Source organism: Gigantopelta aegis, chromosome 9, assembly GCF_016097555.1.
Source record: "Gigantopelta aegis isolate Gae_Host chromosome 9, Gae_host_genome, whole genome shotgun sequence".
Taxonomy (NCBI): domain Eukaryota; kingdom Metazoa; phylum Mollusca; class Gastropoda; order Neomphalida; family Peltospiridae; genus Gigantopelta; species Gigantopelta aegis.
The window spans coordinates 74015979-74088067 of NC_054707.1; the positions used below are offsets into that span (position 1 = coordinate 74015979).

The 72089-nt window shown below is 37.4% G+C and overlaps 3 protein-coding genes across 4 annotated transcripts in view; all 3 read left to right on the forward strand.

Moving 5' to 3' along the window:
* The first annotated feature begins 5225 nt into the window (after positions 1–5225).
* LOC121381752 (secretin receptor-like) lies at positions 5226–17793 on the forward strand. The gene is made up of 9 exons (XM_041511100.1): positions 5226–5233; positions 5629–5797; positions 6792–6948; positions 7404–7464; positions 9124–9193; positions 9980–10068; positions 11165–11306; positions 13063–13104; positions 16604–17793. Exons 1-9 carry the CDS (start codon positions 5226–5228, stop codon positions 16919–16921), a joined length of 1056 nt encoding a protein of 351 aa, XP_041367034.1. The 3' UTR covers positions 16922–17793.
* Positions 17794–25662: 7869 nt separating this feature from the next.
* Positions 25663–44860, forward strand: LOC121381753. Its single transcript, XM_041511101.1, has 7 exons — positions 25663–25817; positions 28884–28980; positions 37544–37668; positions 41787–41874; positions 42473–42570; positions 43259–43385; positions 44504–44860. The coding sequence occupies exons 1-7, from the start codon at positions 25663–25665 to the stop codon at positions 44558–44560; spliced, it is 747 nt and encodes a 248-aa protein (XP_041367035.1). The 3' UTR covers positions 44561–44860.
* Positions 44861–70887: 26027 nt separating this feature from the next.
* Positions 70888–72089, forward strand: part of LOC121382225 (nuclease EXOG, mitochondrial-like) — a 21711-nt gene continuing 20509 nt past the window's right edge. For both annotated transcript variants that reach the window (XM_041511751.1, XM_041511752.1), the window contains exon 1: positions 70888–71278. In XM_041511751.1, the coding sequence (XP_041367685.1) occupies positions 71137–71278 (142 nt within the window). In that variant the 5' untranslated portion in view covers positions 70888–71136. The remainder of the gene's footprint in view (positions 71279–72089) is intronic.

A 72089-nucleotide genomic window follows, 5' to 3' on the forward strand; every position in this document is an offset into this window, starting at 1 on the left:
GGCATGTGACGCCATTGAAGAAGCGCCATGGCCTTGACATTTCAAATGACAATGCGACCTCGATTTTTAACATGTCAATAACATGAAATCTCATCTTTACGAATTGTTTAAGTTTTTCATAGAAACGATTATTTTAAGAACTTTGGGACGTATTTCAATGAGTGCACTCAAAACCTCCAATCTACGTATTCGCATTTCTTTTGGAGTTAAGTATATATACATGTACATAATATAATATAATATAATATAATATATAGTATATAATAGTATATATATAATAATAATAATAATAATAATAATATTTAAAAAAAAAAAAAATAATCATATACAGTCAAACCTGTCCTATCGGCCACCCGTAATCAGCTGTCACCGGCCTTAAGCGGACTCTTTTTCTTTCCTAAACGATTTATAATGTAAATGCACCTGTAATAAGCGGTCACCTGTCTAACGCGGCCAGCGGCCACCCAAATCGGATCCCAAATCACTAAAATACCTGTATTAAGCGGCCACAGTAAATGTTTACTATTATATATAAGGGATATTTAACAACAGCGATAAGGTGCAGCAAATAACAAATCTTCACACCTGCAGGAATACTAGTACCCATTCAGTCCCGACATCTCTACTGTGTATCAGTTAAGAAAGTATGACTATGGAATGCATCTAATTGCCTCTGGGCAGGCTATGCTTGACATTTGTAGATTCACTTACAATGGCAATACACCGCATGAAGTAGAAATTAAATAATTAAATGGAAAGAGAAAACAAACTTGTTGAGAACAGTTAATTTAATACATTCCAGTTGTAGTTTTTCCTGGAGGCGACATGTCAAAAGTTTATATATAGTAAACTGTGAAGCACACATCCGTTAATTAGCAGTACAGACGGTAAAACAAGAAACAACAACAAATGTTTTAAAGACTATATGTCGCAACCTGTATTCAGCGGCCACCTGTCTTTAGCGGCCATTTTTATCCACTCTTGTGTGGCCGCTTAAGACAGGTTTGAATGTATATAATATACACACACACACACACACACACATACATATATATATATATATATATATATATATATATATATATATATATATATATATATATAACACATAATATATAATATATGTAAAATAAATATAATATTTAATATTTAAGAATTGACCGCAATTATTTTTTGGTTCATGCAAGTATGAACCGAAACAACGATGTGCACACTGTATGACGCCGCGTAGAAGGTCATACAAAAGTGTACACGTCGTTTTTTCAGTTCTTACTTGCATGAACCAAAAAATAATTGCGGTTAAATCTTATAATTAAATTTATATGCATACTTTAACAATACATAACTGAATTTATTTTGTTTAGCTTTAAATACGCCTGTAGTATTGTTTGTGTAAACTTCATTGATACTTATGTCGCGTAAGAATGCAAACGTTCATTCACTATTATTTGAATCAGGTGATTTTTTTTGTAAATAAGCGACGCCATTTCATCTAGCTGCTGTGCATTTTTATGGATCATTTCGTTATATTGGAAGGAATTGTCCTATTCGTGTTTAGTTTATATTTTATGAAAGTGAACTAAGGGAACGTGTCTAACATTTATGCAGTCGGTGGAACCGTTTAATTTTCGCCAATAGCTGTAGAACATCGTTTACAAGTAAGTTACAGCCGTGAAGTTTCCTACATGATTTCTTTGGCCACCGACCGAGTCTCATGTCATGATTAGCAAAGAGGGTTCTTTGTTTTTGTTTTTTAAACCAATGCATATAGATCTACATGTCTACTCTGCTATAGTATTTTCCATCAATTTATTCTATACATTTGTAGCTTTTACGTGTATCTTCTTCAAAATATCTAAATATGGTTGCCTGAATAATTCGGCCTGTTGCACAAAAGTAGTGCGAGTCGGGGTGGTGGTGGGTGGGGGGTGGGGGGGAGGGAGGGGGCGTGGGGGGGTGTATTAAAAAGTAAGCACCTCTGGACCAATCAAATTGCTGTAAAGTGTATAGACGCAAAGAAAATTTAATTATGTATGTATGTGTATGTATATATATATATATATATATATATATATATATATATAGAGAGAGAGAGAGAGAGAGAGAGAGAGAGAGAGAGAGAGAGAGAGAGAGAGAGATATATATACTCTTCAAAAAAAGAAACGCAAAAGGGTACAAATGGGTTATAACTCCGATTTTATGTTTCCTACCGGTTCATGTTTTGTGAATATAAGGTCATTGCATGTCCCAAACATATTCCCACGGTTACATTCGATAAAACGCAGCTACTGTACAATAAAGTTCCAAAATGTGAATATTCGTAAAAACGCAGCCACGTGCAAACCATGTCACCACTGCACGTGCGTTGTCTGCACGTGCAACATGAACACCGACAGTATAAAAGTGCAGGGTGTTCGCTTGCCTGGCCTCTGTATCTGGCCGACAGTTGACAATCCAGGACATGCCACGTCTCAGTGAACCGCAGAGAAACAATGCCATCGGCCGACTAGACGCAGGCGAATCCAGAACGGCCGTTGCCAGGGCATTCCATGTGTCCCCAAGCACCATCTCCAGACTGTGGGACCGTTACCAGCAACATGGATTAACACGTGACCTCCCTAGATCCGGTCGACCACGGGTCACTACCCCCGGGCAGGACCGCTACATCCGGGTACGCCACCTTCGGGAACAATTGACTACTGCCACCTCCACAGCCGCAGCAATACCAGGTTTGCGCAGGATATCCGACCAGACCGTACGGAACCGCCTACGTGAGGTAGGAATTCGTGCCAGACGTCCAGTTCGAGGTGTCATCTTAACACCACAACACTGTCGACTCCGACTGCAGTGGTGCCAGATTCATCGACAATGGCCTCAACTGCGATGGAGACAGGTGTGGTTCAGTGACGAGTCCCGATTTCTGCTCCGACGTCATGATGGAAGATGTCGCGTGTATAGGCGTCGTGGTGAACGTTATGCGGCAAACTGCGTGCAGGAAGTGGACAGATTCGGCGGGGGTAGTGTCATGGTGTGGGCAGCCATCTCACACACTGGCAGAACTGACCTGATCCACGTGCAGGGCAACCTGAATGCACAGGGCTACATTGACCAGATCCTCCGGCCACACATCGTTCCAGTTATGGCCAACGCCAACGCAGTGTTCCAACATGACAACGCCAGGCCTCACACAGCACGTCTCACAACGGCTTTCCTACAGAACAACAACATTAATGTCCTTCCTTGGCTATCGATATCACCGGATTTGAACCCAATTGAGCATCTATGGGACGAGTTGGACCGACGCCTCCGACAGCGACAACCACAGCCCCAGACCCTGCCCGAGCTGTCAGCAGCCTTGCAGGCCGAGTGGGCCACCATCCTCCGGGACGTCATCCGTACTCTGGTTGCTTCAATGGGCAGGCGGTGCCAGGCAGTTGTCAACACACGCGGAGGCCACACCCGGTATTGACTCCAGATGACCTTGACCTTGGTGGTGTGTCCTATCACTTACTCACAATGGACTAGAGTGAATTGTGAACAATCCTGCAACATTTGGTAATTATCGGACTCACCATTCAATAATTAAATCAATTCTCCAAATGTTACGACAATGTGGTTTTGCGTTTCTTCTTTTGAAGAGTATATATATAACAAATATATATAGAGAGAGAGAGAGAGAGAGAGAGAGAGAGAGAGAGAGAGAGAGAGAGAGAGAGAGAGAGAGAGAGAGAGAGAGAGAGAGAGAGAGAGAGATATTTATTAAAAAGTAAGCACCTCTGGACCAATCAAATTGCTGTAAAGTGTATAGAAGCAAAGAAAATTTAATTATGTATGTATGTGTATGTATGTGTTATATATATATATATATATATAGAGAGAGAGAGAGAGAGAGAGAGAGAGAGAGAGAGAGAGAGAGAGAGAGAGAGAGAGAGAGAGAGAGAGAGAGATATATATATATATATATATATATATATATATATATTTATTAAAAAGTAAGCACCTCTGGACCAATCAAATTGCTGTAAAGTGTATAGAAGCAAAGAAAATTTAATTATGTATGTATGTGTATGTGTATGTGTGTATAATATATATATATATATATATATATAGATATATATATATATATATATATAGATATATAGAGAGAGAGAGAGAGAGAGAGAGAGAGAGAGAGAGAGAGAGATATATAGATATATATATATAGAGAGAGAGAGAGAGAGAGAGATATATATATATATATATATATATATATATATATATATATAGAGAGAGAGAGAGAGAGAGAGAGAGAGAGAGAGAGAGACAGATATAATATATATATATATATATATATATATATATATATATATATATATATATATATATACATGTATATATATATATATAGTAATAGTAATAGTAATAGTAGTCATTCTCCTAATACGGAATGGAAGGGCGTTCCGACCCGCCGCAAACATGGACCACCCTGCTGCTCCTTTAATTTAGTTCTTTACCGCGACGCCCTGCTGTCCCTTTAGATCCCGACCACTGCCTCGACTGACTGGCGGCATGCTGACGTTCAGACTGGTTTTTGTTGCCCGACACTGACTCAGCTTTAAAACTATCCGGCTCATTCCCAGCACACTTGTTTTTGTAATTAAGCATCGTTATACTTTTAATGTTGAGGTAGTAGTTTACATGAAATATAAATGACAAAATACACGCGTTTTTGTATATTTTATTAAAATTCGTGTTTGAGAATTCTAAAATGGAACCTTGCCATTATTGATCAGCACCTTGCCTCTTAAGATCACCACCCTGTCCCTATATTCCAGCACCCTGTCCCTATATTCCAGCACCCTGACCCTATATTCCAGCACCCTGCTCCTCTAACCAGTCTGGGGTAAACACCAATGTACATGTGTGTGTGTGTATATATATATATATATATATATATATATATATATATATATATATATATATATATATTCTTTTTCTTTAATAAACTTTTGGTCCATTTCGGTGTTTCATCGATCCGTTTCGGTCCCTTTCGGTGTTTCGTCGGTCTATTTCGGTCCATTTCGGTCTTTCGTCGGACCGGCTATTGGATGTCAAACATTTGGTAGTCATCAGAGGAAACCCGCTAAAAAATTCTAATTCAGCAAGGGATCTTTTATATGCACTTTCCCACAGACAGGAAAACACATACCACGGCCTTTGTGAAGTTGTGGTGCACTGGTTGGAACATGTTAGGGTAAGATAGTGTTTTATAAAAAGAGAGATAAAAGCAGGATGTGTATTTATTTTGTTTGAGGGAACAATCGGAAATGTTGCTAGGGCTGAACCTTCAGGATAGTCCCTACAAAAGGATATCGTTACGGATACAAATCTTCCCGCCTGCCACCGACCCTGTTCGGGCTGCCCTTGCTCTCTTACACTTGCCAGGTCGGGCGTTTCCCCCATTCCACCCCCTCAACCCCTTTCCTGTCCTGACCAGAGGAGTCGGCGGAAGTCGACACCTGCGTCCATGACAGGCGTGTGCTACAACAGCTTGTTCTGAATGTGCACGTTAAAACCTATGACCTGAACTGACCTGACCTGACCTTCTACAAATCACAAAGCATTTAATTTTACTCTTCTTTTTTTCAGACGTCTAAAGTCGAAAAGCAACAGTCTACATATTAATCTGTTTTTTGCCTTCATTCTGCGGGCTTCCTTCTCCTTCATCAAGGGGGCGCTGTTTGTGAAGCACGTGGGTTTAAGTATTGATATCAAGTACGCCAGTGACGGGTCCATCATGTTCGATCAAGCAGGAACGGTAATTTTATTCATTGTGCTATTTGTTATGGATTTCCTACATGTAACATTTCTATCTCTCAAAAGTAATTTGAAATCTATATTAAAATCATTGATGGAAATGTGTTTTAGGAACTATGATATCCCTTTTAAAATAAGAATGGACGTAAAAGATGATGTCCAACGTATACCGCGTTGACAATTCTATTCATTGATCATTGGTTCAAAAGCTGTACTAAAATGTTAAAAGCGGAATAACTCTTTACAATATTGCAAACATTAAATGCAAAGATTACGTCCCTTGAAGTTATTCGCCCATCCACCCCCTCAAAAAAAACAAAAACAAAAACACCCCAACAAAACAAAGCACAAAACAAAACAAAAAACAACAACAAACAAAAACAACAAAACAATAAACAAACACATAAATTTAAGAAATTTTGACAGAAAACATTGATTATATGTAGTTAACTATGTTCATTCATTGCTTTAGTCGACATTTTGGAATTTGAATTGTTCACTTGATAAAAAAAATCAAAAAAATCAGGACATCAATTTGCTTTTAAAATGTGAAGTCCTTCACAATTTTAATGCAAAAAAGACAGAAGATGACTATTTAATATTGTTTTCACAGAAACCTATTATATTATTTGTTTGCTTTTCGTTTCTTGGGGGGGGGGGGGGGGGGGGGGAATTGGGGGATGGGTTTGGGTGTTTTCTTTTTCTTATTTATTGTTTTTTAATATTTGTTTTTAATTTCTGATACTCATTTACCGCATATGTAGCATAGAGAAAGTTTGAATTTTATATATTATATATGTCTTTGAGCATTCAATGAGTAAAACAAAGTGAATTGCTAGGCAGGCCTAAAGTAATGTTTTCGGGTAAAACAAAACAAAACAAAACACACACAAAAAAACAACAACAACAACAACAACAGCTTCAAAACAGTCAGTTTGAATGACACTACAAATAAAACCCACCCGTATTGACATAGTTTGCCGTGTGCCTTGCAGCACTGGGTGTGTCGAATGATGGTGGCTGTCTTCCTCTACTCTATCTGCGCCAGTCAGATGTGGATCTTCATGGAGGGTCTCTACCTACACAACCTCATCTACAGAACCCTGTCGACCGAGAGGCGGGGCGTTAAAATATACATTATAATTGGTTGGCGTAAGTATGTTTGTTCATTAAATTATCCATACTGTAAATATAATTAAATGTGGAACGGGGTAAACATCGGCGACTTGGCGTCATATAACATGAATAGCTAGCTGATTAAGCAAGCGCATGTGTAGGAGAGGATTCGGAGGTCAAACCAACACCCTGCTCAAAGCACTTTTTCTAACTTTCATTTCAGTGTATTTTTCAGGGGAGCATGACCCGACCTCCTAGAACATTTTCTCACCACAGTCTAGACCCCCTTGCTTAATTTTTGCGCACGCGCCAGTTAAGATTTTGTGACGTATTTTATCAGATATTCATTCTGTAGGTACGCGTTCAAACATTTTTAATGATATATTATACAATATTTGTTTACCAAACCAATTCAGCAATTCAATATCATATATTCATTTGATTAGTTTATTTTATAATTTATCTGTATTGTTGTTTTCCTTTCTTTGTAGTTTCTCCACTGACATTCCTCATCCCATGGATAATTGTCAAATCAACCGTTGATAATTACTAGTAAGTTTTATGCACTGCGTAGTTTTACGTTTGCCAAATCAAGAAAACGGCAGTCGTACGAAACAGGAGGCAGAGGAGCAAAACCTCAAATGAGAAGGCTGAAAGCTTTTCATCATGTATTTCCATCATTCTACCAACAATATTAAAGGGACATTCCCGAGTTTGCTGCATTGTAAGATGTTTCCGACTAATAAAACATTTCTACGATTAAACTTACATATTAAATATATTTTCTTGTTTAGAATATCAGTGTTTGTATATTCAATGTGTTTCTGGTCGACTTAATATTTGTAAGAAGCCCAAATTGGATTTTGTCTTCAAATAATTTCGTACGTACGAAAAAATAATATTTTAGGAAATAAAATGAAATTAAACCTTGTACAAATATTAGGACGATCAGAAACACGTTTAATATATAGCTACTAATATGTTATACAGAAAAATATATTTGACATGTAATTACAATCGTTAAAAAGTCTCTGTTTGTCGATAACATCTTAAAAATTGCAGCAAACTCAGGAATGTCCCTTTTATGTAAACATGCATAGTGATAATTTGTTTACAACCCTATATAGCTATTTGGTACTAATGCTAATATGAATAAATGTTCGTTTAATTGGCCAAAATCAGCCTGTCCCCCACCCCACCCTCTACATAAAATGGGAGCCATTGGCCTATGGTACCGATAATGACTCGTTATTAGTATAGTAATAAAATCAGCCTGTCCCCCACCCCACCCTGTACATAAAATGGGAGCCATTGGCCTATGGTACCGATAATGACTCGTTATTAGTATAGTAATAAAATCAGCCTGTCCCCCACCCCACCCTCTACATAAAATGGGAGCCATTGGCCTATGGTACCGATAATGACTCGTTATTAGTATAGTAATAAAATCAGCCTGTCCCCCACCCCACCCTCTACATAAAATGGGAGCCATTGGCCTATGGTACCGATAATGACTCGTTATTAGTATAGTAATAAAATCAGCCTGTCCCCCACCCCACCCTGTACATAAAATGGGAGCCATTGGCCTATGGTACCGATAATGACTCGTTATTAGTATAGTAATAAAATCAGTAAAGGCAATACTTCTACTTTTGCCACTACCATTACTTTCATCAACATTGTATGTTCAAACTTGAAATCAATATTTTAAACCTTTTCAGTTTGTATGGCATTAGGGTTTACACGCTTCAACTTGAACTACATGTTTAATAAGTATTACACCTACTGTTTGGAATGCAATTATTGCTGCTGCCGCTACACATACCATTCTCCATCTTCTTTTTTATTTTTATAATAAATATAATAATAATATCAATAATAATAATAATAATAATAGGAATGATGATGATTATGATGATATTATTATTATTATTATTATTATTATTATTATTAAAATCATATTCATTATGATCGAAATGTTTTAAATTAGTTTCAAATGATTAAATTCCCTGGTGACATACATATAACTATTTATTTGGCTACTCTGGAGATTTTCTTGTTAATTGTTTAATTACTGTTAACTATTAATTTTACTAGTAACGAAATACAGGATAAAAATCTCAATTTTATTATCACTTAATTGTGTCATTTACAAATAAGTCTTCACTGGCATTAGTACTAAGCTGTGAACCTCTCTTCGTTTTCTTTCAGTTGCTGGACAATAGGCGGCAATAAAGATTATTTTTGGATTCTGCACGGTCCGTTGCTTGCTACAGTTGTGGTAAGTCAGAAAGGATGTCACAGTGTATATGCTATGTAGGTAGTAAATAATTACCTTTCAATAACTGTACCATGTCGCAACACTGTTAAGTTTCATACGCATGGTAATGATGGAAAACGTAGTACGTATCTTGCGTTCAAAAAGGAATACTTGCATGGTAATGATGGAAAACGTAGTACGTATCTTGCCTTCAAACAGTAATACTTGCATGGTAATGATGGAAAATGTAGTAAGTATCTTGCCTTCAAACAGTAATACTTGCATGGTAATGATGGTAAACGTAGTACGTATCTTGCCTTCAAACAGTAATACTTGCATGGTAATGATGGAAAATGTAGTAAGTATCTTGCCTTCAAACAGTAATACTTGCATGGTAATGATGGAAAACGTAGTACGTATCTTGCCTTCAAAAAGGAATACTTGCATGGTAATGATGGAAAACGTAGTACGTATCTTGCCTTAAAAAAGGAATATTTGCATGGTAATGATGGAAAACGTAGTACGTATCTTGCGTTCAAACAGGAATACTTGCGCCCTAACCATCGATTTTTCTCTCATTAAGATCAAATGTGTCACAACTACAAAGAAAACCTTCAATAAGAACACCATCAGCAATAACCACCCCAACCTTAAAAACCCAAAACAAAAACAAAAACAAACATTTACCATTTTTCACAATACATAACACAAAAAAACCCACCCAGATATTTAAACGGTAAAGTTAGGCTGTGTAAAGATTGACGTTAATGAATGTTGAATAACCTTCTCACATTTTCTTTCTTTCAGATAAATTTTGTATTTTTCTTAGACATTCTGAGGGTAATGTGTGGTCGCATTCGAACCAGTTCCAGACATATGGGGAAAACAAAGTATAGGTACGTAGAACAACATAACCGCCTGGCACCTCACCTCATACCCTACCCACATCACGAAATATAAATCCAGTGATTCCACTAAAACGCCGTTTCTTTGTTACCTTTGACCCACTCCTACAAAAGTAGAGTTTGGATCGAAGATGTGAAGTCAGTAGAACTCATCAGGGGCGAATACAGGGCTTTAAGAAGGTAGGGTGCGAATTGTTTAAGCTCTGGGGTGTCGAATGTGCGATGATCCCACAGTTTCAAAATACATTAAAAAAAACCCGGTATAAAGTGACTGTTTGTCTGAGGGTTGTGCACCCACCCATAAACACTGTGTATTCACCCGTATGCACCGTTTTGTTTCAAAACCCTTTACTTGTGCTACATTCTACATTCTAAAAATACCCATATGTTCTGTCTTGAAGTATACTGGCTATACTTTGTTAAACATATTAACATATATACTATATGAATGACCATCATAGCGATCGTGGTGTTGGCACATTGCTTTGTTATTTAAAAAAAAAATCATATCTAGCTGAAATTAAAGGAATGTGGAATTGGTGGGGGTGGGGGTTTGGGTGGGGGTAGGGGTGACAGAAAAATATGAATCAGTGCCTAGTAAAAAAAGGTGGCATTTTAAAACTAGAATACAATATTTCATAACTTCTCAGATTGACAAGTACCCCATGTCCTCGCTAGTTTCAACCTTGGCGGTAAATGTAAATAACCGTTAGTCATTTATGTACTATGTGTCATGTTTATGTTTATGTTGCCATTTTTTTTTTTTTTTGGCATTGTATACAGTATATTCTGTTTCAACCAATGGCTGTGGTAAAAAATAAAATGATTTCATTTTGATTTGATTCGTAATCACCGTCACTGCACTCTTTCAGTATGTACCTGTTTAGTGAAATGAAATCAATGTATGGCATTGCAAAATGTATATTTCGAAGAAAACGCATGGTATAATGTTACAAATTATAACAATCTGTCATATGTTTATTTACACCAGGTCTAATGTATTTAATTATTTTTGTTTCAATTACCTGGGTGATATTAAACGTGAATTCGTTCGTTGACTAATTTTCTTCAATGTATTTCCTTGCAGGCGGTTAGCGAAGTTTGTTCTAGTGCTGATACCTTTGTTTGGTATTATGTATATCGTGTTCCACGTGGCATTCCCAGCCAGGTTTCAGTCCAAGGTGGATATCATGCATTTGTATATAGAAATGACATATAATTCGATACAGGTGAGAACACACCATAGTCATTTTTTTAAATGTATTAGTACAGTTTTTATATAGCAATGACATTATAGAGATTATTATACGAGCTTGCGTGTCATACTGAGTTTACAAAACGAGTGTCAGGATTTGTGTATTGCCCGAGCGAGAGCGAGGGTAATACATAAATCCTGACATGAGTTTCTTAAAATCAGTACGATACATACGCGAGTGTAATAATTTCTTTATTATCCTAATTATTATTGTAATTTTGTTTATGAATAACAAGGGCCGTCACAAAATGTTTCAACCACAACTAGAAGGAGACGACGAAATGACGTCATATTACACATGCAGTCTGGGCTAGGACTGGGGAAGCAACGCCATGTTTCAGGGAAACAAGTCATAGGCATTTTCTAATATATTAGTACAGTTTGTATATAGAAACGACATATAATTTGATACAAGTGAGAACAATTCATAGACATTATCTAAGATTTTATGGGCAGAAGCGGCACGAAAAGAGGACTACAATGAATAAACCGCTTAACCCGTGTTTATATTCACCAAATGTCCAAGCACGCCTGTTGAGGACACCCAAAACGAGTTTCTCTGAAATGTCTGCACAAGACAGAAGGACGAAGACCGCGAAACATGACCAAATTAATATACGCATACTCGTACCTGGATGTCCTCATACAGTCAATATATCTGTGTAAAGTCTACCATACGTAGACGATAACTAAAGCTTATCAGACGTTATATGACGTCATTTATAGGTAGATTATTTGATATTGGACTTTACTGTTATTATCATAATACAAGTATATGAGTCAAAATATACTGACAATCAAATCAATTGTTCGAAATGGGGAGTAAGATACAAAACACAAGTTGACGCAAGTGTTGTATTTCGAAAGTATGATCATTTGAACATTGGTATGCAATAATTACCATCCAATGTAAACGTCAGTGGTAAAGCGCTCGCCTGATGTGTGGCCGATCTAAGATTGATCCCCGTCGGTGGGTCCATTCGGCTATTTCTTGTTCCAGCCAGTGCGCCACGACTTGTATATCAAAGGCCGTGGTATGTGCTATCCTGTCTGTGGGATGGTGCATATAAAATATCCCTTGCTACTATTGGAAAAAAATGTAGCGTGTTTCTTCTCTAAGACTGTCAAAAGTACCAAATGTTTGACATCCAATAGCCGATGATTAATAAATCAAAGTGCGCTAGTGGTGTCGTTAAGCAAAACAAACGTTTTGATCATCAATATAAATGAACGTATTGACAATGATTGTCAAGCGCAGTGGCGGATCAAAAGAGGGCCTAGGGGCCTGGCACCTCCCTATATTTTGCGTCAGCTATGTTTTTATTTTATTTTGTTTCATTTTTACGTTGGATAGTCGAAGGAATCCCTTCGGGAACGGTTGTGGCCTTCGACCACATATCATTGTCCCCCCCCCCCCCCCCCCCCTGGATTTTCTAGATCCGCTACTGAAGCGGCTGAGGGTAGCTCGTTTCTCGAAATGTTTTGCACGTTGGATTATTTTAGGTTTATATCAATGTTCATTACAATTTGTATAACAAAAGTTGTCATTTGATGAGGTAAATTCGAAATATGACTGATAGATAATCAAAATATCACATTATTATTTACTTTTGACACACATTGCAAGGATCAAGGTGTCAGTCATATGGTACACGGTTAGATGGAAAATCAAGTGAACTTGATCATACCCTAATACCATAACTAAGATAACGTTTTGTTTTTCTTTTCAGGGTTTTATCCTTGCTCTTTTGTTTTGCTTTTTAAATGAAGAGGTAAGTTTAATTAATTTCAAGAATTGATACGTAGGACTATTATTTTCATTAAATAAGGACCTTCCGTGAATAGAGGTCCTAACTATCCCTTTAGAAAGCAAATAAGTGTCACAATTAATATTTAGTAAATCCTTAGGTAGGGACGTTTCAACCTAAGCTTGAAGCGCAAAGGGATCCACATATATCGTTAATGGTTAATTATTTTCATCATGTTCAGTTACCTCTTATTTGAGCTAATAATGATCTATTATTCGTCATCATGTTTATGTTACCTCTTATTTGAGCTAATAATGATCTATTATTCGTCATCATGTTTATGTTACCTCTTATTTGAGCTAATAATGATCTATTATTCGTCATCATGTTCAGTTATTCGTCATCATGTTTATGTTACCTCTTATTTGAGCTAATAATGATCTATTATTCGTCATCATGTTCAGTTACCTCTTATTTGAGCTAATAATGATGTATTATTCGTCATCATGTTCAGTTACCTCTTATTTGAGCTAATAATGATCTATTATTCGTCATCAGGTTCAGTTACCTCTTATTTGAGCTAATAATGATCTGTTATTCGTCATCAGGTTCAGTTACCTCTTATTTGAGCTAATAATGATCTGTTATTCGTCATCATGTTCAGTTACCTCTTATTTGAGCTAATAATGATCTGTTATTCGTCATCATGTTTATGTTACCTCTTATTTGAGCTAATAATGATCTGTTATTCGTCATCATGTTCAGTTACCTCTTATTTGAGCTAATAATGATCTGTTATTCGTCATCATGTTCAGTTACCTCTTATTTGAGCTAATAACGATCTGTTATTCGTCATCATGTTCAGTTACCTCTTATTTGAGCTAATAACGATCTATTATTCGTCATCATGTTCAGTTACCTCTTATTTGAGCTAATAATGATCTGTTATTCGTCATCATGTTTATGTTACCTCTTATTTGAGCTAATAATGATCTATTATTCGTCATCATGTTCAGTTACCTCTTATTTGAGCTAATAATGATCTATTATTCGTCATCATGTTCAGTTACCTCTTATTTGAGCTAATAATGATCTATTATTCGTCATCATGTTTATGTTACCTCTTATTTGAGCTAATAATGATCAATTATTCGTCATCATGTTTATGTTACCTCTTATTTGAGCTAATAATGATCTATTATTCGTCATCATGTTCAGTTACCTCTTATTTGAGCTAATAATGATCTATTATTCGTCATCAGGTTCAGTTACCTCTTATTTGAGCTAATAATGATCTGTTATTCGTCATCATGTTTATGTTACCTCTTATTTGAGCTAATAATGATCAATTATTCGTCATCATGTTCAGTTACCTCTTATTTGAGCTAATAATGATCTATTATTCGTCATCATGTTCAGTTACCTCTTATTTGAGCTAATAATGATCTATTATTCGTCATCATGTTCAGTTACCTCTTATTTGAGCTAATAATGATCTATTATTCGTCATCATGTTTATGTTACCTCTTATTTGAGCTAATAATGATCTATTATTCGTCATCATGTTCAGTTACCTCTTATTTGAGCTAATAATGATCTGTTATTCGTCATCATGTCATGCTAATAATGATCTATTATTCGTCATCTGTTATTCGTCATCATGTTTATGTTACCTCTTATTTGAGCTAATAATGATCAGTTACCTCTTATTTGAGCGAATAATGATCTGTTATTCGTCATCAGGTTCAGTTACCTCTTATTTGAGCTAATCATGATCTGTTATTCGTCATCATGTTCAGTTACCTCTTAGTTGAGCTAATAATGATCTGTTATTCGTCATCATGTTTATGTTACCTCTTATTTGAGCTAATAATGATCTATTATTCGTCATCATGTTCAATTACCTCTTATTTGAGCTAATAATGATCTGTTATTCGTCATCATGTTTATGTTACCTCTTATTTGAGCTAATAACGATCTATTATTCGTCATCATGTTCAGTTACCTCTTATTTGAGCTAATAATGATCTATTATTCGTCATCATGTTTATGTTACCTCTTATTTGAGCTAATAATGATCTATTATTCGTCATCATGTTCAGTTACCTCTTATTTGAGCTAATAATGATCTATTATTCGTCATCATGTTCAGTTACCTCTTATTTGAGCTAATAATGATCTATTATTCGTCATCATATTTATGTTACCTCTTATTTGAGCTAATAATGATCTATTATTCGTCATCATGTTCAGTTATCTCTTATTTGAGCTAATAATGATCTATTATTCGTGATCATGTTTATGTTACCTCTTATTTGAGCTAATAATGATCTATTATTCGTCATTATGTTCAGTTACCTCTTATTTGAGCTAATAACGATCTATTATTCGTCATCATGTTCAGTTACCTCTTATTTGAGCTAATAACGATCTATTATTCGTCATCATGTTTATGTTACCTCTTATTTGAGCTAATAATGATCTATTATTCGTCATCATGTTCAGTTACCTCTTATTTGAGCTAATAATGATCTATTATTCGTCATCATGTTTATGTTACCTCTTATTTGAGCTAATAATGATCAATTATTCGTCATCATGTTTATGTTACCTCTTATTTGAGCTAATAATGATCTATTATTCGTCATCATGTTTATGTTACCTCTTATTTGAGCTAATAACGATCTATTATTCGTCATCATGTTCAGTTACCTCTTATTTGAGCTAATAATGATCTATTATTCGTCATCATTTTCAGTTACCTCTTATTTGAGCTAATAATGATCTATTATTCGTCATCATGTTCAGTTACCTCTTATTTGAGCTAATAATGATCTATTATTCGTCATCATGTTTATGTTACCTCTTATTTGAGCTAATAATGATATATTATTCGTCATCATGTTTATGTTACCTCTTATTTGAGCTAATAATGATATATTATTCGTCATCATGTTTATGTTACCTCTTATTTGAGCTAATAATGATATATTATTCGTCATCATGTTTATGTTACCTCTTATTTGAGCTAATAATGATCTATTATTCGTCATCATGTTCAGTTACCTCTTATTTGAGCTAATAATGATCTATTATTCGTCATCATGTTCAGTTACCTCTTATTTGAGCTAATAATGATCTATTATTCGTCATCATGTTTATGTTACCTCTTATTTGAGCTAATAATGATATATTATTCGTCATCATGTTTATGCTTATGGTGGGGACACGACGTAGCCCAGTGCTCAAGCTTGATGCGCGGTAGGTTTCGGGTAGATCCCCGTCGGTGGGCCTGTTGGGATATTTCTCAATCCAGCCAGTGCACAGTGCCTAGTTACGTGCTATCCTGTCTGTAGGATGGTGTATATAAAAGATCCCTTGCTACTAATGGGAAAATGTTTCCTCTGTAAGACCATATGTGAGAATTATCAAGTGTTTGACATCCAATAACTTAGATGTGTCGTTAAACAAAACAAACTTTACTTTACTTGTAATCCAACTGTTACCGACTGATATTTCGCAGGTGCACAGAGAGCTGAAGCGAATGTGGCTGCGGCAGAAGAGTCGACGAGGAGACGGCACGGCGCTCACCCGCTCGTTCGTGATGTCGTCCTTCAAGCAGCGACCCAGCTCCTCCAGGGTGCAGAACGGGCGAGTGTTCACCAAGGCCAAGGAGAAGGAGGACATCTTCAACAAGATCAAGAGTGGAGCCAGGAACTGTTTCAGAATCCCAGAGACTAGCTCATCCACTGCTGAGCGAAAACATAGCGATGTTATAGACGATATCGATACGATTTTTAAAGATAAATGTGATAATAGGAACTCTGGGACGGCGTTATGATCGTGGGAACACCAATATCGTGTGCTGTAGGGGTTTTGTTTTTATGTTTGTTTCTCCAAAAAGCCGAGAACAAGAGGTCCATTAATATTGTGGATTTTGACAGAGCTATTAGAACACACTAGAAATGGTTCCACAGATTCCCATGTTTGATTTAAAGGTTTGTGGAAGTGGAATTACTGAGAATCTTCTTGTGAAGGTGATCATAAACTACAACATGTTTTAATGTTTATATTAGACTGGAACACCCACGCCATGATTCACCAGCACGGCTTATACCAATGTACGCTTTAACAAACACTGACCTGATGACCAATAATTCTGATTACAATGAGAATTAAAGGGCGGATAACTTTATATGGAGGATCGGTCCAAGTGTATTGATTGTTTGAAAATATGGGTGTTTACAGTTAAATCATACTGTAGATTCGTGGGTGAATACGTCAGTTGTGGCATATGGGTGAAAGGCTAAATACATTGAGTTGTGAGTCGACATGTGAGTAAACGAAATAAGAATCGGTGGACGAATATTTGTCACTGGTGAACTGTTTGGAATACGTTTCGCTTGGTGAATAACTCTTGTTTTGCAATACTCATTTTGTTTATTACGAGCTCAAAATAAAATTACCAGCTGCGAGCTTTATTCAAAGACGGTGCTACAGAATGCAGTTGCGTCTCATACATGTGCAGATATTCAAAATAGTCTGTAGCGTAGTCATGGTGGGGGTGGAGTAAAAGTAGGCTTAGTGCCCCCGCCATTTATATAACACAAACGCTTCCCACCACATACCAGATACACATGGGCGTACATAGGATTTTGAAAAGGGGTGTTCCAATACATAGGATTTTGAAAAGGGGGGTTCCAAAATAGATTGCAGAGATATTGGGCATATATTTCTATGTTGAGTAAATATAATAATGTCAGATATCAATGTCAGATATATTAAATTATAAAAAAAGCGATTTCGGGGGGGGGGGGGGGGGGGGGGGGCAGTCGAACCCATCGAAGCCACCCCACCCCCCATGTACGCCCATGATACACCATACCTATCTTGTACCCCGCCCTACCAAACACTGCATCCTTCGCGCCCCTCGTGTTGGTTCTCCCACACCCAAACACATCATTTGTTTCTCTCCTAGTATAAACATTTTATAGACAATTCACTGACTACAACTACCATGCTTGTTGCTTGTTTTGTCTTAAAGGCAGATTTCACGGCTCTTGACTTCCTAACTAAAGGCAGACGTACGAAGATGACATGACTTGAAATATACCGCTTCTTTACGCTACTCTTCTATTAACGATCACTACCGGCTGTGTTGTGGTTACGCCATCGAACTTAAGGCTGATAGGTACTGGGTTCGCACCCCGATATATCAGCAACCACCTAGAGCGAGCTTTAACGGCTCATTGGGTAAATGTATGGTCACTACACTGACGTATTTTTTTTCACTATCCAATAACAATTAACTACTGACCCACTGTCCTGGATAAACAGATCAGGTAGCTTTTCTAAAAGACATACCCACGATGATAAATTAAAATGAAATAAATCATAACTGGTATGATACGTTTTACAAATATTTTAAACGACAAGCGTTATTTAAAAATGAAAGATTTTTCTTCTGATTTGTGGCAACGTAGCTAAAGATTAAATTATTATATTAAAATATATCGACAGTAATTAGAATATGACGATGATGTAGCTGATTGAAGAAATTATATTTAGGGACATTTCAAATGACTATATTTCCAGACAATATTGTTATTTATTTTATTTTATTTTATTTTATTTTATTTATTTATTATTGTTTTTATTTTATTTTATTTATTTTTTATTTTTATTTTTTATTTTTTTTATTTTTTGGGGGGGAGGGGGGCATTTAGTAGGTTATCAGCCGTGTGACCATGACTTTAAGGGTTAATTCTGATGTTTTATCACAAGGCCAAGTATGCAAACAAGGACAACAAGTATGCAAATGAGGCGACCTAAACGTAAAAATATATTACATTAAATCATGTTCGATGTACTACATAACCTGGCGTTCGTGATGGATTTGTAGATAGATTTTGTAATATACAGTCGAACCTGTGTTAAGCAGCCACCGAATAGAGTACCACACTGAAGCACCTGAAACCGGTTAACTGTTTTATAAAGGTCAGTTTGTACCATGCAATACCAAGCTGGTCGTTTAAGACAGGTTGCTATTTAATACAGATCAGTTGTAATATATACAACGATGTTGTTGTACAGTAGCTTTGTAACTTAAGGTAGGTGATCATTAAATTTATTAGAGGTGACTGCTTAAACAGGTTTGGCTGCAATTACTGACATATGTTAAATATATTTAACATGCACGAATGATGTATAATACAGCACAATACTGTTATTGTTACCATAAGTCAGGGCCAGGTGCATAGGAAACTTTAGAGTCTAGAATCAAGACTAATAGAGTCTCAGACTTTATCGCCATGGCAACGTCATAGAAAGTATATGCGTGTGACGTCAGAGATTCGAGTCTAAGACTTTGAAAGTTTTATAAGCACAGGCCCTGTATTAGAACTGAATACTGGTACCATTACCGTAATACATTGAATAGAAGCCGGGGCATTTAGGAGCTGTTGTCAATTTTCAATATTTTGTTCTTTTTCTCTGCTGGAGGTTGGGTTATAGGTAATACTAGAGTACATTTCAAATGAAAAACAATTGCCGATAAAAATATTCCTTGCAATAAACAATTTGATATACACTTTTAGTGTCACATTTACCATATTTCAAATATGGTAGCCACTTATTAAACACCAAAAAGTTTGTTTTGTTTAACAACACCACTAGAGCACAGTGATTTATTATACATCGGCAATTGGATGTCAAACATTTGGTAATTTTGACATATAGTCTTAGAGAGGAAACCCGCTACATGTTTTTCGTTAGTAGCAAAGGATCTTGTATATGCACCATCCCACAGACAGGATAACACATACCATGGCCTTTGATACACCAGTCGTAGTGCACTGGCTGGAACGAGAAATAGCCTAATGGGCCCACCGACGGGAATCGATCCCAGTTATTAAACCAAGGTGTCGGTAAACGAACATCTCCTTTTTGTGCAGTGCTAAAACCTTTGTTTTGTTTAATGACACAACCAGAGCACATTATCTTAATCACTGACTATTGGGTTTCAAACATTGGATACATATAATCACAGCCCTTGATATACCAGTCGTGGAACACTGGTTGGGATGAAAAAAAACAGTTAGCTCCATCGAGGTGGGTTCAATCCTGCTGCCGAAGTACCTCACCTCTCCGATGTGACTAAATATTGCCCCCTGTTTATGCACTGTCCTTATTGATATAGCCCAGTGGTAAAGTGCTCGCTTGATGCGCGATCGGTTTGGGATTGATCCCTGTCAATGGACCCATTGGGCTATTTCTCCATGACTGGCATATCAAAGGCCCTGGTATGTGTTATCCTGTCTGTGGGATGGTGCATATGAAAAATCCCTAGCTACTAATGGAAAAATGTTGGGGATTTCCTCTCTGTGACAGAACAGAACAGAACTTTATTACACTCAGACCGTTCCACAACGGCGTTAGAGGAACTTACATAATAAATAGCATAAACGTGATAAAATGGTTTACAGGAGGATGAAATAATAACATATGATAATACATAATACATGCATTTACTTGTATATGATATTAATTGATAATAACTGAAACAGTAGTAGTAGTAGTAGTAATAATAATAATAATAATAATAATAATAATAATGGTAGTAGAAGTAATGGTAGTCGTAGTAGTATAATAATAGTAGTAGTAGTAGCAGTCGTAGTAATAGTAATGCAGTACATGGTACAGTAATAATAATAATAATAATAATAATAATAATAATAATTGTAATATAGCTAGAAAACAGTTTTGATTGTGACATGAGTTATTTAGTTACCAGGACGTTTAAAAACCTGGCAAATTACATTTACAAATTTTGCCAACTTCTTTAATACACTCATTAGTTCTTTGAATTTGTAGGTGCTTGGTCTAGTATAATAATAAGGATGTAGAAATCTTACTCTGGAATTATGAATGTATGTCAAAATGACCAAATGTTTGACATCCAATAGCCGATGATTAATAGATCAATGTGCTTTAGTGGTGTCGTTAAACAAAACAAACTTATTATACTAGTTTGAGTCCTGTGGCATTGTCGTAGTCTTTATAGTCCGTCCCATCATTCTATAAAAATGTGTGTGTGTGTGGGGGGGGGGGGGGGGGGGGGTTGTGTGCAAATTTCAGTTTTGTTTGATGTAACAAGAAAAGTAAAAGTATTTTGGAAATACTATTTTGATGTGCAATTTACAAATCAGTCGGCTTCGAAATAAATAACTTGTAGTAAATTTTATAGTATGAAAAAAGGCGTTCCCAGTGGGACGGACTAGAAACAATCTTGTAGTTTTAATACATCGCTTTATGCTACGCACTGCACCTATCGTCAACCCGCGCTTCTACTCAGCGCTTTACGGTAAAATTATTTGCTCATCAAGTTATTGTATTTATTTGTATTGTTCTACCATTTGTATGAATTACATTTTGTTTTATGTCATTGTGGCCATTAATAACCATTAAGCAGACTATAAAATCTTGTGACAACTTTGCCGACTCAACAGTTTCAACCCAAGCTTTGTCATCGTAACACAATTAATCACTTGGAAAAGAGGTGGGATGCGGGTATTTTTTATTTAATGTAGATCTAAATTAAATTAGTTTTTTTAATACTAGTAGTTACAGAGTTATTGTTGATTATGATAATGTTTTGTCGGTGCCTTGTATTTTAATGCCTGGATATTTCAGTTCGTCAAATACATATCAATTTTGTTGCATTAATTGTGTTTAGTACTAGTAGTCATACAATACCTTTCATATTGATAAATCTGAGGATTTTGATCCTTGAATAATAATAATAATAATAATAATAATAATCATGATGATGATGATGATGATGTTAAACTTTGTTTTGTTTAACGACATCACTATCGCGCATTGATTTACTCATCATCGGTTATCAAACGTGTTTGACATGTAGATATTTTGGCTCTTATCTTAATGACAGCATTTTATTGTGTTACGTTGACTTAGAATTTTTCCTTTCTTTTTTTTGTCTTTGTTTCCAACCCCAAAATACATTTTTGACCATCAAAAATGCCTAAACGTTCACCTGGAGCATATTTTTAATGCATTAAAGACTTTAGGAATAAAATATCCAACCGTTCTTGCGTATTGAACATGATTTGTGAAACTTGTATATGTAATTCGTAATTGTGATTGATTATTTATGTTTTGGATGCAGTTTTGTTTAATCAGATGATAAAATCGAGAGCAGACAAATCAAAACTAGTTCTGTCCAACGTATTGGTTTCCAGAAAAAAAAAATCAAACAGTATTTAACGGTTATTTTTATTATTGTTTTAATCCAAAAGAGAAAGCATTCTCCCACCCACCACCTCCCCCAATTATATAGCTTTGCATTATTTCTATTAATGTCTGTCTAGTTCATCAATATAAAACAGCGAAAATAATGCCGAACGTTATCTTGAGCTTTAATACTGATGAACTAATGTAAAAAAAAAAAAAAAAAAAAAAAAAAAAAAAAAAAAAAATCCTCATCAATCACACCGCCCCCCCCCCCAAAAAAAACCCACAACAAAAACAATAACACATCCACCCAAAAAACCAACAACACAACAACAATAACAAAACCACCCAGCAAAAACCCCCACCCAAAACCCCCAAATATAAACAAACAAACAAAACAAAACAAAACAATCCAAAGCAAAACAGACGAACAGACAGACTAAATTTTGTTTTGTTTTTTTAAAAAGTCAAAAATGTGAACAACTCTCATTTGAGGAAACACTGATCATAACCAATTCTGGCTATATATATATATATATATATATATATATATATATATATATATATATATATATATATATATATAGAATATCAGGTTACTACGTTCTGATATTGTGCTTATCTGGAGAGGTTTAGATAAAGGTATAACAGGCGAGCTTCAGCGAGCCTATTACACTGTTATCAAACCGAGCCAAATAATCACGATATCAAAACGTAGTAACCTGATATTTTTATCATGCAACTTCTTTCAAGTTATATTTGTATAATATGTTTCAATCAAAAGCGGTATAGAAACTATTAGTTTTATTGTGTAGAAACTACTACCGGAAGTCGGTCAATAGCAGGTGCCCGAAAGCACCTTGGGAATGGCATAGCCAGCCTAAAATTACGTGTTTCCAAATTATAAATAAAATACATTGATTATACAAAGTCTGTTGTGTCACAACATTACAATTTTTGTACCCTTGTTTGTGCTAGTGACTGTGACGTCAGACGCTGTTCTAATGTAAACATTCTTTGCAGGAAGCTATTTGCTTTTTTGTTTCAAAATGTTTATTTCAAAACGCTAGCTAGTTCCGAATGGGAGCGAATAATGGAGAATTGAAAAATAAGAGGTAATTTGATGTTACTGGAAGTGTAAATGTTATATTTATTTATGCAGTTCAATAATTATTGCTGTAAATGAATGCTTGAGAAAAAAAAGAAAGAAGAGAAAACGATCTACCTGAAAATTGAGCAAACATCTGTCATGCGCACAACTCATTTCCTAGTGACACGATAACACTTCGAATTATCAGATAAGGGTTATCAGGTCAATAGGAAGCATGGTTACATGATAAATTGTAACATCTCGTCTAATGCAGTCTCTAGGTTTTCATTCCAGCTACTTTCACAAGTAATGAGCAATAAACAAAATCAGCTGTTTTAGTTTTTATTAGAACTTCAGCTTCAATGTCTCATGTTTGCAGTACACAAAATACATAAGATTTATTGCTACTGATATTTGTGATGATTATATATCTGGATGTGAAGAAATATCATTTCGATTATTATGTTATATATACATGTATGTCTTTGGTATATTAAACAAATTCATCCGCCTGGCCGCTTTTTGTGACTAATTCATGCATGCTCAGTAAACATTCTGACAAGGGGCGGGACGTAGCCTAGTGGTAAAGCGTTCGCTTGATGCGCGGTCGGTCTAGGATCGATCTCCGTCGGTGAGCCTTTTGGGCTACTTCTCGTTCCAGCCAGTGCTCCACAACTGGTGTAACAAAGGCCGTAGTATGTACTATCCTGTCTGTGGGATGGTACATATGAAAGATCCCTTGCTGCTAATCGAAAAGAGTAGCCCATGAAGTGGCGACAGCGGGTTTCCTCTCTCAATATCTGTGTGGTCCTTAACCATATGTCTGACGCCATATAACCGTAAATAAAATGTGGTGAGTACGTCGTTAAATAAAACATTTCCTTCATTCTGACATCGGAATACAGTCATTCTCTCTCTCTCTCTCTCTCTCTCTCTCTCTCTCTCTCTCTCTCTCTCTCTCTTTCTCTGGGCGAGTTGTAGCCCAGTGGTACAGCGCTCACTCGATGCGCGGTCGGTGTGGGATCGATCCCCGTCGGTGGGCCCATTGGGCTATTTCTCGTTCCAGCTAGTGCACCACGACTGGTATATCAAAAGCCGTGGTATGTACTACCCTGTCTGTGGGATGGTGCATATAAAAGATATCTGTATGTTCCTTAACCATGTGTCTGACGCCATATAACCGTAAATACAATGTGTTGAGTGCGTGGTTAAATAAAACATTTCTTTCTTTTTTTCTCTCTCTATCTTTCTATCCATCTCCTTTTTTTGACACAAACTGACTATATATTTAGCAGCATCGGGGAAAAACCCCATAGCACCGGCCTTGATGGTGCAGTGATTACGCCACCAGACGAAAGGCTGGTAGGTATTGGGTTCGCATTTCAGTTCTGGCTCAATGGGGAGGTATAAAAAAGTAAAGTTTGTTTTATTTAACGACGCCACTAGAGCACATTGATTTTTTATCTTATCATCGGCAAACATATGGACGTCAAACATATAGTCATTCTGACAGTTTTTAGTTGAAACCCGCTGTCGCCACATAGGCTACTCTTTTACGACAGGCAGCAAGGGATCTGTTATTTGCGCTTCTCACAGGCAGGATAGCACACACCCATGACCTTTGTTGAACCAGTTATGGATCACTGGCCGGTGCAAGTGGCTTACGCCTACCCATTGAGCCTTGCGGAGCACTCACTCAGGGTTTGGAGTCGGTATCTGGATTAAAAATCCCATGCCTCGACTGGGATCCGAACCCAGTACCTACCAGTACTAGCCTGTAGACCGATGGCCTAACCACGACGCCACCGAGGCCGGTAAAGGAGAGGTATAAGACCACTACACCAACTTCTCTCTCACTAACCACTAACAACTAACCACTAATCCACTGTTCTGGACAGACAGTCCAGATAGCCGAGGTGTATACTCAGGATGGCGTGCTTGAACCTTAATTGGATAAGCGCACGAAAATAAACTGAATTGAAATGAAATGAATTCTTATCTGCTAGGAAGTTGAACGGCCTGAAATTGACCCAAATAAATCACAGCGTGTACATACAAGTAAATATACCGTTATGTCACTCGGTTCAGATAACTGGACATAGTACATTGTCATTCAGTGTCACATGAACCGAACTAGGTGGGAGCATGTGACGCGAAATGTGATCACATACACGAGTAGAGGGTGATAAGACAGTTCTGGAGTATACCTGCATGCCGAACGATTATTAATCAAACACAAGATGCTCGGGTATAAGTATATTCTGTGTGCCTGTATCTACGTGCTGGCCGTTCGACTGGCGTCAAGTGACAATTGTGTGAAGACTGGACCATGTTCGTGTAAATCGTCTAACGGTACCATCGACTTGTCGCCCCTCGCGAGCACTGGTAAACCTAAGTGAGTTGAATACTTGTAGCTTTCTTCGGTTTGGGGCGGACCGTATCCCCAGTGGCGTAGCGAGGGGAGGGTGACGGGTCAATGCTCCCAATCAAACCTTTTTTCAATCCCCGTCAGTGAGCCAACGTAGCCCAGTGATAAAGCACTCGCTTGATGCGCGGTCGTTCTGGGATCGTTTTGGTCAGTGGGCGCATTTGGCTATTTCTCGTCCCAGCCAGTGCACCACGACTGTTATATTAAAGGCTGTGGTATGTGCTATCTTGTCTTTGTGATGAAAAAAAAAAGAAACCCCTTGCTACTAATGGACAAATGTGGCGGGGTTCCTCTCTATGACTATATGTCAAATTAGCAAATGTCTGACATCCAGTAGCTGGTGATTAATAAATCAATGTGCTCTAGTGGTGTCGTTAAACAAAACAAACTTTAACCTTTAACTTTCTTCGGTTTATTATACGAATCTGGCTGTGAACTAAAGGTTATCCCTTTGATCATATTAAAAGTAAACATTTCAAGTTCTACCAAGAGAGGAATGTAGCTCTCTCGCCAGGGTCTCAGTTGAGAACCTGGCTTCCGAAGACAACACATCAAAAAAAAAAATTTTAATTTACTCCCATCCCACCCAACCCCGAATTTCACTTGCAGTCAATCTTCCCTTTCATACTTTCCAACACATAACAGCATCATTTTGTATCACAGTACAGAATCAGACCTCATTCAGTACCGAATTCGGTGTGGGCAGAGACACGATAATATGTAAGTGGAGTATATACATTATCTTTATTATATTAACTCTTTGTTATATTGATAATTATTATTACATTTTATATTTGAATATTTTCATCATTTTTCACACAATGTAAATGGTTTTCCCCTTTTAATGATATATGTATTATATTTTAAAGTTTGTAATTCTATGAACTGTATGTTTACGGCTAATAAAGCATAGTATAGTATGGTATGGTATGGTATGGTATGGTATGGTATAGTATAGTATAGTGTGGGCGCGGTAGTGTGACGTTTAATTAGAACTCTTCATAGCAATCAAAGAACGCCCACAAACCTCCCCTTGTTCAGCATTTGATGTTGTTATAATTAGCTGGCCATTGAGAGATAATTTCTATAGTCCGTCCCACAAGGAACGCCTTTTTTTCATACTATGAAATTTACTACACGTTATTTATTTCTGAGTCAGTTGTTTTCTAAACTGCACATAAAAATAGTTTTTTTTGTTTTTTTGTTTTTCTAAAACACTTTTACTTCTTTTTTTTACGTCAAACAAAACTGAAATTAATAGCAAAAAACCATTTGTATAGAATGATGGACGGACTATATAGTCCAGTAAGTATGTTATAATGTATTTGCTTTTGAACCTTTCGGTTCATAGGTAGACCCTTTACATTTCATACCGTACAAGTGGTGCATATAATATGGAGGATAGACAGTTAAACATAAGAACCTATATATAATGCATTTTAAAGATATTTTCAAATACGGTATTACACAAAACAAAACAAAACGTCTTTTATAAACCGAAAAGAATTGTACAAGCGTAAATATATATTGTTAACGCTAGTAATATTTCTTATTTATAGTCGTAAAATTATTTAATTGATACATTTGATACAAAACAAAGTGATACCGACGTGGAGATCTTGAGATCTAAAAACGTGAATAAAAACGCATTTTCTCATTAAAGGTATACTGTCACAGATTTAAGAACCTCATTTCTCTAAAAACTGATAATAAATAAAAATTACATTAATATTTGGAAACCAAATCTAGCTATCGCATCACCTTAATTGTACCACAATGGAGTGAAATCCATGTCAAGCCTGTTGACAATATTAATTTTTGAATTATAGACCACTGCCATAATTCAATTATTTTTACAAAATATCATTAATAAGTGGAGTATGGTTGCTACGTAGATGGTTGAATAATGTACATTTAGGGACAATTCAGATTTATATATGTTTAGGTAATACTTTGTTAGGCTATTTAATAGGTCTGTGGTCTGTGACAATATGCCTTTAATACGACCGCTTATTAAGCAATTTGTCCAGATGTTATTCAGAAAACAACTCTGGCATATTTGAGTTCTATCACACCTAAACCGTATGAATAGTAATTTTTAAAAAACGAACCAACAAAACAAACCTGTTTTGCTTTGTTACTGCTTCTGTTTTTTTGTATTCAACGACACCTCTAGAGCACACTGGTTTATTTATCATCGGATATTGGATGTTAAATATTTGGTTACTTTGATATGCAGTCTGAGATAGGAAACCCGCTACATTTTCTATTAGTAGCAAGCGATATTTTACACGCACCATCCCACAGACAGGATAGCACACACCACGACTTTTGATGTGCCAGTCGTGGTACACTGCCTGGAACGAGAAATAACTCAATGGGCTACGTCCCCCCCCCCCCCCCCCCCGCAACAAACACAATACTGGCATTTTATAGCTAAGTGTTTCTAGTCTACCTGGTAATTCTATTTTTTTTTAAACCGCAAGAAACGGTCATGGAGACGAGCTCGTCTGTTTTAAAGTGCATTTGCCCGTTTCATCGTTCCAAACTCTCGCTTCGCTCTATTCAAGGTTTCTGTCAGACGGTAAAACGGGTATGGAGTTATACCCAAATTGTTTTACATATATTTTAAGTTATCCTTTTGACAGAATTAATGACTTTTATCATTACTCTATAATTTCTTAACCCTTACCTAAACGTAATCAATTTTCTTTCTGAGGAGAGACCTCCCATATCGCCCCCCCCCCCCCCCCCCCCCCCCCGTTGACTGCAGGTGCATTCAGTTCCATAGCGTCATACCCCAAAATGTCTTTCTGGCAGAAACCCTGCTATTGTAACTTTATCCAGATTATTACAGGTACATGTATATAGATTAACCAAATTTACGGGTTTTCACGGGTTGAAACAAGGGTATGTGACTTTAATGGCTTATGTTTACTTATACTTTTATATGTTTGTATGATATTCATGAATTGAGATGTTAATATTTATTTTGTCTGTCAGTCTATGTTGTTTGTGTTTTCTATTCTCCAGGTACATGGATCTTCCCGATGCCAGCAACACGTGGTTTTATTCGTGGAATCCATGCACACCTTTCACAGAAGGAACTGGAAACTGTGACAAAGTAGCTGTAGGTTTTAATTTATTTCATTTCATTATCAGTATTGAGGGCAATATCGCGATCATCGTCATCATCAATATCGCGATCATCATCACCATCATCGCCATCATCAATATCACGGTGTTAATTTGATGATGATGATGATGATGATGATGATAATGATAATAATGAAAGATAATAACGCATTTTAAACATTCATTCATTACTCACCACAGGAAAGAAGGAAATGTTTTATTGATCGATGCACTCAGCACATTTTATTTACGGTTATATGGCGTCAGACATATGGTTAAGGACCACACAGATATAGAGAGGAAACTCGCTGTCGCCACTTCATGGGCTACTCTTTTCGATTAGCAGCAATGGATCTTTTATATGCACCATCCCAAAGACAGGATAGTATATATCACGGCCTTTGTTACAGCAGTTGTGGAGCTCTGGTTGGAACAAGAAATGAGCGTATTTTTAGTTCAGCCATATTGCGTGCAGCCATATTGCGTTGTGTCATTTGGAGGGAAATTCAAAGTATGTTTGGATCTTGACATGTAATACAAAAACACGTTGATCGAGGCTGGCAAAAGTATACTTTTAGTGCATTAATTCGGAGGGTTTTTTTCAATCAAATTGTTATCTATCAGTTTTATACATATATTCACAATCAAGATATGTTATTTTAACTATTGTTTACAAACATACCCCAAAACTTGTTTCAAAGAAAGAAATGTTTTATTTAACGACGCACTCAACACATTTTATTTACGGTTATATGGCGTCAGACATATGGTTAAGGACCACACAGATTTTGAGAGGAAACCCGCTGTCGTCACTACATGGGCTACTCTTTCCGAGTAGCAGCAAGGGATCTTTTATTTGCGCTTCCCACAGGCAGGATAGCACAAACCATGGCCTTTGTTGAACCAGTTATGGATCACTGATCGGTGCGAGTGGTTTACACCTACCCATTGAGCCTTTCGGAGCACTCACTCAGGGTTTGGAGTCGGTATCTGGATTAAAAATCCCATGCCTCGACTGGGATCCGAACCCAGTACCTACCAGCCTGTTGACCGATGGCCTAACCACGACGCCACCGATGCCGGTAAACTTGTTTCAAGACGTCATGTAACGTAATTAACATACGCAGACTTTTAAATTGTTTTTAAATATCGACTTTCGTTTGTTCATATACTTTTGTCTAACATCCAATAGCCGATTTTTTCTTTGTGCTGAGGTGTCGAAACATTCATTCGTTCATACGTTCGTTCGTTCGTCCGTTTGGCGTAATCGTAATCATTATTATCATCCTCAGTATGATGATGATCATCTTCATCATCAACGTCTTGCTCATCCTCCTCACCATCATCATCATCATCACCATCATCATCATTCGCATATCTAACTGAGGATAATTATTATTTTCATCAACAATACCAACAAGATCATCGTTATTGTCGATATCAGCCTAGGCCTACATAATCATCAAACTGTGATAACAGGTGAAGATTGCTGCTTATGTTATGCTCATATCATAGTTATCTTGCATATTACCACCATCGTCGTTGCCAAGGCGACATACTCTGGTATTATCTAGATGCTTAAAAGTTGTATGGTCCAAAAGGGTGTTAGTTTCGTCCAGTAATAACAGACAAGAAAAGAAGAGAAGAGAAGAGAACAAAACAAAACAAAACAAAACAAAACTTTATTTGAACTCGGATCACATGAAATAATACATCAGCAAACAACTGCTACTGCATATATAACAGCTCTACGTAGTCAATAAATACATAGATAAATAAATGGCTTAGCTTGGGGATTTAAATGTTTATAAAGGTAAAACACGGAACTTTCAGAAAATTAATGTACACTTATTATTTAGTAACTTACCATCCGCACAACAAAACGACTCACGATATTTAACAATGTTTGGTCTTGAAAACAAAATATTTAGGAATATACATACTTCTTGCTTTGGGGCAAAAAAAATTACATTGAAAGAGAGTGATATTTACATACGTATGTAATTAAAGGTGTAATATCTATATTTTACAATTAAATATGAATACGTATGCAACTGAAGGTGTAATATCTATATTTTACAATTAAATATGAATACGTATGCAATTAAAGGTGTAATCTCTATATTTTACAATTAAATATGAATACGTATGCAATTGAAGGTGTAATCTTTATATTTTATAGTTAAATATGAATACGTATGTAATTCAAGGTGTAATATTTATAGTTTACAATTAAATATGAATTCGTATGTAACTGAAGGTGTAATATCTATATTTTATAGTTAAATATGAATACGTATGTTATTAAAGGTGTAGCCTCTATATTTTATAATTAAATATGAATACGTATGTTATTAAAGGTATAATATCTTTCTATATATATTTATCTATATATCTATCTATAGATATTATATATATATATATATATATATATATATATATATATATATATATATATATATATATATATATACATACATATACATATGTATATTATATATTTAAAATAAGCATACTACTACTACTATTACTACTACTACTACTACTACTACTACTACTACTACTACTACTACTACTACTACTAGTAATACTAATATTAATATTAATACTATGACATAATCGATAATTTCAATAATAACAATATATGTATTATCAATATTTACTGTCACAAAGTATTTTAATATTTATTAGACGATGTTTAATTGATTGGCCCATCCAATTCATTACGTGCACAAAATTTCAATAATAATAAGAATCACTTACATAAGATTACTCTGCGCTTTGCGATTGGAGTCCTAAACATACAACAGAATAATATATAACATGCAGTTAAAAAAAAACCCAATATTAATAAACTATTTGGCGCCATTTCGCTAGTTTCGAGTCAAATGAATTAATTATTGTTTAACGACACCCAAACACAAAAATACACATCGGCTATTGAGTGTCAGTTTTGAGCCAAGTACGTTTGTTAGTGATAAAGGGCCGAATTTTACAAAGCCTGTTTATGTCTTACACACGTGTAAGTACACACATTTGCAATGCTTAAACACCTGTTTATGTCTTACACGCGTGTAAGTACACACATTTGCAGTGCTTAAACACCTGTTTATGTCTTACACGCGTGTAAGTACACACATTTGCAGTGCTTTAACACCTGTTTATGTCTTACACGCGTGTAAGTACACACATTTGCAGTGCTTAAACACCTGTTTATGTCTTACACGCGTGTAAGTACACACATTTGCAATGCTTAAACACCTGTTTTTGTCTTACACGCGTGTAAGTACACACATTTGCAATGCTTAAACACCTGTTTATGTCTTACACACGTGTAAGTACATACATTTACAATGCTTAAACATCTACGTTTAAGAAGAAAAAACACAGACTTTGTAAATTCGGCCCACTGCGTCATTGAAACTTAACTGGATATAAGCACGAAAATTAATTAAAATGAATGAATATGCATTGATAAGGTACAGCCTACGGTTTAAGATCGATCCCCATCGGTGGGCCAAATGGGTTATTTCTCGTTCTAGGCAGTGCACCACGGCTGGTATATCAAAGGCGTGGTGTGTGCTATTCTGTCTGTAGGATGATGCATATAACAGACCCCTTGCTACTAATGGCAAAATGTAGTGGGTTTCCTCTCTTTAGTACAGTATGATATCTTCCCTATTTGGGGCCAGCTGGATTCTAGTGCCAAAATGGGGTTTTTTTGGTGTAATTTGTTAATAAGGTTATGAATGCAAACCATTTTAGTACCATTTTGTTTTCTATCTGCATCTTTCGCCGCCATCTTGGATTTCAAAATGGCTGCCATTTTTAAACCTTTTTTTGGGGGGGGGGGGGGCGGGGAATACCTTAACTTACTGATAACAGAGCGGTTTTATTGTGAAAATTGCCTGTGTTAACGAAATTAATTATTTATGATAAGTGTATAATTGGTGGCCAATTTGAATAAATAAGGAACTTCATTTTAAAAGCATTGTTATTCATAATTCAGACCTGGCTCAGTCAATTTCAGTGATCTAAAAATACCATGTGTTTGACACAAGCTGCATAAATCCTCATAAATTAAAGGTACATTTCTGAAAAGAGAAAACCCCACATAGTGTGGTAACTGATTGAAACGTACAGTTCCCTGCTTAGAATATATATTTATGTTCATCTTGCGTTTTCTCGGTTGTCTGTAGATGCTCAAAACATTATCTTGATATAACCGTTTGTTGTGTGTTAGACATTTCGTGATACTAGTTTTTGTAAGTATCTTTAGAACTACATCCTAATCGTCTGGATGCGGCCCATACAAAAACATTTTGTCCCTTGGTTTGGAATTGCCTTATCTACACCTCACAACGTTAATAGAGTATTTTAGTCACATCAGCAAAACAATCACCAAAGACACACAGTGGAATCGTTGGTCATTTTTACGAGATATCTCCAACTGATCGTAGTGTTTTGCAAAACTGTGATAACAACTGATATTGATCTGTGTCACAGGGTAGTTAAGCGTCAGTCTTCAACAGTAAATACCTACTAGATTTTGAGAGTTGACGAACTTGATGTTTGTTTTGCTTGTCTTTGTGCTCAGCTAGTGGGTTTGATTCTATCATACGTCAGCACTGGAGCTGGTCTCTAGTCCTTGTAATCAATCTATCAAATTTTCACTGGCAAGTATTGCAACGTGATATTCCTGGTGTTCATTGTATACAGATTTCAAACAACGCCATATCATTCTGTCACAGACGTTGTTCCATCAGGGTTATGATGTCCAGGGACTCTTGGGGCATTCAAAACGTTTTATGGTGGACACCAATAGGCTATATCTACTAAATATTATGCATCACTGACCAATATGATGGCTGTTGTTATTCCATATTTTGAACTTGTGCATACGTTTTCATCTCTTATGTGAAACTTGCACATTTATTATTAGTTCATCGTTTTAGATGAAGTGAGGGACTTGACAGCTGTGGTGGTGGCAGTACTCATGACGGGTGCCACCGGTAGAGTAGGATATGCTCACCTTTCGTGAACACCTGATATCAACATTGTTATGACAGTGATTCATGAGTGCATATCATCACAGCTGTACTTATTCTAGTAAGCTCTGTCCAGTGTTAGTTTTGATTTGGTAAGCAAGCATGAGAGTGGTAGTCCTTTTTGTTGAGGTGCAAGAGGGATGGAATCTCCTGTAAAGGATCCCCCTAGATTGTATGTCCTATAGACGAGGTAATAGATAATGATTCATGGAATCATCCACTATTTTGCCAAATACTCATTCGACTCTGCATTGTGCAGAGATAGGTGTTGTGGTTTTGTTGTTCAGATTCACTACCAAATCACAGAACTAGCTTTATAGCCTGCTATGAACAGCTCTTTGACGTACTTTCACAAGAAAACCAGGATTCCATAGTCTTGAAGTGCCAATCACAGTGCTATATACTTCACAAGAAAGCCAGGATTCCGTAGTCCTGAAGTGTCAGTAAGAGTGCTACGTACTTCACAAGAAAACCAGGATTCCGTAGTCTTGAAGTGTTAGTAAGAGTGCTACGTACTTCACAAGAAAACCAGGATTCCGTAGTCCTGAAGTGTCAGTAAGAGTGCTACGTACTTCACAAGAAAACCAGGATTCCGTAGTCCTGAAGTGTCAGTAAGAGTGCTATATACTTCACAAGAAACAAGATTACACCACAGATATCCTTGTTGAAGCGTATTTATATTCAATCTCCACTGACAAGTTTAATACACCGGTTTTGGTGGTGTAGTGGTTAAGCCATCAAATTGAATGATGCTAGGTACTCCATTCACAGTCATTTGTTTATTTACTTATATTTTTACAATGTACCTCATGAATATGCCATTGTTTAGGACCCAATTTCACACAACATCTTAAGCATAGTTTTGCACGTAAATGTAAATATACGACTAAACCACCATTCTTATTACTATTATAATACAACAAATATAGTTAGAAATACATATATTTCATTTTCATTTGTCCTTAAAATGCTCCAGTTTCCTTAATGATGTAATTTCCACAGTGAAATAAATGTCAAACCCTTGTAAATGTATGCCCAATATAACTGCTAGTCGCAGACGTGAAATTACGATGTTTTGTGAAATTGCACCCAGTTCAGTTCAGGAGATAGCAGTGACCAGTATTAACAGTACGTACATCTTGTTGGGGCTTTTGTGATTTTTTGTACTGTGCAGGCAATTTTAAATATAATACAATATGTTTGATATGTTTTTCCTTCAGAAGGTTTGACCCCTTAAAGTTACAAGTTATTACATATATCATTCACGACCCTTTCCGCCCCAGACTATAGGCGTGTCCTTAAGCTGCATGGAATAAACTTCAATAAGCAATGAAAAATTATAGATAAAACTCCAAAAGAGTTACTTAAAGCACCAGTCATTCATTAGCATGCGAAATGCTTCACCCAGTCCTCCCGAAAATGGGGTAGTTTTCCGCATCATATATGGACCTCCCTTTGTAAAAACAAAGTGTTACATGTATGGAATTAGGTTACAAAAAACGTATGACAGACCTAATTGTAACGTGCCCTTATGCAGTTTATTGATAAAGTGAGTTAATTCGGCTAAACTTTGTCAAAAATGTAAGACTGATTTACATTAAACCCTTTAAATAAAAAAATATACCACCTGTCCTTAATGAATGTTGATGCACCTTTACATCAAAACTGATCAATAGAATTAGAAAAATAATAGTTCTGAGCACTCATAAAATAATTTAATATTAGAAAATAAAACAAAATGACGGCCAGTTTGAAATTCAAACTGGCGGCTTAAACTCTTGGCCAAAAAACCCCAACGTTACCTAACATTCATGACATCAGCACACTTTAATTGATAAAATTAATAAGGGCAATAAAATCAATTTCTGTACACACATCCTGATGGAATACATACCGTACTGTACTACTAAGACTATATGTCACAATCACCAAATATTTGACATCCAGTAGCCGATTATTAATAAATCAATGAGCTCTAGTGGAGTCGTTAAACAAAACAACCTTTAACCGATAAGGTACGGGAGAGTAATGCAATTGGGATTATGGTTGTGGCATTGCGACATCACTTCGCTTCATCACACCACTGTGGCATTATGTTACCGCATTATAGCCCATGGCACCACTGTGGCATTATGTTACAGTATTATAGTCCATGGCACCACTGTGACACTATGGTACTGTATTATAGTCCATGACACAACTGTGGCACTATGTTACTGTATTATAGTCCATAGCACCACTGTGGCATTATGTTACTGTATTATAGTCCATGGCACCACTGTGGCATTATGTTACAGTATTATAGTCCATGGCACCACTGTGACAATATGCTACTGTATTATAGTTCATGGCACCACTGTGGCATTATGTTACAGTATTATAGTCCATGACACCACTGTGGCACTATGTTACTGTATTATAGTCGATGATACAACTGTGGCACTATGTTACTGTATTATAGTCCATGACACAACTGTGGCACTATGTTACTGTATTATAGTCCATAGCACCACTGTGGCATTATGTTACTGTATTATAGTCCATGGCACCACTGTGGCATTATGTTACAGTATTATAGTCCATGGCACCACTGTGACAATATGCTACTGTATTATAGTTCATGGCACCACTGTGGCATTATGTTACAGTATTATAGTCCATGACACCACTGTGGCACTATGTTACTGTATTATAGTCGATGATACAACTGTGGCACTATGTTACTGTATTATAGTCCATGGCACCACTGTGGCACTATGTTACTGTATTATAGTCCATGACACCACTGTGGCACTATGTTACTGTATTATAGTCGATGATACCACTGTGGCACTATGTTACTGTATTATAGTCCATAGCACCACTGTGGCACTATGTTACTGTATTATAGTCCATGACACCACTGTGGCATTATGTTACTGTAATAGTCCATGACACCACTGTGGCATTATGTTACTGTATTATAGTCCATGGCACCACTGTGGCATTATGCTACTGTATTATAGTCCATGGCACCACTGTGACACTATGTTACTGTATTATAGTCCATGGCACCACTGTGACACTATGTTACTGTATTATAGTCCATGGCACCACTGTGGCACTATGTTACGGTATTATAGTCCATGGCACCACTGTGGCACTATGTTACAGTATTATAGTCCATGGCACCACTGTGGCACTATGGTACAGTATTATAGTCCATGGCACCACTGTGGCACTATGCTACAGTATTATAGTCCATGGCACCAGTGTGGCACTATGTTATTGTAATATAGTCCATGGCACCACTGTGGCACTATGTTACTGTATTATAGTCCATGGCACCACTGTGGCACTATGTTACTGTATTATAGTCCATGGCACCACTGTGACACTATGTTATATGTTAGAGTATTATTGCCCCATGAAGCGATGGGGTCACTGAAGACCACATACATGTATGATGTACAATTCAACGGTTTCCCCCATTTGACTCTTTTATTGTACCTTCATTTTGTTCCCGATTAGGTGTGTCAGTCTGATACGGCTTCTTCGTTTTGGAGTCTAGGAACTCAGGACTCTGCCAGTTTCTTCATGGACGTCACTAAAGGTCTTCAGTTGCAATACATGGCCGAACAGGGAGACACGACACGGTATGGTAGATATCATCATTGGCGCGCGCGTGTGTGTGTATGTATGTGTGTGTGTGTGTGTGTGTGTGTGTGTGTGTGCGTGTGTGTGTCTGTGTGTGTGTGTGTCCGTGTGTGTGTGTGTATCAGTGTGTATGTTGTGTGGTGTGTGTGTGTATGTATGTGTGCGTGTGCGTGTCAGTGTGTGTGTGTGTGTGTGTGTGTGTATTTGTGAGTATAGTCTGTGTGTGTGCGCGTTTGTGTTGTGTGTGTGTGCGTGTGCGTGTCAGTGTGTTTGTGAGTATAGTCTCTATCTGTGTGTGTGTGTGTGTGTGTGTATGTGTGTATCAGTGTGTGTGTAGTGTGTGGGATATGTGTGTGCGTGTGTGTGTGTGTGTGTGTGTATGTTCGTGAGTATAGTGTGTGTGCGTGTCGGTGTGTGTGTATGTTTGTGAGTATAGTCTCTCTCTCTCTCTCTCTATCTCTCTCTCTCTCTCTCTCTCTCTCTCTCTCTCTGTGTGTGTGTGTGTGTGTGTGTGTGTGTGTGTGTTGGGGGAAGGTTGAGGATGGGGTGGTAGTGGTGTAAGCCTATTTGGATGGGGGAACAAATTTATTTTATTATTATTGTCACACTTTGTAATAGTTTATTTTTGGTGGGAAATTTTGTTTCTTTGTTTTTTGTTTAGTTTTTTTGCTTATTTGCTTTTCCTTCAGCTTTACTATACAATGTGCCGCCCAATTTTAATTATGACCTCTCAAACTACTCCTTTCGATGTTGAAATTTAGAGAAGACCAAATAAAGTGCAAACTCAAGATTTAAAGTTACCTTATGAGAGAGACTATTAAAGCCGTCTTGTTGTTTGTTTGTTTGTTTGATGTTTGGTTTGTTGGGGGGTTTGGGTTTGTTTGTTGTTGTTGTTTTGTTTGTTTTGTTGTTGTTGTTGTTTTTTGTTTTTCTGTTGTCGTTTTGTTGGGTTTTTGTTTGTTTTTTGTGTGGGTTTTTTGTGTGGGTTTTTGTTTTGTTGTTGTTGGGTTTTTTTCTGGGGGGGGGGGGGGGGGGTTGTTTATAGATTTTAAGATTTTGTAAGTACCGGGTCTGGTTATATTCAATCTAATCAAAATTAGCTCCACTGGTTAATTACTATTACCTGTGGATCTAACTGCATCCCGTTGGAGCTCATGTCCAGTTGACCTTTCATTCGACTAATCAAAACCTTACTTGAAAATCATGCCAGTTATTTGAAAAGAATTTGAAAACATTCGGGATTATGCCAAGGATTTACAAAATGATTCGGGTAAATTACGAAGTATGCCGGAAACTAATTTCAATATAAAATTTTATATAATATTCGTTTCAAGACGAAAAAACAAAAACCGTGATGGTATAGCCATAAAATCTGTTTATACCAGTATACAATCCAGAGTTTATTCCTGCACTTTTCACTCTGTTTTTTAATGTTGAAATAGACCAACAAGTTCGCCTATTGCATAAATAGTCTCGCCCGATATTTTTAGAATTTGTATGCTCTCGAATAACGCTATAAAAGGCGAAGTGTAATTGGTCGATATTTAAATTGTTGTTTATAGATGAAATGTCACCTGGACATGGCAGTCCATGCAATGCTGTTAGATCTACTGGTAGACCAGTAGAGCTAATTTTAATCAGATTGGGTTATGTTTCTTTTAAAAGGAGGACTATCAAAGCTGCATAATGACCAGACACATTTATTCAGTTCTCGTACGAACTGTGAAGATTATACACTGAATTATGTGCGCACAAAAATTACATTTACTAATATTTTATTAATTTATATTATTGCAAATTCCAATAAGGCTCACAGACAGGTTAACACGTGGCAGTGGAAAAGCGTCCGCTTGATGCGCAGTCGGTTTGGGATCGATTCCCGGCGGTGGGCTAGTTCTCGTTCCAGCCAGTACACAAAGACTGGTATATCAACGGTCGTGGTATGTGTTATCCTGTCTGTGGGATGGTGCATATAAGAGATCCCTTGCTACTAATGGGAAAATGTAGCGGGTTTTCTTTCTAAGACTATATGTCGCAATTACCGAATGTTGGACATCCAGTAGCTGATGATCAATAAATCAATGTGATCTTGTGATGTCGTTAAACAAAAACTGTAACTTTAACACATGACGTCACAGTGTGAATGTGAAGCGTCTCATGACAACAGACACATTACAATATGTAACAAGAGTACAATACAAATGCATGCACATGTATATAGTTAACATACATTACAAGAACAGGCACCAACAACAGATACGCAATCTAAATGGCTAAAACGAGATATTAAAATAAACATAGCTAGGTCTTTCAGTAATGGTATATTACACAATGACAGCATACCTTTCATTTTGAAAATGCTAGGATTAATTCTATAATACTGTTTTTTATATTTTCTTCTAACGTTTAACAGAATAAATAATAGTATTCATCTCCAGTATCAGTATTACAAAGTTTGCATATTCTGTTTTCTCTAGGAACGTTAAACCATCTGCCACTTTCGACCGGTAATCTTAAATTTGCCGTACGCAGTTTAGTTACCCAGCATCTATGTTGGTACGTGGGGCGGGACGTAGCCCAGTGGTAAAGCGCTCGTTTGATGCGTGGTCGGTTTAGGACTGATCCCCGTCGGAGACCCGATTGGGCTATTTCTCGTTCCAACCAGTGCTCCACAACTGGTGTAACATAGGCCGTGGTGTGCACTATCCTGTCTGTTTGATGGTACATATAAAAGATCCCTTGCTGCTAATCGAAAAGAGTAACCCAAGAAGTGGCGACAGCGGGTTTCCCCCCCCCCCCCCTCTCTCTCTCTCTCTCTCTCTCTCTCTCTCTCTCTCTCTCTCTCTATATATATATATATATATATATATATATATATATATATATATATATATATATATATATATATATCTGTGTGGTCCTTAACCATATGTGTGACGCCATATAACCGTAAATAAAATGTGTTGAGTGCGTCATTAAATAAAACATTTCCTTCCTTCCTATTTTGGTACGATAATCTCGACAAAGTAAAATTATATTTTAAATGTATAATGTAATATCAAGAAAACACTGTTGTATCAATTGGTCGTAGAGGTTTTGTTTTAATTCTTGTTTATAGGATTTGAAATCATTATTTTGTTTTAATTCTTGTTTATAGGATTTGAAATCATTATTTGTTTTAATTCTTGTTTATACGATTTGAAATCATTATTTTGTTTGGTATAGATGTACCCCATTTCCGTGTTATCGAAAATACGTTTTTATGAATTTCAACCACTTACTAGTAAATCGATTTCCTTCACCACTGTTTAAAGAAAACATTAATTTATGTAATATACTTCAAAGTTTGTTTTCATCATTACTCCAAAATGACAGCATTCGTAATTTTACTTGTATTACTAAAGGGAACCTCCTTAATTCTCGATATTGTCAAAGAACAGGCTGCTATTTTAAAGGATATGCTATGAATAATGTACTTTATATTTTTCACCAAGAATTACAGAGGAAACTGATATTCTTGAATTAATTATGGAAAGATTATAATTATATTGGATCCAATAATCTGTAGTTGTTTATCAATAATAGGTATAAAAATAGCCAAATATGACACTTGCAACTTTGAGATTGCAACTTCAACAAACACACACACACACACACAAACACACGCAACCACGCGATACCACGTATTTCTGAAGCGATTACATACCAATATGTACAATCAATAAAATTCGATTTTATTTTTTTTAAATAAATATTCATTGGATTTAAAGGGACATAACCTAGTTTTTAAACACTTTTACTGAGATTTTATTGTTTAGATTATCCATTTCCGTACATTCGAAGTGTTTTTGGTCATGCTGGTGTTTTTAATATCATAAAATGCATTTCTCATATTTTTAAAAATGCACGTGCTTCTGAGAAGTAACAGTTATGGAGTCGAGTTTTAGTCTATTTTTCTAGGGTATTTCACCATTTCAAAGTTACAGACTCATGTTTCACTCAATTGTAACTTTATCCAAACGTGTTACTTGTTGTAAATTAATTAAACTTAGTGTGCATTTTCATGTGATGAAACTAGGGTATGTCCCTTTAACCAATGTTAATTTACATATTTCAGCACTACATTTGTCACCCTGATCTGTGACACCTCGCAAGAGGGCAGCGTCACATTCGATGGAGAGGTTCCCGTCGGGTCGGCTCTGTTCGTAAGTGAACCGTGAACCTTTCCAATATTACAGAGCTCTTTTAATTATACATGTAGGGGACAGGACGTAACCCAGTCCTATTTGTCGACCCACCCAGTGCACAACAACTAGTATATATCATATGCTTCCATCGTGTTTGCCCGAATTTGAAGATTTGATCCAGCATTTCCCCGTACGCTTATGTTGAAACACCACTACAGATTTAATCAACTCTTATTTCCCCGCTATCAATGGATATCGTCACGTGAATGTATACAACTACACCTGTTATCCTCATATATTTATCAGTGGCATCACTAAATGTTGGTTCATTCAAGTGTCTCACCACCCGTAATGGTCCGCGAATTAAAGCACATGGATTGTAGTGGCGTAGGCACGATTTTGTAGGGGGGGGGGGGGGGGGGGGGGGGGGGGACCTGTGTAGTGGGATATGACACAGGAACTTTTTAAATGTTATTAATAAACAAAAAGGTAAACATTTCCCACTACGCCACTGATGGATTGTAAAGAAGATTCAAACTAATACACGTTGTTATTAGCTTAATACAATCACGTAGTATGTTTTCGATTTAATGTTGGGTTTTTTTTTTATCTTCAGTACTTCACTTTGAGAAGTAAATATGCTTGTGCAGGAGGCTCGGGGCCGGATATAACAGTGACTGTGAGCATCTCTGCCGGAAGTATCATGTGCATCATGTAAGTAAACATTGCACGTATTTCGCCATATTAAATCCATAAACTACCAGTTTTACGACAGACAGTCACTATAAAATGAAGGTATTTAGGTGATTTAAAGAAATAGTATTACTTCTAATCACATCCCGATCATAAAAGAAGCTCACCCACTTTCCTTTGTTTTGTATTTTAAATTCGAGCTAATACGTATTTTATACTATTCTTATATGGTCTTGTTATAGGACCCAGGGCAATTGTAACGGTGATCTGGACCCCCCCCCCCCCACACACACACACACTTTACCACCACCCGGTTCCTACAGACATGTCATATATCTGGATGACGCGACATGATGTATTAGTATTAATTAATAAACAACTCTTTATAGCATAGCTTTATCTATGTTGATAATGGTACCGTTATATACATTTGTAGAACTTTATGCGTATCCGTCAATCCATATTGGATAATTTTACTTTGAATTAAGAATAGCTAGCACATAGCACTGGAAACTTTGAATTATGTTGGTTGGTTGGCTGGTTGGTTGTCTGGTTGGTTGGTTGGTTGGTTTAATCATTCACTCACTCATTCATGATTGTTTTTTTAAATTCATCCATTCCTTCTGTCAATTATTCAGTCAGCTATACAGTTCGTTCGTTTGTTCGTTTTCTGTTTTATTAATAAAAGTATATTTCAAATTGTTTTCAGATTTTTCGTACTGTTGTTTGTGTACTTCAGTAGTGGAGTTTCTTACCAAACATTTGTCCGCAAAGCGTCCGGTCGAGAGATGATTCCAAACTCTGGCCTCTGGTGTTCTCTGCCGGGTCTTATTCGGGTAAGCTCCGGATAATCACTTCTTTGCATAATTAATTCAAGAATATCAAAATTGTTATGTATTGTCATACGGCGTAAACGGTGGTTTCCTCAAGAGTCCGTATGTCTGTCTGCCTGTCCCACATGTCGTTTTCCGGACCTTGTTTTCGGCAATGCCTCAAGATATTAACCTGAAATGTGGTGTATAGCTTTACCAAGTAGCCTACTGTCACAGTTTAATGTTCGTGCCGATTTACCCATTTATAACAGAGTTATGGCCCTTGAAATTAAGAGATATGAAAATGCATTGTGTCGGATAAAATACATGTATTATTTGTTTTGTTTCTTTGGTTGTTGTTGGTTTTGTTTGGGTTTTTTGTTTGTTTTTTTGTTTTGTGTTTTTTTTTTACAATATCATAATGTCGGCTAGAAGAAGCGTTAACCCAATTAAAGTTGCCATATCGCCTCCCGATCTTATAGCATCGCGTTCTAATGCAAAATACAAACACAACTGCTGTTTTAATGAACTCATGTGTTTTAATGAACTCATGTTATTAACGTATATTGTCAACAACGGATCTTCTGCGATTTTTTTTTTTTTTTTTTTTTTTGGGGGGGGGGGGGGTTTGGTAACAAAGATCAGTAGAGACAGTGTCCCTTCTTTTTGTAGGTTATGGCGAGTTAATCGATTTGATGTACAACTTAATTTTGCGACAGTATCTAAAGAATATTTTCTACGGCGATTTACGGGAAGAAAATGTTCACGATCAGCTAAATAATAATTCTGGTTTGGAGGAACGATATCTGAAGTCAGGGTTTTCAAGCTAGAGTTTTCACTGATTTTCACCGGTAGACTAGCAGCTATTCATTCCATAGTGCGTGTGAACACTAGAGTAGTACTGGCCCCAATTTTGAAGATTATGCCCTTTCCCGTTGAAATGTGAATATATTTCTGACCCCACTCTCACACCCCAATAGTTGCCCTCTTTCAACACTTATATATGCTGTTGCAATTAAATGAATAGTAGGTCATTAGCATCATAGCGTTTTAAAACATTTCGTTCAAACAGAAAATTAGTCGTATAATATACGAATAATATATTAACAGTATAATGATTTATTACTATTATTGTTTTGCAGGATGGCGTTTTATTTGTGATACGATGTGGCAAGACTGGCACCTATGATAAGATATAAAAGTGATAAAACAAAAACACATTCAACATTGAAAGCAGAATCATCAAATAGAACATGTTACAGTAAATTCGTGAAGGGGGTCGGTACCCCCATGAGCACGGATATTGATTTGATTGGTGGAACTGGGGGACGTAAGCCCTTCTTGGTCCATGAGCCAGGACCCAAAATTTGGCCATTTGGTACCACCTGGGGGGACGAAGGAAGGAAAGAAATATTTTAGTTAACGACGCACTAAACACATTTTATTTACGGTTATATGGCGTCAGACATGGTTAAGGACCACGCAGATATAGAGAGAGGAAACCCATTGTCGCCACTTCATGGGGTACTCTTTTCGATTAGCAGCAAGAGTTCTTTTATATGCATCATCCCACAAACAGGATAGTACATACCACGGCCTTTATCGATCCTAATCCGACCGCGCATCAAGTGGGTGCTTTACCACTGGGCTACGTCCCGCCCTTGAGGGGACGAATGCGCATAGTGATTTTTGTCAAGGCCTAGATCCACACAGATGGAAAAAGTATGATAGCATTGCAGGACCTACAGCTCTCTCTGTGTGTGTAACTGCCTTAGGGATGTAGGCCTTGACACATATCACTATGAGCATTCGTCCCCCACCCCACCCCATCCCCAGATGGTACCGACCGACCTCTCTGGCTCATGGACTTTCAAATGAATGTTGTATTCACTGACACTCTTAGATGCACTGTGGGCCATTTTCAATAATAAAAAAATGTTATTGTTCTAGACTTGGAGACGATTACAATTAGTATGCATACCATTTACCCCCTAAACTGTCTTATTTCATATGCCTTCCTTTGTACATGTATGTATAAAAGAAAAAGAAACAGTTTAAAAGTGTTTAGCATTTGTGTTTAACGACATTACTACAGCTCTTCAGTTTACTATTCACCAATTATTGGATATCAAACATTTGATAATTCTCACAGTGTTCAGAGAAAACCTGCTATCTTTACCATTAGCAGTAAGGGAGTTTGTTGTGTGTACTTTTTCACAGCACATACCACGGCCCTTGATTGGCATGGTTCACTGGTTTGGAAGCGAAAAAACAATCAGAAAATGGTCCACTGACGAGGTTCGACCAAAGTGCCTGAGGTAAATCCTGAACAACCCATATAGAAAGGAAATGCTCGGGTTAAAAACATTGCGAAATCTTGTTGAAATAGCTAGGTTTATGTTCTATAACATTTTAATAATGAATATCTGTTAAGCAATGGCTTACTTTTATTTGAACATGTAACGTTTAAGACCACATCCATTATTCATTTATTTATTTATTTATTTATTTAATACATTCATTTATGCTACTTACCAGAATTCTATTTTCATTTTTTCCCTCTTCCACACTATTTTCGATAGTTTGGTTTTCATTGCCAAACCCCAAACTACACAAAAACAATAAAAAATATATAAATATTGGTAATACATATATTTATGTCTGTTTGTAAAATGATACATTTCACTTGTATATATACATAACGTATTATATAATTATATTGTAAGGCCATGAAATCAAGGCTCCCCAACACTGACGTGATCAAATAGTGCTGGGGATAATAAATATATGTTTAAAATATTTACTACAAATAATCATAATATCAGTGACGGATCCAACGTGAAATCGACAAGGGTTAACGAGACTGTGAAGGTAGCGAAAGGAATTGTTTTATTTAACGACGCACTCAACACATTTTATTTACGGTTATATGGCGTCGAACATATAGATAAGGACCACACATATACTGAAGGAGAAAACCCGCTGTCGCCACTTCATGGGCTACTCTTTTCGATTAGTGGCAAGGGATCTTTTATATGCACCATCCCATAGATGGGGTAGCACATACCACGGCCTTTGATGTACCAGTCGTGATGCCCTGGATGGAGCGAGAAATAGCCCAATGATCCCACTGACGTGAAGACTGACGGATGCAGAAGAGTATATTTAGTAATTTCGCTTGTTATTATTATTATTATTATTATCATTTATTTTATTAATATTTTTAAATGTTTTGTTTTTTTAATTATTATTATTATTATTATTATTATTATTATTATTGGCACAACATGCAGGGGCGAATACAGGATTTATCTAGTGAGGGGTGCAACGCTTGGAAAGGACACGAACAATATTTACATGGTTTAATTTTGTTGAACCATTTAAATTTGTGCCCAAAGTTTAAACTAGTGCACATTCAGTTTTGGCTGAATTAAAGATTATTATTAGACTAAATTATTAGGCAAATGTCTGCCTATAGAATTACCCTTCCCCCTCTTACAATGATTTAATCAGAGGCTGGGCCTACAGTAGGCGTGTTTGAACCGTCGGTTGATAAGCACGTTAATTCATACCAAGCTAACAAACAATCTATATGGCAATCGCCGAGAGAAATATCACTGATCAGGATATTACATGTTTTTCACTAAACACCAATAGAGGCATTATATTCATCTGGTAAACACTCTCTCTTGGATCCACGCTGTCGGTCCCCTCGAAAGTATTTTTCTTTGTTTTTATTCAACGACATCACTAGAGCACATTGATTTATTAATCATCCAGCTATTGGATGTCAAACATATGGTCATTTTGACACAGTCATATTAAGGAAACCCGCTACATTTTTCCATTAGTAGCAAGGGATCATTTATATGCACCATCCCACAGAACAGCATAGCACATATCACGGTCTTTTGATATACCAGTCGCGGTGCACTGGCTGACGCCCAGAGAAATATCAAGCTGTCCAGGATATTAGGCCATGTTTCTTCACAATAACCGATGCACGAAAACTTATATCCGCGCTTCTTTGTCCCTTCAAAACCCCAGTCCCTTCCCCCGTGTGGGTAGCCATTCAATACGAAAGCCTGGCTACACAAACCAATTGTCTACGCACTCCGACCTCCAACCAGCGGCGTCCTTGGAGGAGGGGGGGGGGGGAGCAGACATCCAGAGGCTACGCCCCCCTCCCAATCAAAAATTTAAAAAAAACCTGTATTAAAAGTTCACCGGAAATCACCCCGACAACAACATATACATCTACATATACATAACATATCACATATATATATATATAGTATATATATATATATATATATCAATATCTTCAATAACTTCAAACCCACAAAAAAAACCAACACTTATCTGTAATTTGTTCAATACATGTAGAAAAACAGAAACAGAAACATCACACAGTCACAGTGGTTTATCAGTCCTTCAATAGGTAGTATTAGATCCGTGCATATTATACATCTATACATTTCAAAATAAATATGCTCTATAATGCCAAGCCAAGCGAACGAGTCTGTTCGCACATTTCTGGAAAAACAGTTAAACGAATGCAAAACCACATAGTATCGCGGGGGAGACAAGGTTCACATCAATAAGGCAATTATTAAAACGTCACCGCATTGTTTGACGTCACATTAACGTTTTCGGCAATTTTCGTAAATTAACGAAAATGTCGAAATACCATTTGGACATGAAGGAAGGTCGAAGGCGAGAGAGAGAGAGAGAGAGAGAGAGAGAGAGAGAGATGAGAGAGAGGGAGAGAGGAGGAGGAGAGAGAGAGACAGACAGACAGGGGCGGATGGAGGGGACAGACAGAGAGAGAGCAAAATGGGGGGGGGGGGCGAGATGAGAGAGAACTGGCACCGGGGTTGGCAAAAAGAGACAGATAGAGAGAGGGATAGAGAACGAGCAAAGGGGACCTCCCCGTTCCTGGGTATAACCTTCCACCCCCCACAAACGCACAAGGAGATAGATCACAAATAGAGAGGAAAGTCCTCCCTCTTCCCCCCTCTCCCATAGAAAGGGACTCCGCAGAGAAACTCACACTAGTAGCAAAAGATAACTTTCTCCCAAGCCCAGAGACAGAGATGCAGAGAGGCAAGAGAGAGGCAGATACAGAAAGAGAAGACAGAAAGAGAGGGAGATAGAGACACCAAGTAGAAAGAGAAAGAGAGGGATATAGAGTGGGGACATAGAGAGGAGAGGGGGGGGGAAGAGAACACACAAGTAGAGAAAGGGGAGAAAACAGGAGACAGAGAGAGAGGAGAGAGACACAAGTAGAAAGAGAAACAGAGAGGGAGAGCAGGGGTAGATAGAGAGGGCAGATAGAGAGGGGAGAGAGACAGATAGAAGAGAAAAGAGATAGAGGAGAAAGAGAAAGACAAGAAGGAGAGAGAGAGACACAAGTAGGATAACCAGAAAACAGAGGGAGAGAGAGAGAGATAGAGAGAGAGAGAGAGGAGAGAGAGAGAGAGAGAGAGAGAGAGAGAGAGAGGGAAAAAGAGAAACAGAAAAGAGAGAGAGAGAGAGAGAGAGAGAGAGAGAAAGACAGACAGACAGAGAGAGAGAGAGAGAGAGAGAGAGAGAGAGAGAGAGAAAGAAGAAAGGGGGCGGAGAGAGAGAGGGAGAGACGAGTGAGTGTCAGAGAAACGAGAGATAGAGAGGCGATAGGGAGAGGACAGGAAAGGACAGGAGGGGGAAAACCAGAGAGGGAGAGGGACAGACATAAGATAGGAAGAGAGAAAGGGAGAAACACACTAGTAGAAAGATAAGACACAGAGACAGAGCGCGCAGAGAGGCAGAGAGACAGATACAGAAAGAGAAGACAGAAAGAGAGGGAGAGAGAAAGGGAGAGAGAAACACACTAGTAGAAAGATAAGCACAGAGACAGAGCGGCAGAGAGGCAGAGAGACAGATACAGAAAGAGAAGACAGAAAGAGAGGGAGAGAGAGACACAAGTAGAAAGAGAAACAGAGGGAGATATAGAGTGGGAGACAGAGAGAGAGAGAGAGAGAGAGAGAGAGAGAGAGAGAGAGAGAGAGAGAGAGAGAGAGAGAGAGAGAGAGAGGGAGAGACACACAAGTAGAAAGAGAAACAGAGACAGAGAGAGGGAGAGAGACACAAGTAGAAAGAGAAACAGAGAGAGAGGGAGAGGGTAGATAGAGAGGGCAGATAGAGAGAGGGAGAGAGACAGATAGAGAGAAAGAGACAGAGAGAGAAAGAGAAGACAGAAAGGGAGAGAGAGACACAAGTAGAAACAGAGAGAGAGAGAGAGAGAGAGAGAGAGAGAGAGAGAGAGAGAGAGAGAGAGAGAGAGAGAGAGAGCAGATAGAGAGCGAGAGAGGGAGAGAGACAGAGACAGAGAAAGGGGAGGGGGAGATACAGAGAGAAAGGCAGAGAGGGAGAGAGAAACACACAAGTAGAAAGAGAAAAACACAGAGAGACAGATAGAGAGAAAGAGAGAGACAGAGCGTGAATATAATTTTTGTTTAACGACATTACTACAGCTCTTTAGTTTACTATTCACCAATTATTGGATGTCAAACATTTGATAATTCTCACAGTGTTCAGAGAAAACCTGCTACCTTTACCATTAGCAGTAAGGGAGTTTGTTGTGTGTACTTTTTCACAGCACATACCACAGCCCTTGATTGGCATGGGACACTGGTTTGGAAGGGAAAAAACAATCAGAAAATGGTCCACTGACGAAGTTCGACCTAAGTGCCTCAGGCGAGCGCTCTATCGACTGAGCTAAATCCCGAACAACCCATATAGAAAGGAAATGCTCGAGTTGAAAATGTTGCTAAATCTTGTTGAAATGGCAAGGTTTATCTTCTATCAAATTTTAATTATGAATATTTGATAAGCAATGGCTTACTTTTATTTGCACTTCAAACTTTTAAGGTCACCTCCATTATTTATTTGTTTATTTATTTATTTATTTAATACATTAATTTATGCTACTTACCAGAATTCTATTTTCTATTAAATACACACAAAAAAACAATAAAAATATATAAATATTGGTAGTACATGTATTTATGTCTATTTGTAAAATAATTATATTGTAAGGCCATGAAATTAAGGCTCCCCAACATTGACATGGTCAAATAGTGCTGGGAATAATAAATATATGTTTAAAATATTTACTACAAATAATCATAATATCAGTGACGGATCCAACGTGAAATCGACAAGGGTTAACAACGAGACTGTGAAGGTAGCGGAAAGAAATGCTATATTTACCGACGCACTGAACACATTTTATTTCAGTTATATGGCATCGGACAAATGGTTAAGGACCACACATATACTGAAGGAGGAAACCCGCTGTCGCCACTTCATGGGCTACTCTTTTCGATTAGTGGCAAGGGATCTTTTATATGCACCATCCCATAGATGGGGTAGCACATACCACGGCCTTTGATGTACCAGTCGTGATGCCCTGGATGGAGCGAGAAATAGCCCAATGATCCCACTGACGTGAAGACTGACGGATGCAGAAGAGTATATTTAGTAATTTCGCTTGTTATTATTATTATTATTATTATCATTTATTTTATTAATATTTTTAAATGTTTTGTTTTTTTAATTATTATTATTATTATTATTATTGGCACAACATGCAGGGGCGAATACAGGATTTATCTAGTGAAGGGTGCAACGCTTGGAAAGGACACGAACAATATTTACATGGTTTAATTTTGTTGAATCATTTAAATTTGTGCCCAAAGTTTAAACTAGTGCACATTCAGTTTTGGCTGAATTAAAGATTATTATTAGACTAAATTATTAGGCAAATGTCTGCCTATAGAATTACCCTTCCCCCTCTTACAATGATGTAATCAGAGGCTGGGCCTACAGTAGGCGTGTTTGAACCGTCGGTTGATAAGCACGTTAATTCATACCAAGCTAACAAACAATCTATATGGCAATCGCCGAGAGAAATATCAGCTGATCAGGATATTACATGTTTTTCACTAAACACCAATAGAGGCATTATATTCATCTGGTAAACACTCTCTCTTTGGATCCACGCTGTCGGTCCCCTCGAAAGTATTTTTCTTTGTTTTATTCAACGACACCACTAGAGCACATTGATTTATTAATCATCAGCTATTGGATGTCAAACATATGGTCATTTTGACACAGTCATATTAAGGAAACCCGCTACATTTTTCCATTAGTAGCAAGGGATCATTTATATGCACCATCCCACAGACAGCATAGCACATATCACGGTCTTTGATATACCAGTCGCGGTGCACTGGCTGACGCCCAGAGAAATATCAAGCTGTCCAGGATATTACATGTTCTTCACAATAACCGATACACAACTTATATCTTTGTCCCTTCACCCCACCCCGTGTGGGTAGCCATTCAATACGAAAGCCTGGCTACACCAATGTCTACGCACTCCGACCTCCAACCAGCGGCGTCCTTGGAGGGGGGGGGGGGAGCAGACACAGAGGCTATGCCCCCCTCCCAATCAAAATTTTAAAAAACCTGTATTAAAAGTTCATGAAATCATACATACATATACATATACATATACATATACATATATATATATATATATATATATATATATATATATATATATATATATATATATATATATATATATATATATATATATATCTTCAATAACTTCAACCCACACAAAAAAAACCACTTATCTGTATTTGTTCAATACATGTAGAAAAAACAGAAACATAACATCACAGTCACAGTGGTTATCAGTCTTCAGTAGGTAGTATTAGATCCGTGCATATTATACATCTATACATTTTCAGGATTTATACAATACAGGATTTATCTAGTGAGGGGTGTAACTATTGGAATGGATACATACATTTACATGGTTTAATTTTAGTGAACCATTTACGGTTGTACATTCAGTTTGAGCTGAATTAAACGTTATTATTAGACTAAATTATTAGGCAAATGTCTGTCCATAGAGTTACACACACACCCCTTTCCTCCTCCCCCTCCTCCTCCTCCCTCCTACCACCCCCCATCCCCACCCCTCCCTCCTTAGTATGATTTAATCAGAGGCTGGGCCTACAGTAGGCGTGTTTGCACCGTCGGTTGATAAGAACGTTGATTCATACCAAGCTAACAAACAATCTATATGGCAACTGCCCAGAGGAATATCAAGCTGACCAGGATATTACATATTCTTCACTAAAAACCAATAGATGTATTAAATTCATCCGGTAAACACTCCTTGGATCCATGCTGTCAGTCCCTCGAGAGTAGTTTTGTTTGTTTGTTCAACGACACCACTAGACCACACTGACATATTAATCATCGGCTATTGGATGTCAGATATTTGGTTATTTTGACATGTAGTCTTGTCTAGAGGAAACCCGCTACCTTTTTTTCATTAGCAGCAAGGGATCTTTTATATGCACCATCCCACAGACGGGAGTGCTCTTACCACGGCCTTTGATATATCTGTCGTGGTGCCCTTGAGAGTACGTCTTATGGTTAAACTGATGAAATAAATTGAATTGGACTGAATTAACCCTCGCGAACAATTCTGGTACAATCAGTACTATATATGCATTGGCTTAGCCATGGATGGGGTTGGGTATGGCCATGGCCCTCCCCAGTCACATCTCTTTCCCCTCCACAAAATATATTTGACAGGTCTCACAATTCTATAGAGATTTACTACGGTGGAGGTTTGCTTGGGCAGGCCCGTAGGAACCGGGGACAAACATGTACGGATTTGGGGGATGGGGTTGGTTTTCTTTTTTACCCTACTCTATATAAATAAAGGTGAAAATATGACTTGTGCCCCCTCCACCAACCCCAGATATCGTTGGCCTTTTTTTTTCTTTCTCCAACCACCTTTTATAAATTTTCCTGTCACGCAGTAACAATAACCGATACAGAACTTATATCTTTGCCCCTTCACCCCCACCCCGTGTGGATAGCGAAATCCTGGCTACACAATGTCTACGCACTCCTACCTCCAACCAACCTGTATTAAAGTTCATAAAATACATGTGTGTGTGTGTGTGTGTGTATCTTCAATAACTTCAACGATACGGGGGGGGGGGGGGGGGGGGGGGGGGGGACACTTACCTGTATTTATTCAATACATGTAGAAGACACAGCAACATAACATCACAGTGGTTAGCAGTCTTCGTTAAGTAGTATTAGATCCGTGCGTATTACACATCCATACATTTTCAAAATAAATATGCTTATAAATGCCAAGCAACGATTCTGTTCGCACATTTCTAGAGTTAAACTATATCCAAAAGAATGTACATAGTATCACTTTCACATCAATAAGCATTATTAAAACGTCAACGCATTGTTGACGTCACGTTAAAGTTGACGTTTTCAGCAATTTTCGTCCATTAACGGAAATGTCGAAATGCAATTGACATGAAGGAAGTTGAAGGACTGTTTTATTTGACGACGCACTTAGCACATTGAATTACGACCATATGGCTTGGATATAATGTGATTAAGGAGTACACAGATAATGAGATGAAACCCGCGGTCGCCAGGCAAAATATGGGCTACTCTGTCCGACCATTTATATACAGCATCCCAAAGACAGGATAATACATACCATGGCCTTTATTACACCAGTTGTGGAGCACTGAATGGATCGAGAAATATCCCAATGGGCCCAAATATCCTACGTCCCGACCCAAATACCACTGAAATATGTGTGGGTGATCTGTCAAGTATACGCAAAAATAATAATAATAATAATAAAACCAACCAAGATTAATAGTCCGAGGTGCGATGGATCGAAGGATCGATTTTCCTCGGTGGACTGGTGTGCGAGTCTTTTCAATTTCCAAATGACTAACATTGGTATGTATTATGAACAAATGTATTTAAAAGATTATGATTTTCATTTACATCGGCGAATGTCTATGATTTGCTATAAAAATAGTATACAAAGAAAACAGTTGATTTTAGCATAATCTTAATGGGATTCCAAAATTGGGTCTCTGTTTAAACCTAGACCAATGTACAGCATGCATTTTTTAATGCAATATATATTTGTATATATTAATTCTGCCTAGGCTACATGAATAAAATATATTGATGGGTCACAGCAGGTTTATTACCCTCAGCTTTTTCCAAAGTGGGCGTCATCGGACACTTGTGATCCACCTCTTGGATCCGCGCTTGACTACATTATGAAACCCACCGAGCAATGGATGTGGGCATGTCAGATGCAGAGCTCTCCACCAATAAAGGTTTCAAGGCGTAGAATAATAGACAATAATATCATTGTCTATGTTAATGGAATTAGACGAGAACGTTCAGAATATGGTGTGTGTGTGTGTGTGTGTGTGTGTCTCTCTCTCTCTCTCTCTCTCTCTCTCTCTCTCTCTCTCTCTCTCTCTCTCTCTCTCTCTCTCTCTCTCTCTCTCTCTCTCTCTCTCTCTCTCTCTGTGTATGCGTGCGTGCGTAGAAATATTTTTAAGGACGCGAGATCAGACTTTTTCTACGTGAGATCGTTATTTTGAACAACAACAACAACAAAAAACAACAAAAAACCCAACAAACTGAGTTTCAATTGATGGGTCTGAAGATGGTCCCCTCGAGTGCATAATGAACTAAATGTGAATATATGGACACACGGGTGAGAGAGAGAGAGAGAGAGAGAGAGAGAGAGAGAGAGAGAGAGAGAGAGAGAGAGAGAGAGAGAGAGAGAGAGAGAGAGAGAGAGAGAGAAACACACAAGTAGAAAGAAACAGAGAGGACAACAGATAGAGAAAGAGAAGACAGATGGAGAGAGAGAGACACAAGTAGAAACAGACGGAGGGAAGGAGAGAGGACCTGCGGATAGAGAGGGAGAAAGGGGGAGGAAGACACAAGGAGAGATGCAAACAGACACACAAGGAGAGGAAGAGATAGGAGAAAGAGGGAGGGAGAGATAAGAGGGACAGTGGGAGAGGGAGAGACACACACACAATGATAGAGAAACACATGGAGAGAGATATATATATATAGAGACAGGGAGAGGGGAGAGAGAAAGACAGTGTTCAGACTTCTCAGAGGGGTGGCCAAATTGCATGTATTTTAGAATATTTGAGGTAAGTCACGCCAGTCGTTTTTTATTAATAGGTTTACGGATCCGCCGAAGTTCATTAAAGCCGCACACCCTAGTTCCATCCAGCGAAAATAAATTATAATTGTGTTAATCTACAAAAAAAAGAAAAAAATGTTTTATTTAACGACGCACTCAACACATTTTTATTTACGGTTATATGGCGTCAGACATATGGTTAAAGACCACACAGATTTTGAGAGGAAACCCGCTGTCGCCACATAGGCTACTCTTTTACGCCAGGCAGCAAGGGATCTTTTATTTGCGCTTCCCACAGGCAGGATAGCACAAACCATGGCCTTTGTTGAACCAGTTATGGATCACTGGTCGGTGCAAGTGGTTTACACCTACCCATTGAGCCTTGCGGAGCACTCACTCAGGGTTTGGAGTCTGTATCTGGATTAAAAAAAAACCATGCCTCGACTGGGATCCGAACCCAGTACCTACCTGTAGACCGATGGCTAAGCACGACGCCGGTTTGTTAATCTACAAACCTGTAACACACATAGATCACGTTTTTATCAAATGGAGTGAAAAAGCAGGTTTTATATCGATAAATACCATGGGAATCCCCATGTCCCAATTGCTTGAAATAATTCTGAAAGTTAGTATTCTGATGTTACCGGTAGATGTCGCTCGAAGCACAACAATGCCTATGTCACGACAAATTTCACAGACTTGGGGTGCGTTCCTTTTACCTCTCCTGGACATGTTCCAACTGTTCTGTCCTGGTTGTATCCCCTCTCCAGATATCGTAAGACTTATTGGTTTTAAGGGTTTGTAACGTTTTGTATTGAGACACTTACTTGTCTGAACTTTATTGTTACTGAAAATGTTCACGAACTGTGAAGAAATATCTCACAAATGAACAACAAGCAAACGACAACAAATCGGATTTTAATTGCGCGAACCGTGCACGAGAAAACAAATCGAACCAAAATGATAACCGTCACGTGGTATACCAACGTCTGTGACGTTTACACAGGAAGATTCCCTCTAAAAATAGATTGGACCTCGCTTGCTTGACGTTTTTTTTCTCGAGTGCGCGCGGCTTTTTAAGAAATACAAAAAAAATGCATTTCGTGGTTTTACAAACATCAGGATTACCAAAAAGCACTTCAGGTGAATGGAAATGTGTATTCTAAATAATAAAATGTAAGTAAAGTGCAATTTTATTTGTGAAAAAAATGGGTTTAATAGCGAAAAACAACGACGTAAGGGTTAACAACCAGCCGTAACTAGGGCGTGTCCCTTTAAAAAGTCCCGCTGGAAAAATAAAAATGCAAACCCACATTTTTTATTTATTTTTTACCGCCGTTCTGACCAAAAATAAAAAAATAAAATTAATAGTAATTCAAGGGTATTTTTCCCAAAATTATACTTATTTATTCAGAAGTACGTTGCGTTTTGACTTTGCCGTGTACTGTGCGGGTGCACAGGTGCATGGCCACCATCTTGTTGTTGGTTGGACTATACCAATTCAAATCCCATAGGCGACCATGTTAACGTTTGTGTTTAAAAACACTATATGCAATATATCAACCAAACTGTGACCCATAAATATCAGTACTACAACCCCTACCTCAAAGTATTAACTGCAGAAAATGGTACCTTTCATGGCTCATTTTCGGTATAACCAGATGTTTCTGCAACACCCCTAGTTTCGCACAAAATTTTTGTACTTTTTTTTTTACAGGTACCCCATACATGTTCCAAGCACATGGCTACTTGACACGGTGGTTCTACATCAAATAAAATTGCATACATTTTTAGCCCAGATGAAACTAATTTTTTTTACAACCAACACACTCACATTTATAACCAATCACAGGACTTGTGGTGTTAACTTCTCTGTCAAAAGTTCGGTGCACCTCGAACTTCGACCCAGCCGGAAATTAATTGGTATAGTGCAACCTGTTGTTATTGATACTTGCGGAAAGCGGCTATATGTCGAAATCAGAATTTCAAGTAGCAGAATTGAACAGTTTATCGTAGTATGTCTGTATTAACTAATTCAACATCATAAATACATATCAAAAGTATGAATCAATAAGCATCTATGTATAATACAGTATTTATATGCCTGAAAGCCAAAGCAGTAACATTACGACATGTGCAGACCAATTTCTGTTGAATCCGGGTCGTTTCGCCCTAAAACCATTTCGAACCCAGTGTTGTTTCGCCCTTAGACCCGTTCACCCAGGGTTGGTTCGTTCTAAAATCTTATTCGTACGGAGTCGTTTCGCCCCGATTATATATTTATTAGTGTAATTGTTTTGAAATAACATGAATATATCCACATTAGTTATTTAAACGAGATATAAATACTGTAACTGAAAGAAAGGAACATGCGAACTATTAAATGAGTGCACTTCATATCTATTAAGACTACGCTGATGTAAAGACATTTTGTTGTATCTTAAATATATCGGGCATGATACTTGTGTGACAAGATTTGAAACTATTAATAAAAACAAATTTCCATCCAAAATCTTGCATGAACTTTTGTAAATTTCTTTTATAATATAATATTCTCAAATTATTATGAAGTACTTTAGGTTTTTTCCATGACTTGTAGTATCATACCTGTGTATTTAAAAGGACAAAATATATTTAAACCAATGCTACATGCAAGAGTGGTGTATTAAACAACCCGGGAAGCAGAATGGTAGTGAATGAGAAAGTACATGCAAACACAAAATCCATTTGCAACATATAAGTGTGTGTGTGTGTGTGTGTGTGTGTGTGTGTGTGTGTGTGTGTGTGTGTGTGTGTGTGTGTGTGTGTGTGTGTGTGTGTGTGTGTTTATGATGAATAATCTGGATTTGACAATTTTCTTTTTTTTTCCTCCGACAGAAAAAAATTGGTCAGAAAAAAATAATTAAAAAATGGATACAAAACCTTTATTTTTATTTCGACCACCTACATATATTTTGTGGAAAAAAATCCATAAACCATTTAATAAAAAATAGGTGGCCTCATTTACACGAACGTCCACTGAGATCCCTAGCATGTTTTGATTTCAGACATATATAATTTAAGTAAACTGAGATTTTAGTTTTGTTTATTTTGAAATGCTCTTGGAGCAACTTTTAATTTCTAACGTTCTAACATCTACCAAAATTTAACTCCAAAATGGAAGAAGGAAAAAATATTTTTTAATATTGTTCGACCTGTTGCATGTGGTCCGCAAGCTGTATGCCTGCACTGAAAAAGGGAAGGGTACATGTTTAAAATGATCTCAATTTTTTGAGTGTATTTTTGTCTTACCAGTATCCACGGCTGGTATACTGGGGTACCACGATATCGCAGTATTTAACTATTTGGATGAAATAAAGAAAGGTACTTAAAGATATGAAGGTAAATATACTTGGGTTGCAATTTTTGCTATATCTGCATCATGTCCATGCCATTGTGTTGACAAATAAATGCAGTTCTCACATTAAAACAGTTGATGGAAGTTCACCATAGCACTGGCTTATATTCAAGGGAGGTTACCACGATATCGCGGTAAATCGCAAACGTTACAATACGGTGGACCGCAGGGGTCAAAAATGGTTCCTTTTGTACACATATTTGTGGTAATGTCTAGTAAACAAACTTCAAGACAATAACGAAGAAAAGTCAACTTAAAACGTTACGTTTTTCAATTGTAGTAAAATATTTACATTTTCCAGTGGAAAAGTCGGTAATAATAATTCTTCTTCTTCTACAAGACAGTGTGGGCATTTAAAAATACTACCAAGCCATATTAGTAAGAGTCAACAGTTATATAATCAATATTTATGAAATAAAACCAAGAGGTCGCGCGTTCTAAATAAAGTAACTGTGACCGTATATAGCCTCGTTTTGACTGGCAACAACCAGACGACAGTGGGATAGCTGTCAGAGCATAATTGTATGCGTGTATGGTAAGTACTGGTGCTATTCATGAGCTAGCCCGAGTACTCTGACTGTAAGAGAGCTAGACGGACATTTGGACACAAATACGCTCTCATTAGGCCTACAGTCTCAGAGACCAAGCTATGTATTTTTTTGGCAATTCCCGACAACCAAAAAGTTGGCAAAGATTTCCGCTCTAATACCACAACAATCCTATGTTTGATGTCAAATACCTTTACATCGATCATTTTCGAGTTAACTGATTTTTAAAAAATCTGAGCAGTCAATTCTTTTTATTTTTGGCTTGTAACTTTTTTTCTTTCTTTAAAAAAAAAAAAAAAAGAAAAAAAAAAGTCTATTAACTTCTTTACTAATTGCTATTTTCAAAATTCTGCCCATTTTCAACTCTACCCCCCCCCCCCCCCCCTCCATCTTATCTAATTTCTTTTTGACCACCCTATCTAATCTAGCGACCAAATTTAATGAGTAGAATTTTCTGTATTAATTATATTAGAGATGCGCATCAAAATTTTAAAGGCCCACCATTTAATTTTTGATTGTAAATTTCAAAATTGTCCGCTTAATTAAGGCCGTGGTATGTGCTATCCTGTCTGTGGGATAGTGCATAGGCCTATAAAAATCACTTGCTACTAATGATAAAATGTAGAGGGTTTCCTCTCTAACACTATGATAAAATTACCAAATATTTGACATCCAATAGCCGATGATTAATGAATCAATGTACTCTAGTGGTGTCGTTACACAAAACAAACTCTTTTTTGTGATTGTCGGACATTTGTCATTTTGAGACGGCCCCTGGAAGACGGAATGGCTGAGTGGGCGATCATGTGACGCAACGTCACGATATAGGTCGGCGAACTTAGAATTCTGCTGTCCGGAGTTTGCCGAAGCTTAGCTGAATGTCGATGCTGTCCGGTTTCTTTCTGTAGTGTGTGTATTAGTGATTAATATCTGAATTTTTTTTAATCAAGTAACTCGAAAATGGTCGATGTAAATGTATTTGACGTCAAACATAGGATTGTTATGGTATTACAAAAATAAAGAAATGTTTTATTTAACGACGCACTCAACACATTTTATTTACGGTTATATGGCGTCAGACATATGGTTAAGGACCACACAGATTTTGAGAGGAAACCCGCTGTCGACACTACATGGGCTACTCTTCCGATTAGCAGCAAGGGATCTTTTATTTGCGCTTCCCACAGGCAGGATAGCACAAACCATGGCATTTGTTGAACCAGTTATGGATCACTGGTCGGTGCAAGTGGTTTACACCTACCCATTGAGCCTTGCGGAGCACTCACTCAGGGTTTGGAGTCGGTATCTGGATTAAAAATCCCATGCCTCGACTGGAATCCGAACCCAGTACCTACCAGCCTGTAGACCGATGGCCTGCCACGACGCTACCGAGGCCGGTCCTGTTATGGTATTAGAGCAGAAATCTTTGACAGTTTTTGGTTGTCGGCAATTGCCAAAACAATACATAATTACATAGCTTGGTCTCTGACTGTAATGAGAGTGTATTTATGTCCAAAATGTCCGTCTAGCTCTCTGTCATGGGGATCCTACAATACCCGTAACTGCATAAAACACGATTATCCAAAAATCTCTCCTAACTGTATATCTATTTGATCTCTCTGTATCGGGCAGTCTAATACCCGAGTGGCTCGGCTCTAGGTTTAATCAGAGATAAGATCTTATATATATATATATATATATATATATATATATATATATATATATATATATATATATCGTTAAAAAGTGTATTTTTTTCTCTACATGACAGGCTTGTTTCGTGAGAGAGTTGAATTATTGCTCTCACTCATCAGATGTAGATTTAATTACACCGTCAACGGAAAGCTGATGACGTAATGGACTCTGTGACGTCGAGGTTACGTCACTATGCAGGTCTATAATAGGTGATGTGTGGTATGCGCACAGAAGGTATTTGCGTCTGTGTCGACATGCTGATACGAGTTCATTCTTGGAGTTTAGTGTGCTGGTTTCAGGTTTATACATTATGAACAGTTTTTTTCCTTCAGGCAGAGGTTACATCTTTTGCTCGCTGGAGAGTATGATTTTGCTTTGGATAAAATTTTCCACTTAATGGTGTATGGGGTGAATCTATCCTTCAGTGTCCAAATGTACTGACTTAGCGCTGTTGCGTTCTTCTGTGTTGCGTTTTGAAAACTGCTCGTGTGCGCAGTATATCTCGTCTTAAATGTGTTCTCGGTCAAACCAACGTATGTTTCTTGCTTGTTGTTATCGAGTGTATTAACGGTAGCTTGATATATTACTCCTTTCTGCAAGCATTTGCCCTCAAGTGGACATTCAGCTCTTCGTCTACAGTTGCATTCTCTGGGGGGAACTGCGTCTTTGTCTCTGTGTTGTTGAAGTAGAGTTTTGTTATGCGCTGAAATTATTTTCCCAACATTAGGCATGCAGCTATAGCTAATTTTAACGGTGTTTCGATTTATAATTTTGTGGAGAGGGTTGCTTTTGGGAAAGCACTCATCGAGTAATCTGAGGAACTGGTGACCTACGTTGGTTTTCACGTTGGAGCTATATGGTGGGTTGTACCAGGTGATGTTTCTATTGCGGTTGTTTCTGCGTCTGTTGTTTTCTGCTGTTGGGGTGTATTTGAGGTTATAGTTATATCCGCTCTTGAGTAAGGCTTCCTTATATGGGCGTTTCGCTTCTTCAAAGATGCACTCATTCGAAGATATATCAGAAAGCCTTTATTTATTGTTTTTGGTATACTGCGGATGATATTTGGAGGGTGGTTGCTCTTGTTGTGGATGTATAAAGGTGTGTTGTTTGGTTTCATATAGGGTTTGACTGAGCTCTTTTCAAGGTCTAGAGTTACGTCTAAGTAATCTACAGATTTTTTGTTGGCGACTATGGTGATCTTGAGTTTATGGTTTGCAAATATTCTGCAAAATCTTTTTTTGATTATCTCTATGGTTCTCGGTGACTCATTGAATGCAGCTAGGCCATCGTCGCGATATAGTCCTATATTGTTGCCGTATTTGGCTTGTAGTTCTGAAAGAAGAAAGAGCCCGACTATTTCGCAAATTTCTGCTCCATCGTAACTACCCATAGTTACATCAAACCGTGATTGTTTGCCTCTTTTGCACCATGCCTTGCTGTTGTTAAATAGCAGTGAATTTCTTGCTTGTAATATTATTTCCATCTCATCGCTAGAAATATCATCGAATTTGGATGCGAACTGTAGGGCTTGTTTCACGAGATTTTCTGTTATGGACGGATAAAAATCGCATATGTCGAAACATATGAAAGAATAGTTGGATTTATTGGATATTGCTTTAAACCACTTAATCACGTCTGACGTGTTCCTATATAGTAGTCGTTTTCGAGTTGAAAGACGCTATTTTATAGAGTGCTCAACCGTGTGGGAGCCAGATATATCGTTAAAACTCCAATAAACCCACCTGTAGACTAATAAACCCATCTAAACCGGAAATTGGCATAATAAGCAAAACAATCTTAGAGAGAATCAACAGAAAGATTCTGAACACAACCAGAACAAACCAGTGGAGGAACACGTCAGACGTGATTAAGTGGTTTAAAGCAATATCCAATAAATCCAACTATTCTTTCATATGTTTCGACATATGCGATTTTTATCCGTCCATAACAGAAAATCTCGTGAAACAAGCCCTACAGTTCGCATCCAAATTCGATGATATTTCTAGCGATGAGATGGAAATAATATTACAAGCAAGAAATTCACTGCTATTTAACAACAGCAAGGCATGGTGCAAAAGAGGCAAACAATCACGGTTTGATGTAACTATGGGTAGTTACGATGGAGCAGAAATTTGCGAAATAGTCGGGCTCTTTCTTCTTTCAGAACTACAAGCCAAATACGGCAACAATATAGGACTATATCGCGACGATGGCCTAGCTGCATTCAATGAGTCACCGAGAACCATAGAGATAATCAAAAAAGATATTTGCAGAATATTTGCAAACCATAAACTCAAGATCACCATAGTCGCCAACAAAAAATCTGTAGATTACTTAGACGTAACTCTAGATCTTGAAAAGAGCTCAGTCAAACCCTATATGAAACCAAACAACACACCTTTATACATCCACAACAAGAGCAACCACCCTCCAAATATCATCCGCAGTATACCAAAAACAATAAATAAAAGGCTTTCTGATATATCTTCGAATGAGTGCATCTTTGAAGAAGCGAAACGCCCATATAAGGAAGCCTTACTCAAGAGCGGATATAACTATAACCTCAAATACACCCCAACAGCAGAAAACAACAGACGCAGAAACAACCGCAATATAAACATCACCTGGTACAACCCACCATATAGCTCCAACGTGAAAACCAACGTAGGTCACCAGTTCCTCAGATTACTCGATGAGTGCTTTCCCAAAAGCAACCCTCTCCACAAAATTATAAATCGAAACACCGTTAAAATTAGCTATAGCTGCATGCCTAATGTTGGGAAAATAATTTCAGCGCATAACAAAACTCTACTTCAACAACACAGAGACAAAGACGCCGTTCCCCCCAGAGAATGCAACTGTAGACGAAGAGCTGAATGTCCACTTGAGGGCAAATGCTTGCAGAAAGGAGTAATATATCAAGCTACCGTTAATACACTCGATAACAACAAGCAAGAAACATACGTTGGTTTGACCGAGAACACATTTAAGACGAGATATACTGCGCACACGAGCAGTTTTCAAAACGCAACACAGAAGAACGCAACAGCGCTAAGTCAGTACATTTGGACACTGAAGGATAGATTCACCCCATACACCATTAAGTGGAAAATTTTATCCAAAGCAAAATCATACTCTCCAGCGAGCAAAAGATGTAACCTCTGCCTGAAGGAAAAACTGTTCATAATGTATAAACCTGAAACCAGCACACTAAACTCCAAGAATGAACTCGTATCAGCATGTCGACACAGACGCAAATACCTTCTGTGCGCATACCACACATCACCTATTATAGACCTGCATAGTGACGTAACCTCGACGTCACAGAGTCCATTACGTCATCAGCTTTCCGTTGACGGTGTAATTAAATCTACATCTGATGAGTGAGAGCAATAATTCAACTCTCTCACGAAACAAGCCTGTCATGTAGAGAAAAACATACACTTTTTAACGATATATATATATATATATATATATATATATATATATATATATAGCACGTTTAGTTCACTAGAAAACACAACAACACACAATACACGTTAACTCTAACGCTGACAAATGTACTTGCCGCAGTAGTTAATTAACAACAACAATATAATAACAACCCAGAGCTAACCACTTAATTAGTTAATCACTAGGTGTCTAGTTTACACAATATTCCAATCACTTCACCGTGATACAACACACACACGTGTGATAATTGAGAAACGCTGCCAGGGGAACTTAATTAATAAAGGAATTACAACTCTATTCCTAACTGGTTAATTTTTAATTAACCCTGAAATACTCATTCAGTAACCTTGTAATACAGAATTAATACTGGGACATATCACAATAAAGACAATAACCTACAGTTTACCTAGGTCCTCTAGGATGACCGGCTAAGCTTTATCTTACCAAATACTCGTATAAAAATATTAGAACAGTGAAGCCTACAATTTACTTCGTCAGATTACCGGAGACACTGTCTAAAGAATATTGGTATAATACAGTATTAAAATATTTAAAGTCACATCAATCACATCAAGGTTATACAACAGAGCAGAAATATATATAGTTACCAAGTCCAGTCTGAACTAGTATATTTCGTTCAGTTGGACAACGTCCGTTCCCCTGGATACTTCCAATGTTTCTCCCCGATATATCGAGAACGAACGAGAAAGAGCAAGCTGCTGTAGCACACGCCTATACTGGTCACAGGGACCGGCCTTGGCCGGTTCCCTCTGTCCAGGACAGGAAAGAGTTGGGGGAGGGAACGCCTGCACTGACAAGTGCAAGAGAGCACCAGCAGTCCAATGTTGGTGACAGGCGGGGGGTAATTGGTGCTATGGAATTTTGAAAGTCCCGTAGGATTATGTCAAAGAGTAAGAGGTGCGCGTTTACATGAAGGAAGTTTGGCGCAATTTTGATGGTCGTTCTAATTGAAATAGTGAAGAGAGCCAATAGGTTTTGCTTTTAGTATTCCAAAAGTGGCTCTTTATTATGACCGTCTTGGTGCTGTAGGGTGTCTCCCTAGGTTGCCCATAGGGCCCTTAGAAAGGGCCTGATCTCTTCTGATCGTGGCATGACAACCCAGGGGAGACTCGAGCAATTGTGTATGTTGGACGAGGCAGAGGCGTTGATGGAGAGTTTGATGTTGGATGCTGTTGCCGATGCTGTTGCCGTGGAGGTGGAGTAGGTTCGTCCGTTTTGCCCAAGGTTCTGCCAGCGCCAAGGAACGTTTTATTTTGGGTTTGGGGGAAGGGGCTGGTATTCTTTTGTCCAGTCCCTTCTGGGTTCAGTGCAGTGGTGTACTCGGAGCCGGTTTCTTTTGTCCGACTCCTTATTGGAGTACGTGCTGGGCCATTATTTTGGTTTTATGTATGGACGGGTGCATTGTTATCATTAGTCAATGCACCCTATGGTATGTTGAGTGCATGCTGTGTTTGTGTTTGCCTATATTTTATGTTATGGTTGTTCCTACTGTATTGAGTCCTTATTCTATGTTTCCAACGGCTGATCAAAGCCACCCATCCCCCCCCCCCTCCTTGAATTGCATAGTGAATGCAAGGAGGTGGGGGGTTATTAGTTATTCTAGCTATCTAATTTGAAGGGGATTTCCCTTATAGTATGAGTGTAGTTTAAAAAAGCCTAGTGCTTTGCATATGATAATTTTTGGTAGTAGGTACAATTCATTCACAACATTCACACGAGTATCGATAGGTGTGCCTCCCAGTCCCACCCAGGCCCCCCCCCCCCCCCTAGGGGATTATGAGTATCTAGTTACTTAGATAGTTGGTTAGCTAATCTTACTTGTATCTTGTTTTCTTAATGGCAGTCTTCTGATCTGTTGTAGTGACTATTACTCACCTTGGTCTGCTGTGGAGGAAGTTGTATCTACTACCATACATACCTATAAGTGCATAATAACATTTTAATATTTTATTTACATTGTATGTACAGTTCTGGTCGTTGGTTGGTTTTAGTCGGTCAACTGATGGTTCTGGAAAAGAGATGGTATAAATTAATTGGTTCTATTTTGGTTAAGAGTTTTTAGTGACCCTGATTGGTCCTCTGGTTGACCACTTAGTGAGGTATTTTTATTTATTAATTTATAGCATACATCTTTAATTAGATATAACCCGACAATCTCCCATTGAAATGTGAGAGCTTATTTTACTATTATAGAATTAGTACTATAACTGGTTAATCTGCCCCCAGGGCCACCCTCCGATTTGAAGCGCTAATCGGGTCGAGTGCAACAGGGTGGCAACATCTCTTCAGAGGGTGGTTGGTGGCAGTATGTTAATTTTATTTAGCTGAGTGGTTAATATTTCCTTATTTATTTTCCCCATTTTTATTTATATATCTTGCTGTCTGGTGTTCAACCACTGGTTTGGAATGCTAATCGTGGTCGAGTGCGGCATGGTGGCATTTCCGTTCCCAGTGGCTAAAGGGGTGACAGTTGCTATAACTTAGGTTTGGTAGATTGTACGAATTGGTAGAGCGCGTGAAAGATTTCGTCTTTTGTTTTCTTATCTGGTTGTAGTAGGTTATTAGATATTATGGTGGCAGGGTTGCTAATGTTAAGTATTTTTAGTAGTTGCATTCTGTGGTTATTATGCAATGGGCAGTCCAGGAGATAGTGTTTCATATCTTCTGGCGTACCACACTGACAGTTAGGTGAGCTTTTGTTTACAATAGCCAGACTGTTGTTGAGTGCCATTGAGTTTCCTATTCTTAGTTTGATTATTGTTTTATCGATTAGAGAGTTTTTTATGTTTAGGTCTAACTGAGTTAACAATAGGTTTGATGTTATAATGCCAGAAGTTTTTTGTTTGGTCCCAGCTTTCCTGCCATAGATTAATGTAATGTTTTTTTAGCTATTGAGATTAGTTCAGTAATGCCTAGTGGAATAGTTTGCTGATGTTTAATGTTGATGGTGCCTTTTTTGCCCCATAATCTGCAATTTCGTTACCCATAATACCTACATGAGCTGGGACCCATTCTATTGTTACGTCTAAATTTAGTTGGTTTAGCTCGTTTAGTTCTCTGTAGATGGCTGAGATTATATCTGGTCTAGTGGTTCTATTAGATTGAATAGATTGGATAGAGATGAGACTATCGGAGAAGATTACACTTTTTGAGTATTTTTTGTTTTTGATCCATTTTAGTGCTTCTAAAATGGCTGTCATTTCTGCTGTATAAACTGAGAGATTATCTGACAGCCTAGCAATTTTTATTAATTTAGGGTGCCATGTAATTTTCTCTTCTACTATTGCATACCCAACCCTGCCATTATCTGGATTTTTGGAGCCATCTGTAAAGATGTGGGTGTGCTCCGGATAGTTTTCGTTGGCACAGACTTCATATAAGATTTTTTTGAAGGGAGGGAAGGGGGTTTTATCCGTAGCTGTTTTAACTAGGTAAGGTGTGTGGCAATACACTGGTTGGTTTAGGGTGTGCATTGCCACTGGTATATCATCTATTCCTACTTCGGTTTCTATATTATGTGCTATAGTAGCAAAGGAGTTGCCTAGTTTTAAGTTAGATTTTAAGGTTACACCTACTTTTTTAGCTACTGGAGTAAGTTCCTGCACTGGGTGTTCGTGATCAAATGAGTGAACGTTAAGGTGGTACTTACGGTGTTGAAGTTTTCTGCGGTGGTCCAGTGGCATAATATTAAATTCTGTTTCTAAACTTTGTCCATTAGTATTAGCTAGTACCCTAGCGATTATTCTAAGAGCTTGATTTTGAATACTGTCTAATTTATGGAGTAAGTATGGGGTGGCGCTGCTGTAGGCTTGTGCTCCATAATCCAGTATGGAGAGTATGCAGGCTTTGTATACCATGAGCATTGCCTCAGTTTGCGCTCCCCAACTCGTGCCTGAAATAGCCCTGAGTAGATTTAGTGGGGGTTTTTTTATCTATTAATTAGGTTTAAAATATGAGGTCTAAATGTTAGTTGGCCTTCTTCTAGTTTATTTTTTTTGCTAAAGATCATAAATACGGTTTTAGTTTCAGATAGTTTAATGCCCCAAGTTAGTGCCCATTGGTTAAGTCTGTTCATATCGAGTTGCATTTTTTTTACAGATAGCTGAGGTTACTCTGCCTGTTCACCAGATGGCGCAGTCATCGGCAAATAGTGCTGTGTTTAGTGGTGAGGCTTGATTTGGTTTTTCTTTGTCATTTAGTGCCATAGTTAGATCATTTATAAATATGTTGAATAAGGTTGGTGATAGGACCGAACCTTGTGGTATTCCATTTAGTATATCTGTTTTTTCTGAGTATTGACCGTTAACTCTAACTGCTATAGATCTGTTATGAATAAAGTTATTGATGAAGTTGAACATATTGTCTTTTATCCCTTTATCATTAAGTTTAGTTAGTAGTCCGTGTCTCCAGACCATGTCGAAGGCTTTTTCAATGTCTATAAATATGGCGATGACTTTGTTGGATTTCCTGAGAGCATCATTAATAGTATTTTGTAGCCTAACTATTTGGTCAATGGTGGAGTGTTTAGATCTAAATCCACTTTGAGTATTAGCTATAAGGTTGTTTTCTAGTAAGTAGTTATTGAGACGTTTATTTATAATGGTTTCTAAGGTTTTACATAGATGTGAAGTGAGCGTTATCGGTCTGTAACTACCCGGCAGAGAGTGATTCCTGCCTGCTTTAGGGAGACTAAAGCATTCAGCATGTTTCCACGCTTCGGGCATGGATCCCTCTCTCCAGATTTTGTTAAATAGCGATAGTGCTGCGTCCGACATATAGCTGATTTTATCAGGTCCGGTTGCAGTACTTTTTTTTAGCTTTGAGTGCTGTTTTAAGATCAATTAGGTTTATTGGTTGGTTAAATTCAAGGTTATCATTATTGGGCTGGTTGTTTCAGTTGGTTGATTAGTGGGTAGAGTATTAATTTTTTTTAATTGATCAAGAAATTCTTTAGGAAAGTTTTCGTTACTGCTATTTTTGCTGAAGGTTTTGCTGAGTAGGATAGCTTTTTGTTTGTTAGAGAGAGCAGGTTTATGTTTTTGAAGGACTGTGGGTATGGCGCGGTGCCCTTGGATGGCTTTAAATTTTTTCCACATGTCCCTAATTGTTGTTCTATTATCTATTTCACTACAGAACTTTTGCCAGCTGTTTTGTTTAGCTGTAATTATTAGTTTGCTGACTTCTTTTTTAGCTATTTTGTATTTATTGTGATATTCTGGTTTGCCAGTTTTTTTTAAAGATTTTCCTCATTCGATTTCTGAGATTACATTTACTTTTGATCTCTTCAGTCCACCAGCTGACTGGTTGATTTTTCCTAAAGGGTTTAGTTATTGGTATATGTTTATTTGCTATTTTTAGAATATTATTGGTGAGTTCGTTAGTAGCTTCATTAATATTTAGTTCGATATTAACTTTAAGGTTTAGGCATCCTTTGGAGAATCCTGCCCAGTTAGCTTTGGAGAAGTTAAATTTAGGCGTAAACCGATATATCTAAAATCCTATCTATTTATTATAAAATCCCAGACTGGTCCGGAGACAGTCCGCGGGACCGAATCTTATGATGTGTATATTTCCACAACTCCCAGAGACGGTATATTTTCTTAGAGGCCTAGACTGATCGACGCCTAGTTTGCCAGAGATATCATGGTCGCGCGGAGGTATTATGTAACCACTCTCCACATGGCCTCCACAACTGATCTGGGTGTGTATTGGGACGCAGGACTACCACCGTCGCGCGGGGGTATTACGTAACCAAGCTGCACACGGCCCTCTAAAACAATTAACATCGCCACAGGTGAAAAGATAAGAGCATGTTCCGTCACACTCTCTTACAGTCAGAGTACTCGGGCTGTTCATAAGCAGTAAAATAGCACACTGTTATTTTATGACTAAACAGTAAAACTATGAATACGTACCCACAATTTTGACATTTCTTCAAGTTTGTTAACGTGCAAAACAATGTGTTGTCTGTCATCACATTTCTAATAATAAACGTGCCACTAGGGGGCGTTGCGCGTGTTAAACCGCAAAAATGTAAATGCCGCGATATCGTGGAACCCGCGATATCGTGAGCAAGGAGTATATATCAAGTCATGATGTGTGCTGTCCTGTCTGCGGGAACGTGCATACAAAAGATACCATGCTGCTTATGTCAATATGTGGTGGATTTTGTCTAAGACTACTTATCAAAAATGACCAAATGTCTGACATCCAATAGCCAATGACTTATAAATATACGTGCTCTATTGGTGTCGATAAACAAAACAAACTAACTTTCTTCGCCTCTTTTTACACACCATTCTTTTGGGCCTCTAAGAAAAAGGAGGAAAATACGATATAGTTTTTCAAACAGCGCTTAAAATTCATACGTCGACGTTTGTTTTATAAGTTTTGTGATATAATTAGTACATCTACGTGTATATTATACAAAGGACACAAGGACTGACTAATATTCAAAAGTAATTTTTGTTTGTAGTGATGCCAAAGAAGGAGTAAAAAAGTAAACCAAAAATCCCGTTGTGATAACAAATTATCTCCCTTGAACAACTTGGGAAGTTCTAGTAGTCAAGTGAAAGTAGGATGACTTTTGTAAGAGGATTTGTATCTGGCGCTGTTGCCTCTGTGACGTGTTACGCAGTTTATACTTTCGTTTTTATATCTAAAGACGAAGACATCCCTGATTATTCACGAATCCGGATGAAAGAAAGTGTTCCATATTTAGGTATTATGTTTTTCTGATCCATATGGCAAATTTAAGTTTCATGTATACTATTTGTATGTGTATGTTGAGGATATTAAAGCTGGATGGTTAACTTGAATAAACACATCAGTCGCACTTATTTGTTCAGTATCATGAACTACCAAAAAACATGTACCGGGTATGTATCTGGAGATAACTGGTGAATAAATGAAAACATTTTAATTGTGCTTTTGTAAAACATGATAACCCTAGTTTTTCCTTTTGGTGTTCTCTGTATCATCTTTACTTTCCTGAACAAACAATAGATATTTTGACTGTAGAATAGTCTAATGCAATTATTGGGCTTATAAAAATGAATATGTGTATCAAGCAAATACAAAGCTAAAAAATATCTTTCATGTTGCTGTTTAAAATTTCAGTTATTACAATTGCCCCCATTTTCACTTGGGCTTTTAATTCGCACTAATGTGTGAAGTAAATTAATTACTCTTAGTCTGCCAGATGTAGAGATACACATCCTTTTGATAAGACTGATACAAAGTGATTAGGTGACAAATCCCATTTTATTGCTCAAATTAGTAGGGCTCTATAATACCTAACTCTGTATGGTGATATATCTAAAGACTTGCAGTGTTTGTGAATTGCAGAAATTGATGTTAAATAAACCATTTTAGTTCATTCAATCAAAATACATATATAATACGTATGATGTTTTTCAAGTTGGTTTTAACACACAAACTGTTTTAATGTACAATGGCACAAATGTCCATCCGCGTTACCGGTAATGGAAGGACAAGTTTTTAATTAGTCACAGTGACTAAATTTATATAAT

Coding starts and splice junctions, on each gene's coding strand:
- LOC121381753 (XM_041511101.1), top strand. CDS start 25,663: ATGCTCGGGTATAAGTATATTCTGTGTGCCTGTATCTACGTGCTGGCC. Junction 25,818..28,883: donor GCGAGCACTGGTAAACCTAA/GTGAGTTGAATA, acceptor TCTATTCTCCAG/GTACATGGATCTTCCCGATG. Junction 41,875..42,472: donor CCGTCGGGTCGGCTCTGTTC/GTAAGTGAACCG, acceptor TTTTATCTTCAG/TACTTCACTTTGAGAAGTAA.
- LOC121381752 (XM_041511100.1), top strand. Junction 5,798..6,791: donor TGTTCGATCAAGCAGGAACG/GTAATTTTATTC, acceptor TGTGCCTTGCAG/CACTGGGTGTGTCGAATGAT. Junction 10,069..11,164: donor ATGGGGAAAACAAAGTATAG/GTACGTAGAACA, acceptor ATTTCCTTGCAG/GCGGTTAGCGAAGTTTGTTC.